The sequence below is a fragment of the Lepidochelys olivacea genome (genome assembly GCF_965140295.1).
Source record: "Lepidochelys olivacea isolate rLepOli2 genome assembly, chromosome: 3".
Lineage (NCBI taxonomy): Eukaryota > Metazoa > Chordata > Testudines > Cheloniidae > Lepidochelys > Lepidochelys olivacea.
In genome coordinates this window covers 171480705-171551347 of record NC_140413.1, presented here as the reverse complement: position 1 = coordinate 171551347, position 70643 = coordinate 171480705, and the positions used below count along the sequence as shown (strand labels likewise).

At 42.1% G+C, this 70643-nt stretch overlaps 1 protein-coding gene and 1 long non-coding RNA gene across 2 annotated transcripts; both read left to right on the top strand.

The window, feature by feature from the left end:
• Positions 1-10189: 10189 nt before the first annotated feature.
• Positions 10190-24036, top strand: COX7A2L (cytochrome c oxidase subunit 7A2 like). The gene is made up of 3 exons (XM_084623775.1): positions 10190-10549; positions 21823-21957; positions 23084-24036. Exons 1-3 carry the CDS (start codon positions 10478-10480, stop codon positions 23225-23227), a joined length of 351 nt encoding a protein of 116 aa, XP_084479901.1. The 5' UTR covers positions 10190-10477; the 3' UTR covers positions 23228-24036.
• Positions 24037-35783: 11747 nt separating this feature from the next.
• Positions 35784-43464, top strand: LOC311518568. Its single transcript, XR_014711026.1, has 3 exons — positions 35784-35998; positions 36477-36537; positions 43123-43464. It is a non-coding gene; the product is annotated as an uncharacterized lncRNA (long non-coding RNA).
• Positions 43465-70643: the final 27179 nt, after the last annotated feature.

The window sequence follows — 70643 nt, the reverse complement described above, 5'->3', positions numbered from 1 at the left end:
TGCCAGATGCTTCAGAGAGAATGAATAGTGCAATTATCAATTGATCCATTTCCTGTTGTCCTGTCCCAGCTTCTGGCAGTGAGAGATTTAGGGACACCTGGAACATGGGGTTGCATCCCTGCCCATCATGATTAATAGCCACCGCTGGACCTATCCTCCATGAACGTATCTAATTCTTTTTTTGAATCCAGTCATAATTTTGGTCATCAAGGGGTTCCATAGGTTGACTCTATGTTGTGTGAAGAAGTGTTTGTGTTTGTTTTAAACCTACTGCCTATTAATTTCATTGGGTGACGGTTGGTTCTTGTGTTATATGAAGAGCAAAATAACACTTTCTTATTCACTTTCTCCACACCATCACCAGTCATGATTTTATAGACCTCTGTCATATCCCCCCTTAGTCGTCTCTTTTCTAAGATGAACAGTCCCAGACTTTTTTAATCTCTCCTCATATGGAAGTTGTGCCACACTCCTAATCATTTTTTTGCCCTTCTCTGTACCTTTTCCAGTGCTGATATAGCTTTGTTGATGTGCGGCAACCAGAACTGTATGCAGTATTCAAGGTGTGGGTGTACCAGGGATTTATATAGAGGCATTATGATATTTTCTGTCTCATTATCTATCCCTTTCCTAATGGTTCCTAACATTCTCTGAGCTTCTTTGACTGCTGCTGCACATTGAGCAGATGTGTTCAGAGAACAATGAGTCCCAGAGCTCTTTTTTGAGTGGTAACAGCTAATTTAGACCCCCATCATTTTGTATGTATCATAGGGATTATGTTTTTCAGTGTGTATTACTTTGCACTTATCAACATTGAATTTCATGTGGCATTTTGTCACCCAGTTTTTTGAGATTCCTTTGTAACTCTTCGTAGTCTGCTTTGGACTTAACTATCCTGAGTAATTGTGTATGGTCTGCAAACTTTGCCACCTCACTCCATTCCTCTTTTTCCAGATCACTGATGAATATGTTGTACAGCACAGGACCCACCCACAACCACAATCCCAGAAGTGAGTCAAAAGAGCAGCATAACCAACCATGTGTAGAATTATAGCCCCCTTCCTGATTGATTCTCAGAATCTGCAATGGCCGTATTACCTCTACTACCTCCCACATGAAGGAACAATTAGGTCTGATCTACACTTAAAATTTAGGTCAACATAGCAAAAAATCCACTGCCCAGTAGCTATCCTGACGTAACTCCCACTGTAGATGCAGCTAGGTAGATGGAAGAATGCTTCTGTTGACCTAGCTACCTTTGCTCAGGGATGTGGTGTTCCTACAATGATAGAAAAACCCTTTCTGTTACTGTAGGCTGCATCAGCACTATGGGGTTATGGCAGAATAGGTCCAGTGCTATAGTCCCTGTAGTGTAGAAATGGCCTTAATTAGCCCTTTAAGCCTTCTCAGGAGGATACAATTTTTGCTCCTTACATTTAAATATCAAATTTCCTCCCATTTCAAATAATTTTGTAGATGATTAAATCTTATATAATTTACGTTTCATCGTCTATGCTGCTTATTTATCATTTGTGCTTCACTCAGCCTGGGCAAGAAAATAGATTCATCAGTTGAACGTCCTGGTTCTCTACACAAGCACAATGCTGTAATGTTTGTTTCATAAACACTTTTTGTTCCAGATAGTTGTCCTTCATCCCCCATTACCAATGGAATGATATAGGGAAAATACCACGAGGAGCATGACATTTTCATCTCTGGCTTCCGTTTAGGGATGTGGAGGGCAAAACTTCGCAATACAAATGTGCAGAAATGTGTAGAAACTTTGGGTCCAGTTCTGCTCCCATTAAAGGCAAGGGCACAATTCCCATTGATTTCAAAGGCAGCAAGATTTCTGGTACCCTATTTCCAAAGTGGCCATTTGAGAGACAATCATATTTTAAAATGAAATTGTGTTCAGTGGTTTCAGGATTACGATTGTTTTCTGTTGAAATTCTTAAAAGTAACATACACTGAACTATTTGGTAATTAATTCAAGTCTTTTACACCAACGTTTGATTGCTGGAAAAATAAAATTAAATGAAAATCCACCTCTACTTTGTAGTTTAGTAATATAGAGAACACAAAGCAATTACAGAAGCCCCAAAATAGTAAATGCACCATTTATTATAAACTCCTGTAGTGCTGTTAGCACCTGGAACATTAATAGTAAGTGACATTTTATTGCTAATTGTAACCTACATATTCACAGATTTTAACTTTTCTTTTAAGCAATTAATATAATTACAGAGAAATCACCTTTTAAAAACACATTCTTTATTGTACCAGAAACATTATTACAGTAGTAGAACAGGTAATAATGAAATTATGAAGTCCTTAGCTCTTTAAATTTACTTTTTCAGGTTCATTCCAAGAATATGAATAGCATATTAAATATAGATTATAAAATACTGATTCCCCCAAACAAAATTCACTGTGATATGTTTAGAAACACCTGAAACCTGTCATTCTGCCCCAGTACCATTGGAACCTCAATTAAAAGAAAAATGTCCAGGATACAGACAACAAACAAAAGAAAAATAATTCTGAATGCATTCAATGGATACAAGGGGATGAGATCCTCCACCCATCTCCATCCTGCTCCCTCAAAATCTCCACCTAAAAACTTTTGGGGCAGGATCAGACACAGAGTACAGATTTTGGGTGAATTTATATAATCCAGTAATATGAGAATTGTATCAATTGTGTGTTTTGAACTAGGTCAAGATTAAAGACAGCATCTGGTTTTTGTTCACTTTTAATGGTGCTAAGTCTGTTGAACAGAAACATGCTCACTGACAATCACAGACTGAAGAACATATTTCTCACTGCATCACCTGTGCCTGTGCTCAGCATATAACAACAGTAAAGAATTAGTAAATTCAGAGGCACTTTTTAAAAACAGCTAGTCCCTTGGCTGACCTGTACACAGGGCTAAATTGTTTCTTCTAACTAAATCTATAAATGTGTCGGTAGAATGTTTTAATGTTGCAGTTTTACATTTACAGAACATGTTCTTAAAGAATACGTTCTGGTTTGGTTGATATTACGTGTGCGTACAGTTCATCTCTCTCTCTCTCTCTTCCACCCGCCCCACACCCTCCTCACACACACACACACACACACACAAAGGCAAACATTAAAAAAAGTTCCAATTTAAACCTTTTAGAAACGATTGCTGCATAAACAAAACATGAGTGCACACAGCAATTTCATGTTCTAAATCCACCCACTCACTTGTTCTCTGCGATTCAAGAACGGAGCCGCATGGGCAGATTCACAAGGTTTGAGTTACAGACATCTGTTCTGAAATAATACTCAGCATGTTAAGGTTTGGTTCATTAAGCAATTTGTTCAACAGAGAAAAAAGATCTTTTAAAAATTGTTTTATTTTACCTTTAAATAATTACAACAGACACAGCACTATAAAAACATGTGACACAACTTGAAGGGGTAGCCATATGTGGATGAGTGTAAAAGACGATTTATTTTAAAAAGTATGATCCTAATGCTCTTTCTGTATCAAACCAAAATGAATGCAAATAAAGGAACAGAGGAATGACCATATTAGATCAGGCTTATGGTCCATCTAGTCTAGCATACTGTCTCCTACAAGGGCCAGTACCAGATGCTTCTGAAGGAGCAGAAACCAAATAGCAGGCAGATGTGGGATAATCTGTCCCCATGAATGTCTTGTCCTAATCCCTAATAAAGACTGGTTTAAGGTCCAAGATTTCTGTCCTTTCTAAAATGTTTTGTTTGCATTAACTGCTCTAACTGTAGATATTCTTGTTATCCACCTATAAACATCCAATCCTGCTTTGAAACTTACTACATTTGTGGCCTCAATGAATTCATGTGATACTGAGTTCCACAGTCTAATTACAAATATTGCCTTTTATCAGGTTTGAACTTGCCACTTTTCAATTTCATTCAGTGTCTCCTTATTCTTTTTGTAACTGATGGAGAACAGAAGATTCTGATCTCTCTTCTATCATTCATTATGTTATATACTTTTATCATGTTGCCTCTTATTTGTCTCCTTTCCAAGGTAAACAATCCCAATTTTTTCAATTTCTCTGAGGCTAAAATCTTGAAAAGAACAGAGGAAGGACAAAGACTAGTTTTCATTTCAGAGGCTTGCCTCAGGAAATGTCCCAATTTACTCTCAAACATTACTGGTGGATGCAAAGCATAGTCTCAGCTTGAGCAGAATGTGTTTTTCTCAGCCTTCACAGTGGCATAGGTTGTTATCCCTGTGCTCTGATCCTTTCCTTGGCTCCCATGCTAATACTGTTGTCAGTTCAAGGACTTGGTCCCAATCTACAAATCCACCAAGTCTCTCCAGTGACCATATCTCCATCCATGACCTACCTACACTGCTCTTCTCCTCTGGGACAATGCACTTCACAAAACCTAGGATGAAATGTGTGAGAGCAGATAAAGCATTCTTAGTAAGGGAAGGTGGAAGCGCCTGTCATGCAGACTTAATTCATCTGGCAAGTACTTAGATACTTTATTGATGGATGCTATCGTAAACTCTAAGATAAATAAACATGATGCAAGTCCCAAAGTAATATACAGTATGAGCTTACTCCTACTCACTTCAATGGGAGCAGGATTGGGCAAATATTTCTAGACTAGATAAATTTGAACTATAATTCGTGGCCCTAGGCAGAATTTCACTCCAAGACGGTATGCTTTATTTCTTCACTCTCATTCTACATTTTAAATTTCTTCTCACCTCCTAATTTGTCACTAGCAAATACAAATGAGTGATCAAAACAACACACTTGTAAATCATTTCCCCCAAAAGTTTCTTTGAAATAACTGAAGTTGCCAATGAGTGTCTCCTCTCTATTGTAAGAAAAAGTCATATCTGGACAAGATCCAGTTTCATTTCATGATACAGCTTTGAAAACTACAATTTCAAAGCCATCTCTATAATATTTAGAAAATACAGTTCCCTAGTTGTTCAGATTACACATCAGCTTTGGTCACTTTACCTAATGCAAAGTCAAAACATTGCAACCTGTGGAGTTATCACATGCTCATTCTACTATGGGGTAAGAAATTACTCTCTGGGGACCACTCCCCCAGCCGCCTTACAGCATGCATGGGCAGGAGCTGTGGTCTCATAGATCCATGTCCGCATATAGCTCAAAATCCTCCTGCCAACGGTGAAGGTGAGTTCAGTGTGCAGAGGGCTTTCTATGCTAACAGAATCAGTGTTATATTGCAGAGCAAATCCCTGTAGGTGGGAGGGGGGTGGTGCCATGAACCTGCACCATTCCTGCCATCATACCCAAAATTATGGCGCCACAAACACAGTGAAAGGGCTTCCATAGAGATCAACTGATGGGTGTGTGGAGGAATCGGATCATTTGCATCTCTTCTGGTAAATGGGTCTCACTGTCTCCTAATCCATCTCCTATGGAATTATTTCTCTCCCAGCTTAAGTTAGACAAGTTTTTCATATGATTGCTAGACAACAAATGGTGATCAGATGTTTTATGGATTTTTATAACGAACGTCTCCATAAAGAATTTTCAGACAACCATAAATTGTGTTACTGGATGGCTCCCAAGACTAATTATTGGATAGAGAGCCTTTCACCTGTAGGAAATCATAGTGAATCTGATCCAGGTCAGTAAGTTATCAGTGATCTTTGACTGTATAATACGAGTTTAGTGGGGTTAGTTTAGTCTCAACTATGCAAGTCAACAAAAACACAGTCACATTTGGCATCCTTGTTGTTAGTCTCAGAGAGGACAGGAGAACTTGTGGCACCTTTGAGACTAACAAATTTACTTGAGCATAAGCTTTTGTGAGCTACAGCTCACTTCATCGGATGCATTCAGTGGAAAATACAGTGGGAAGATTTATATACATAGAGAACATGAAACAGTGGGTGTTACCATACACACTGTAACCAGAGTGATCACTTAAGGTGAGCTATTACCAGCAGGACACAAATCAGACGTCAAGAATTATAACATTCAAAAACCAGTTGGAGAACACTTCAATCTCTCTGGTCACTCGATTACAGACCTAAAAGTGGCAATACTTCAACAAAAAAACTTCAAAAACAGACTCCAAGGAGAGACTGCTGAATTGGAATTAATTTGCAAACTGGATACAATTAACTTAGGCTTGAATAGAGACTGGGAGTGGATGGCTCATTACACAAAGTAAAACTATTTCCCCATATTTATCTCCTCCCCCCACTGTTCCTCAGACATTCTTGTCAACTGCTGGAAATGGAACCACTACAAAAGTTTCCGACCCCCCTCCCCACCCCCCACTCTCCTGCTGGTAATAACTCACCTTAAGTGATCACTCTGGTTACAGTGTGTATGGTAACACCCATTGTTTCATGTTCTCTATGTATATAAATCTCCCCACTGTATTTTCCACTGAATGCATCCGATGAAGTGAGCTGTAGCTCACGAAAGCTTATGCTCAAATAAATTTGTTAGTCTCAAAGGTGCCACAAGTCCTCCTTTTCTTTTTGCGAATACAGGCTAACATGGCTACTACTCTGAAACCTGTCAGAGAGGACAAGGACTGAGGCCCAGACCCTCAAAAGATATTTAAGTGCCTCACAGCCATTGAAATCAATGGAAGTTGGGTACCTCTGAGTACTTTTTAGATTCTGGACCAGAATGCCTGATCTATAGCCCATCCATGTTAGTGGAAAGACTCCCATTGACTTCAATGGACTTTGGATCAACACCTAAATGGATCTGGAGGCTGAATTACCCTGTCAGCCTTAGAAGGCCTCTATATCAGGGCTGAGGCATGCTGTTTGGTAGTATGGGGAAGCTTGTACAGCTGTTAACTACGCCGTACCCACTCTGTGAATAAACAGAGCACTTCATATTTGAGGGCTGTCACAGCTTTCAGGAGGATTTAATTCACTCAAAAGAGAGAAATCTCATGATGCTCACCTGGTCATCTTCTCAAGAAAGTAGGGTTGTCAAGTGATTAAAAAAATTAATCACGATTAATAGCATGATTAAAAAACTAATCATGATTAATTGCTGTCATAAACATAGAGATAAGGGTCACATAAAATCCCTCCGGGACAGCTGTACTGAATCATTTTACCTGTAAGGTGTTAAGAAGCTCAAATAACCTAGCTGGCACCTGACCAGAAAGACCAATGAGGAAAGAAGACACTTTCAAATCTGGGGGGGGGGGAGGATGATTTGTGTGTGGCTCTCTTTGTTTGTTCCCTCTCTGGATGGAGAGAGAAGCCAAGCAGGGACAACATCTCCTAAAAATATACCTGGAATAATCCATCTAAGAATTACAAAAATTGTAAGTGAGGCAAGGAAATGCATCAGGTTATCTTTTGTTTTAGCTTGTGAATTTTCCCTATGCTAAGAGGTAGTTTTATTCCTGTTTTTGTAACTGTGAAGCTGAGTCCAGAGGGGAGTCCTCTGTGTTTTAAATCTTTTTATTACCCTGTAAAGTTACCTTCCATCCTGATTTTGCAGGTGTGATTCTTTTACTTTATTATAAAGTTCTTCTTTTAAAAAGGAAAGGAATACTTGTAGCACCTACCAATTTATTTGAGCATCCGATGAAGTGAGCTGTAGCTCATGAAAGCTTATGCTCAGATAAATTGGCTAGTCTCTAAGGTGCCACAAGTACTCCTTTTCTTTCTGCGAATACAGACTAACATGACAGCTACTCTGAAATTTATCATGAAAGTTGAACTTACAAATGCAGTATTATGTACAAAAAAACAACTGCATTCAAAAACAAAACAATGTGAAACTTTAGAGCCCATAAGTCTACTCAGTCCTACTTCTTGTTCAGCCAATCGCTCAGACAAACAAACTTGTTTTACATTTACAAGAGATAATGCTGTCTCTTCTTGTTCACAATGTCACCTGAAAGTGAGAACAGGTCTTCTCATAGCACTATTGTAGCTGGCATCATAAGGTATTTACATGCCAGATCCATTTAAAATTCATATGTCCCTTCATGCTTCAACCACCATTCCAGAAGACATGCGTCAATGCTGACGACGAGTTCTGCTTGATAACAATCCAATACTGTGCGGACTGACACATTCATTTTCATCATTTGAGTCAGATGCCACCAGCAGAAAGCTGATTTTCTTTTTTGGTGATTTGGGTTCTGTTGTTTCCGCATCAGAGTGTTGCTCTTTTAAGACTTCTGAAAGCATGCTCCACACCTCATCCCGCTCAGATTTTGGATGGCACTTCAAATTCTTAAACCTTGGGTCGAGTGCTGTAGCTATCTTTAGAAATCTCACATTGGTACCTTCTTTGCATTTTGTCAAATCTGCAGCGAAAGTGTTCTTAAGATGAACATGTGCTGAGTCATCATCCAAGACTACTATAACATGAAATATATGGCAGAATGCAGGTAAAATAGAGCCAGAGACATACAATTTTCCCCCAAGGCGTTCAGTCACAAATTTAATTAACACTTTTTTTTTTTAAAATGAGCATCATCAGCATGGAAGCATGTCCTCTGGAATGGTGGCCAAAGCATGAAGGGGCATATGAATGTTTAGCATACGTGGCATGTAAATACCTTGCAACACGGGCTACAAAAGTGCCATGTGAAGGCTTGTTCTCACTTTCTGGTGACATTGTAAATAAGAAGCGGGTAGCATTATCTCCCATAAATGTAAACAAACTTGTTTGCCTTAGCAATTGGCTGAACAAGGAGGAGGACTGAGTGGACTTGTAGGCTCTAAAGTTTTGCATTGTTTGGGTTTTGAGTGCAGTTATGTAACAAAAACCAAAATCTACATTTGTAAGTTGCACCTTCACAATAAAGAGATTACACTACAGTATTATATGAGGTGAACTGAAAAATACTGTTTCTTTTATCATTTTTACAGTGCAAATATTTGTAATAAAAATAATATAACGTGAGCAGTGTACACTTTGTATTCGGTATTGTAATTGAAATCAATATATTTAAATATGTAGAAAAACGTCCAAAAATATTCAGTAAATTTCAGTTGGTATTCTATTGTTTAACAATACAACCAAAACTTCGATTAAGTGTTTCATTTTTTTAATCGTGATTCATTTTTTTTTAGTTAATCGCGTGAGTTAACTGCGATTAATTGACAGCCCTACAAGAAATGAAATCTTCACAAAACAAACAGTAGTGTAGATTTCATTTCCACTAAAAAGATGAGAGGAGAGGTGGGGTGAGGCAGGAATTGTTTGGTAAATAAGAAAGCAAGCACATATTAAACTGCAGGAAACAACACTGTTTGCATTTCCACTTGATTTCCAAGTTTCTGGCAGGGAATTATATAATATTTATTCAGTATCATTAACAAAAGTAGCAAGAGACCAGCAGACCAGATGTCCATAATTACCACAAAAAGAAAAGGAGTACTTGTGGCACCTTAGAGACTAACCAATTTATTTGAGCATAAGCTTTCGTGAGCTGTAGCTTATGCTCAAATAAATTGGTTAGTCTCTAAGGTGCCACAAGTACTCCTTTTCTTTTTGCAAATACAGCCTAACACGGCTATAATTACCACAGCATTTGTTACCTGACAACAATCTAGATGCCAATATTACAGAGCACTCGTGTGGGAGGGAACAACTGTAGCAGAGCAATAAAAAATGAAAAGTCGAGAAGAGCCGATAATGACCGAACAGGGCCCCCGAGGCCTCATTATGCACATGCAGAGAGACACACCCGCAGGTCATTAATCTCCTGGATCCACAGGTAAAACCCGCTGAGAAGCTCCGAAGACTCACGGACGCTCAGTGGAAGGGGCTTCCCCGCCTGCACCCTCGTTCGGGGAGCGCCGCCTCCCCGCTCCGTTAGCTCCTTTCAGCCCCCCAGACGCCCCTCCCTTGGGGCCTCGCCCTGTCGCCCCGCCCGGGCCCCCGCCCCGCTGCAGCCGCCCCACGAGGCCGGCCAGCCTCCCTCAGCGGTCGTGCCCGGCCTACCCGTCCCACCGCGTCTCTGCCCCGGCAGGCTGCGCAGACGTGCCACAGAAAGCGTCCCCAGCTAGCAACAGTTGTTATGCAGGAGGCGGGGTTTCAACAGCTCTCGGCCGCGGATTGGGTGGCTCTTGGGCCTTTCCCCAGAGGCGGAGCGGCGGGGGCCTAAATTCCTGCATCGGGGGCCGAGTGCGCAGGCGTATTAGGCTGCCTTACTGCTGCCTGATTAGAAACTGTCGCCCGCTCTTCGTGCTCGCTACAGAACCCGGGGGCAGTTCGCGCTCCCGCAATCCACGGAGGACCCGCGTTTATCACTCAAGCCTCGTAGGCAGCGCTTTGGGCTGGTTTCCGAGTGTGTTCCACAGGCATTCGGCGTAGCGCTCTACAAAACTGCCTCCCGCCGCCGGGGCCCGACAGGCTGGGGAAGCCACGGGGGGAGGGGAGGAGAGGAAGGTCCTGTCTCGGAGCGTGTCGCGGCCGGCCGGGTGCCTGCGGGGGAGCAGCGCGGAGAGCCCGGCGCCATGTATTATAAATTCAGCGGCTTCAGCCAGAGGCTGGTCGGGGCGGTGGCGGCCGCCGCCTATGCCCCCCAGGTGAGCGCGTGGCCGGCGCCACACGGTCTCTGACCTTCACCGTCCTCCCCGCGCCGCTCCCGGCGGGGCTTGGAGCGGGACAGTCCGCTGGGCGCGGCACGCCGGGTCGGCTGCAGGCCAGCGGGGCGCGGTGACCTTCACGCGACGGGCGGGCTCTGGGCTGCCGTCGTGGGGAAGGAAGCCTCCGCGTGGCTTGTGGGCCGGCTGCCTCGCGCCCGCTGGGTGACCTTCCCGCGCGGCCGGAGTCCCTGCCGCGGCCACCTTCGCGGCTGTCGGGTCAGGGCTCGGGAAGAGGCCACGGCGCCGTTTGACTGCGGGCAGATCTGAACGTGGCGTCTGAGCCCATCTGTAGGGGGATGGGGTGTGTGCCCTGGCCTCGCGGGGCTTGGGCCGCCCTGCGTGGCGGGAAGTGATGCCCTCAGGGTGCTCTCCGCGGGTCCGGTTCCTGACGCTGCCACTGCCCTGCTGCGCGACCTTGGGCAAGTCACCTCATCCCTCCTGCTTCCCTTTATTACCCACCTGTAAAATGGGGCTGGTTTGTCTCTCAAGCGGAGGAGGGTCTCAGACCTTGTTTGCATTGGAAAAATAACACTGCTTCAGCAACTAACTCTCAATTATCTGTTCGCCAAACTGGCGCCTACCACGGTTTGTCCCTAAATGTAGACCAAAAAACGCCATGGACAATACCAGTTCAGCGGGAGCCATGGGTCGTCTTTGTGTGTACAATCAAATAAGCAGTATTGAAAGCCCTGGCTGGGATGATTTAGTTGGGGTTGGCCCTGCTTTGAGCAGGGGGTTGGACTAGATGACCTCCTGAGGTCCTTTCCAACCCTAGTCTTCTATGACAACTGACTACTGAGATAATGCTACTTCCAAGTGCAGACGAAGCCTTAGTTAAACAAAGTATGCATATTCACTAGCTTCCCGTCTTCAAACCCAATGCCATAATTTCTCAGCTTCAAGCATCCAAAGCTTTTTATTAACAGTGAAGAGCTCTGTTTTCAGATAAAAATCAGTTAAAAGCAAAGGTTGAATTGACATCCATGAATGCTTACCTTTCCCTTGGTTGGGATCCAGTAAATTCAAAGTAAGATCAAAGGTCTAGGTTGAAAACCTGAGACATTAGTCCATCTCTTCCTTGTTCCCTCAGCTTTGGAAGACTAATCCATATGCTAATGTCACTTGAAGTGTCATTTTTGTTGTTAAACCTTACTCTTTTCCTTAATTTACACTGTATCGGTGGCATATTGTATTCAAATTTGCATATACAGTCAAACATGAATAAACAGGGTATGAAAAACTCACTCATCCTGGGCAAGCAGAAATATTTCCTGTAAGTGTTCTCAACTTCTGCAAAACTTGTGTGGGGAGGTTTTTCTAAGAATACTACTTGTGCTTATATAAAGAAAAACTTCCCAATTATGAGCTGAGCATAAATTGATGCACAGTGGATTGATTTACATCAAAGCTATTTAAATCTCTGATTTTAATCATGATTTAACTCAGCAGACAGGAAGCATTGATTTAAATAATCCATTTTAATTGTTTTGCACTTGTACTTTAGTTATTTTCCTAAAGAGAGAGAGAGTCTCACTGGTTGGTAACAATTAAAATGTTTGCTTTCCTGCTATATTTAGCCTTTAAGCTAAACTTGGTGCTTCTTGCTAACAAGGAGGATGCACTGTATCTGCATTTATTTAAGTAATTATATAGCTTACCTGTTTACTGGATGGTTTTTTTATTATTATTATTTTACTTGCAATTTGTGTCAAGCTGTATTTGGATGGAAATTCAATTAAATGCACAAAACAGCATTTTAAACAATTAAATAAAACTACCTTAAATATTCTGGATATATAAGAAAAATATAATTTTTTTGCTTTTAAAACTGATTTTTCAAACAAAGGAGGTATCTCTAGTTAGTGAATTGAACTGATGCTATTTAATCATGTGTGCTTCAAGATTTTACAACTAGTAGATATTATCCTCTCACACCTAGCTTTTATTCATAGAATGGAAGAAGAAAACAAGCTTTCATGCTTAAACACCCTTTCATGCTTTTTCAATTCTCAGTTGCTTTCTTAATTCTCAATGAACTGGTCATTGAACTGAACTAGTTGAATAAGCTGAAGTGAAGAAAATATTCTTTACTGCTATCAAAAGCTGGTTTAGCACTTCAACAAACCCTGGTTCCAGTGACTTCCACCAGTCCAGTAGTTTGACTCTATTTAGACCTTGGGAGCAAACGTACTGCTTAATATTTTTTTGCATTTCATTTGAGTTGTTAGTAGATTATAATAGCTTTAGGCCTTAACGTAGGCTGTTTAAAATTTAATTTTAAATACATTTAATTTAAAGAAAAATTGATTTTTTTTTAAAAAATAATCTTTTATCCACTCTGCAGTGATCTCTTCCACCAGAAGAGATTTTCTATACTAGAAAGCCAGCTCTACACTAAAAGGAGCTTGCCAGTATAACTTGCCAGTATAAAACAAGTTCTTTTGCTGATGTTTATGCTAGTTTCCTGTATGAAACAAGCTACATGAGCAAAAGGACTCTTAGAATCTACACTAGGGCTTTTGCCAGCATAGCTCTGTTGGTTAAGGGTGTGACTCTTTTGCACACCTAACTGACATAACTTTTAAGTATAGACCAGACCTTATTCTGCAGACACTCACCACTCCCAGTGTTGCTCCACTGTTGTAGGCATGGTGTGTTTGCAGCTTGTCCCCTATTGAGCTAGCAAGAGAGGCCCCACGCAGGGCCATGTAAGTGTGCCACCTTCCATGCAAGAACATTAACTGATTTGATGTGTGTTGTGTGTGGCAGCACTAATTCGTTTATTTGTATGTGGTGGAAGGGAGGAGAGGTTGGGGTGGCATTAATTGGGGTCTCTAAGTTCAGCCAAGTTAGTTGGGTTTTAGGCCCAAGTCATGAGTAGTGCTTGACTACTAAGAAACCATTTAGAACAGGTCTTGCTTGGGAGAGTGTGTGGTGTGGAGCATTGTGCATTTAGTCCGGGGTAAGTGGTTGCTGGGTTAATTTTTAAAGCCCTGCAAATAAACTCTTTCTCCTACATCCTCATAGGTAAGTCCAAAAAGTGGGAAATGTCCACCTACTTGAAAATGAAAGATTCTGCTGTGGCCCTCTAAAACTGCTCTCAAGGCTTGGCCATGGGAGGATTCTCCTAGCACAGGTGAATCCTCATGTTTAGAGCTGCCATAGCAGTTCCTGCTCCACCTTCAGCCCCTAGCTGGGTAGGAGTGTCTCAGCCATCTTTATGATGGATCTGGTCTCTGACAAAATTTGAGTATCTCCCAGGTCTAACAGCCTTATAATGGGAAGATGATTTAAAGCCAAGCCTGAGCATCCTTAATTGAATACATTTTTCCTTGTAGAATTGACTTCCTACTCCCAGAAGCAGCAGCATGTCTGGCTCCTATGCATAGGGGCAGCCAGGGGGCTCCACACGCTGCCCCCGCCCTAAGTGCGAACCATGGCAAATGGGAGCTGCAGGGGCAGTTTTTTCAAGCAAAAATAGATAAAAGCACGAGTAATCACTTGTAGCACAAGTAGAAATTCTATACTTTCTTACTGTACCTCTGTTGTTGTTGTTGTTGCTCGCTTGAGACTCTGAAACGTCTGAGTCTCCCAGCGCTCTTAAAAAACATCTCCATAAGAGGCGTAACTGCTTGTGCACTGTTTACACTGGCGCTTTACAGCGCTGAAAATTGCTGTGCTCGGGTGTATTTTTTCACATCCCTGTATGAGAAAGTTTCAGCACTATAAAGTGCTAGTGTAGACAAGCCCTTAATGTAATATGTGCTATGAAATCTTGCCTTAAGGAATGGTTGAGCAAAGTTGATTTCCTTTTCTCATCTCACCACGCCAGTAGCACAAAGATCATCATAGTGAAGATGTTGCTTGTGGCTCTCAGTCAGTTGTAGACACCTCTGACTTTCTGCAAGTCATGTACCTTCAGTTACAATGGACAGGTGGCTGTGTGGCCACTTTCCATTGAGATTCTTAATGGAGGGAAATGGAGTGACCTTTGAGATCAATAGTGGCACTACTTTCAAATTTTAGGCCAGGTCTATACTGAAACTTTTTTCAGTATAACAATGTCAGGGTTGGGGGTGGAATAAATTCATTTTCTGAGACATTTCTATACCAGCAAACATTTCCTAGTATAGACTAGATATTCCTGAATTTGTGACTAATGTATTCAGAAATTTTGCTGTTGATTGACATTTCCTTGATAAATGAACAAACAGCAATTAGGAATGATCCCGTCTAAAAATGCACATGGATTAGCCTTGTCAGAATGTAAATGTAATCTCAGTTAATAGTTTATGCTCAGTCTCTGGAACAAAGCTCTCTTTCTACAGTGTAAGGAATTGTTTATGTGATAGGTGTTAAGGTTTAGTGAATTCATAAAGGCCTCCTGTTAAAACACATTCTGTAACACTTGAACTTTTTGTTTTTCAAGCATAAACTATGAGCAATGTATCTTCTTCCATTCCCCCTCCATTTAATTCACTTTGCGTGAGTTCCCCCCCTCTTCCCCCGCAATGTTTTCTGTGGTGTGCTAAAGAAATATTCTAAACCCTTATCTGCATTGTGTTAAAATGTAAACAGCATGAGACTTAGGGCAAATAAGACAAAAGTTCATCCTAAAGCTCCATGTACTGACCATCTACAACACGTTGATTAAGTCACAGAAAGGCAGCTTCAGCAGCTCTGCTGTAAAGATTTTTTTACTATAAAGCAAAATGCTGAAAATGGAGAGTAACACTAAAAAGTGGATGACATTCAGTGGCATTTGAATTTTGTTTTAAGTACATAATGGGGTTTTGATTGCTTTTTAATTATGGGTATTGGAAGATGTTTTGGATATTGCTGCAGTATGAAAGATCTAATCAGACCACATAGGACTATATTCATTTTGGATGTTGAGAACCCTTAATTCACTCCCCTGGCACATATTCGTGTTAGTGTGATTATGTAATTAATTATATATATTTGCACAGCACCCTTTCCCCACTTCAACATTCCCACTGGTTCACGGTTCCAAACTCCCTCTATCATCACCTTGATCCGGTCTTTGCCCAGCTATTCCATTTCACACTGTGCACCTGATCAGATCAGTCTCCTCTCCTTCCCTCCATCCTGTCCCAGTTTCACCCCCTGCCTCACCTAAATTCCCAGTCCTAGTTTTTCTTTCCTCTCTCCCAACCCCACCAACTTCTGTCCTAATCTGTCAGGGACCATTCCTCTGGACTGTGATTGTCAGAGGCACAGGCCTCTGTGGCCTCACTCCCTATGCCCATGTCCTCCCTGGAATACTCTTTGGTTTGCAGGGAAGGGAATGGGTGTCAAAATGCTGGCTGTATCAGTTATGCCATTAGAGGATTCCCTTACGTGAGTGGTGCAGATGGGATTTACCAAAGGCCAAAAATCTGACCCATTATATTCAGTAAAAAGAAAAGGAGTACTTACGGCACCTTAGAGACTAACACATTTATTTGAGCATAAGCTTTCGTGAGCTACAGCTCACTTCGTTGGATGCGTCCTTTTCTTTTTGCGAATACAGACTAACACGGCTGCTACTCTGAAACCTGTCATTATATTCAGTGAATCAGTGTTCAGATGTACTCACAAATAGACTCTTGTACTATACTAGTGTGAGCAACAAGGGTGATGTCATGGTGGGAGTCTGCTATAGACCATCAGACCAGGGGGATGAGGTCGACAAGGCTTTCTTCCGGCAAGTAACTGAAGTTACTAAATCACAGGCCTTGGCTCTCATGAGAGACTTCAGTCACCCTGATTGCTGCTGGGAGAGCAATACAGCGGTGCACAGACAATCCAGGAACTTTTTGGAAAGTGTAGGGGACAATTTCCTGGAACAAGTGCTGGAGGAACCAACAAGGGGCAGAGCTCTTCTTGCCCTGCTGCTCACAAACTGGGAAGAATTAGTAGGGGAAGCAAAAGTGGATGGGAACCTGGGAGGCAGTGGCCATGAGATGGTCGAGTTCAGGATCCTGACACAAGGAAGAAAGGAGAGCAGCAGAATACAGACCCTGGATTCAGAAAAGCAGACTTTGACTCCCTCAGGGAACTGATGGGCAGGATCCCCTGGGAGAATAACATGAGGGGGAAAGGAGTCCAGGAGAGCTGGCTGTATTTTAAAGAATCCTTATTGAGGTTGCAGGAACAAACCATCCCGATGTGTAGAAAGAGTAGTAAATATGGCAGGTGACCAGCTTGGCTTAACAGTGAAATCCTTGCTGATCTTAAACACAAAAAATAATGGACAAATGACCAGGGAAGAGTATAAAAATATTGCTCAGCATGCAGGAATGAAATCCGGAAGGCCAAATCACACTTGGAGTTGCAGCTAACAAGAGATGTTGAGAGTAACAAGAAGGGTTTCTTCAGGTATGTTAGCAACAAGAAGAAAGCCAAGGAAAGTGTGGACCGCTTACTGAATGAGGGAGGTAACCTAGTGACAGAGGATGTGGAAAAAGCTATTGTACTCAATGCTTTTTTTGCCTCTGTCTTCACAAACAAGATCAGCTCCCAGACTGCTGCACTGGGCAGCACAGCATGGGGAGGAGGTGACCAGCCCTCTGTAGAGAAAGAAGTGGTTTGGGACTATTTAGAAAAGCTGGATGAGCACAAGTCCATGGGACCAGATGTGCTGCATCCGAGGGTGCTAAAGGAGTTGGCGGATGTGATTGCAGAGCCATTGGCCATTATCTTTAAAAACTCATGGCGATCGGGGGAGGTCTCGGAAGACTGAAAAAGGCTAATGTAGTGCTCATATTTAAAAAAGGGAAGGAGGATGATCCAGGGAACTACAGACCAGTCAGCCTCACCTCAATCCTTGGGAAAAATCATGGAGCAGGTCCTCAAGGAATCAATTTTGAAGCACTTAGAGGAGAGGAAAGTGATCTGGAATAGTCAGCGTGGATTCACTAAGAGCAAGTCATGCCTGACCAACCTAATTGCCTTCTATGATGAGATAGTCAAGGAATAACACATCCACTGGCCCTGTGGATGAGGGGAAAGCAGTGGGTGTGTTATTCCTTGATTTTAGCAAAGCTTTTGATACGGTCTCCCACAGTCTCTTGCCAGCAAGTTAAAGAAGTATGAGCTGGATGGACTATAAGGTGGACAGAAAGCTGGCTAGATCGTCGGGCTCAAAGGGTAGTGATCAATGGCTCCATGTCTAGTTGGCAGCCAGTATCAAGCGGAGTGCCCCAAGGGTCGGTCCTGGGGCCGGTTTTGTTCAGATCTTCATTAATGATCTGGAGGATGGCGTGGACTGCATCCTCCGCAAGTTTGCAAATGACACTAAACTGGGAGGAGTGGTAGATATGCTGGAGGGTAGGGATAGGATACAGAGGGACCTAGACAAATTACAGGATTGGGCCAAAAGAAATCTGATGAGATTCAACAAGTACAAGTGCGGAGTCGTGCACTTAGGATGGAAGAATCCCATGCACTGCTACTGGGTGGGGACCGACCGGCAGTTCTGCAGAAAAGGACCTAGGGGTTACAGTGTATGAGAAGCTGGATGTGAGTCAACAGAGTGCCCTTGTTGCAAAGAAGGCTAACTGTATTTTGGCCTGTATAAGTAGGGGCATTGCCAGCAGATTAAGGGATGTGATCGTTTCAACATTGGTGAGGCCTCATCTGGAGTATTGTGTCCAGTTTTGGGTCCCACACTACAAGAAGGATGTGGAAAAATTGTAAAGCGTCCAGTGGAGGGCAACAAAAATGATTAGGGGGCTCTGGAGCACATGACTTATGAGGAGAGGCTGAGGGAACTGGGATTCTTTAGTCTGCAGAAGAGAAGAATGAGGGGGGATTTGATAGCTGCTTTCACCTACCTGAAAGGGGGGTTCCAAAGAGGATGGATCTAGACAGTTCTAAGTGGTAGCAGATGACAGAACAAGGAGTAATGGTTTCAAGTTGCAATGGGGGAGGTTTAGGTTGGATATTAGGAAAAACTTTTTCACGAGGGGGATGGTGAAGCACTGGAATGGGTTACCTAGGGAGGTGGTGGAATCTCCTTGCTTAGAAGTTTTTAAGGTCAGGCTTGACAAAGCCCTGGCTGGGATGATTTAGTTGGGGATTGATCCTGCTTTGAGCAGGGGGTTGGACTAGATGACCTCCTGAGGTCCCTTCCAACCCTGATATTCTATACAGAAATATTTTTATTTGGGGAAAATGAAGAAAAACTGAACTTGTGCATGTATTCCACAGCACCATGAACTGCACATTATTTTTGTTATACAAACGATATGAAACTGTTACCAAACAGCAAAAAAATCTTTCTCTGCATTTCTTGCACAGTAATTTTTTAATGTCATGGACTTACTCTCCATCCAGTTTTGAATTCAGTAATGGTTTCTTTCTGTGACTTAATTCTCTTAAAACTATTAATGTTATGGTACTACAAACTAACCTAAATATTCAAGCAAAAGCAGATAAAAGCACAAGTAATCACTTGTAGTAGCACAAGTAGAAATTCTATACTTTCTTACTGTACCTATGTTGTTGTTGCTCGCTTGAGACTCTGAAACATCTGAGAGTCTCCATAGGAATTTAAGGTAGTCTTATCTGAATTATTTTCTCCAAAAATCGATTTCATTGCATTCTTTTATTTCTTTAGAGGCTCACATAGTGCAATTTAGGCTGTAAAAATATCCCTGACCTTGCTCTTTGATATGTTCTTGACTAACTCCAATAATAAAAAACAAAAAAAAAAATAGTTTGAAGAGAGGCTAAGGCAAATTAAGCTTGCTTGTCAGTATTGAGTGACTTTGTCACCACTTTTCCAATCCTTGACTTTGGATTAAGTGTCATTCCAGGGGAAAGTCAGGTTTGAATGTCCTTTATTACTTGAAAATTACTTTTGATGCTTGTCTCTATTGGTGCAATAAAAAGGAAAACCTGAATGTGTCTCTAAATCTTTTAAACAGCTACACGGTAACTCATAGTAAGCATGGATGTCTTACTAGCCTAATCAAAACCCTATACAGTGCACAATGGGTGGTAGTGGTTTAAAATACAAGTGATTTTTTTAAGTGATCTACTGTGAAAGCTTTTTTATTTTTTTATTAACCAGTAAAGATATATATTAGGCGTGGGATGAAGAACTCAGGATGGATGAGGTAGCACAGAATTTATTGAAATGGCTTGCAACTTACTATGACCTCAGTGCATACAACACAATTTTGTTTTTATATAATAGATATCAGTGGTGACCGTCTAAAATCTAAGTAGGAAAGGAGCAGATTAATTGCACTGAGGAGGAACTGGAGGGGGTCTAGTAAGTGTAGGGAGATGGCATGGGGATGGCTGACTCCCAATGAAGGATAACCATCTGAATTTTAAGGTAAAATTTTAAAAAGGAAGTGCTGGAGGAAGAGAGATGAAAGTTCCAAATCGTTAGCGCAAAGGGTGGGGAGGACTATTATAGCTGGGGAAGTCACCAGGTGGCTAAGTATGGTGTAACATATCACCGATGTGGGAAGTCCATGGGAGTTCAGTTTGTTAGACTGCCATCCATTTAATTTTTAATTTCTGTGTAATACAACATTTCTTTTGTGATTGGGAAGGCTCCAGAATATAAGATTGAATAGACAACTGAAAAGTAATTTGTTAATGAAAGGGAGAAAGATCACAAGAGATTTTGGTGTAATAACCTATTCATTATGCAAATGTTTTAATTACACTAAATGCTTAGCATCATAGTAGAAAAAACTCCTAACGGTAATGGATGATAATGAAATGGTCTTCTCAGTCATGATTAAGATAGTTTCATTATCTTTAGGAGTTTTTAACCTCTGAGAATTACTTTGACATGTCTCATGGTTGCTCTCAGGCTAAAAGATTATTTTTTTAGCCAGTTTCCAAACTGTTTACTTAGTTCTAAAACTTTAGATTTGCAGTTATTTCTTCTTGAATGAATACTTATGCCTTTTTTATAAAGTAATTTGGTTTATAAATAGAGAAAATAATAAAGTTCTCCAATACATATGGTAATCTAGCATTTTACTAAGTGCACTACAAAAATTTCAAGCATCTTTTAGAACTAAACCCTATGGTGAAATCCTGACCACTGAAGTCAGTCGCAAAATTCCCATTGATTTCAGTGGGGCAACGATTTTGCTCATTGCATTGGATCAGTGTTTTCATTACTCTGTATTTAAAATCTATCAAACTAAAATCTCAGCCTCACTGTTGCGTAAATGTATATTTCTCCATTTATGTGGACAAATTAGAAAACTTGTTAAGGCTTTCGCAGCAACCTTATCTTATCCACACTGCATGCGCACATGAAGGCATAACTTAACTCCATGTATAGTAATAAATATTTAGAGAGAGATGTGTAAGCAGGACACCTTACAGTTCCTGGGGGAACCATAACTTTGAATAGTATACATGAAAACCTTTTCAATAAATAGGATTTATGGTATCAAATCAGAGTACATGATCTAAAATAAAGGTTTAAATTATGGCTCAGTCCGTGGAGACTTGGGGGATGGGGATTAGCAGCAGAAGCAGTACCAGCTGAGTGCTGGAGGAGGAGGTTATTCCTGCTTAAGTGTCCTCTCTTATCCAGCAGCACCTGCTGTACCTGTACAAAGTGAAGATAGTTCTAGCCATTTCCCCCAACCCACTGCCAAACCTTCATTTAAGGTGTGTGCCACTGCCTGCAGCAGCCATTAGGTCTGTCTTTGTTTGTCAGTTATTCCCCACCATGTGTCTGAGGAATTCCCATGCTGTTCAGGCAGCACATTGGGACAGGATTTGGGCCTTGAGGTGCTCTTCACTTTTATTTCAGGCTGACTACCACTTCAGGGAAACACTGCTTTAGTTGACTTTTTAACTTCACATTTGGAAGACCCTCTCTGCCATGATAAGGGCTAGAAACTTTTGAAAAAAACATGGAGAATGTGATGGGTAAATCCTCATTCACCATGGAAGGTTGCTTATTTGCAAATGGCAAGTGAATTTGTCAAGTCCTGAGCCAAAACTAGCTGACAAATTTGACAGTCACCTCCTATATATTTGTAGTTGGATGTCATTTTAGTGGGGGGGTTTTTGAGGTGGGGGGCTGTAGCCAGGTTAGCTTTCTCTCTATAATGCCTTTTCATTTTAGCTGTGGTAATTTGTTTACTTGGAACATGATTAGTGGTACATTCTTTTCAACTGTTAAATATCCAGGTATTCAACACTTAAATCTCCATTTTCAGGGACTCAAGCCACTGGCATCCACAGAATCACCAGCTCTGATTTTTGGAACGCCAACTAAACTTGCCTCAGATTCGCCAGCAGCTGTTTCTTATTTGGATAAAAACAAGGTGCCGGACCTCCAGAAGCTATTTCAGGTAAGAAGAAAAGCTTTATTAAGAGAAAATTTAAATAAAAAGGGCTGAAGATAGTGGGCCATATTCTGCCCTTCATTGCACCTGTGCAATGCCATCAGTGGGCCCGCACCAGAGGGCGTGCACAGGTGTAATTCAAATTCTGCAACATTTGGTCCAAAAGGTATTAATGTTTGAATCTTTTAGAAAGGATTTGTAGTAATTTTCATAACATCCTATAGTTTGTTTGTTGCTTGATAATTCATGGTCTCGGTACCTTGAGACTCTGCACAGAATCCTTGTATTGGCAGGACATCTACTAGAAAGGAGAAAAACCTCAGATCTCCTTTCTTCACACTGCTACAGGTGCTTATCACATTCGGGTCAGTTGTAAACATGTTTTCTTTCTGGGAATATATGACAAGCTTATGATCCAACAAAGCTGAATGCAAGAACAAACTGGAATCACAATCCCCAGTTTGTTTGGTGGTGTTGAGTAATTTTAGATGTTTATAAACTATGTAAACGTTTACTGGTGCTCAAAACCTATGGAATAACGGTATATGTAGTGTCCTCCAGAGCTTTTGTGTTATCTCTGTGGATTAACTACTTGTTAGTTAGGGACTGACAGGTGGAGTTCACATTTAAAGGAGTTCTCTCATTTAAAATTAAGAATAACCTTCATATAACATTCTGTTTTTATGAGAATGACAAGGGGTTGTGCTTTTTAAAATGTACTCGGTTGTCTTCATGCCACTTTTATTTAGCATGTGTAATGCTGAATTGGTGAACCACATTTGATTTATACATATCTTCTCTCATTCTCTAGTTAGTGACACTTTTCAGTCAAGTGCCTTTTATGATAAAGGATTTTGAGAAAATATTCCAAGGCTTGTTTGTGCCTGCAATTTGCAAGGTGCATGTAATAAAACAAATATCTGCACTTAAAATAAAACTAGTCTGCTCTTCCCTTTGTGCAGTTTCAGGAGGAAACCCTATGTTCTGTTGGAGGATTAATTACATAGTGGTTTTTGGGGAGGGTTTCTTTACCCTCCCCAACTCTCTCCCATAATTCTCCTTATTTTAGCTATAGTAGCTTCTTTGTGATGATCAGCCTTTTTTCACGTGCTGTGTTGTTCTTCTCCCAAAGAAGGCTGATGGATTGCCAGTACATCTGAAACGAGGAGTTCCTGATCAGCTGCTATATCGGACCACTATGGCCCTAACGATAGGAGGGACCATCTACTGTCTGATAGCTCTCTACATGGCCTCACAACCAAAATCTAAGAAGTGAGTGAACCATAACTAATGGGACTGATTCAGCATTTCTCTGAAGGACCAGTTGTATACTACCGCTTTGTATTTACTGCTTAATCCTGTGATTGTATGTTGTGAATTCTTCAAATAAAGACATTAAGAAAATGTTTCGAAAGTGGTTACCTTCTAATGCATTGGAAAGCAAGATGAATATCAAAGTTAATATTTAAGAGTGAAAGTCAATGTGTTTTGCTTGTGTCAGGTCTCCAGTCTTCTCTTTCCCACCCCAAACGTAAACCAGACAAACAGTTGACTTACAACAGCCTCTGAGCACTTTAGGGTGGTATAACTTGCCACCTGCCTTTCAACAATGTTTAAATTGGAAATGAAAACTTAATTGTGTCAAGCTATGCCTTAACACCCACATTCTCTCAAGCGTAAGGAGAACGGGGGGAGGGGATTCCAGGGTTTACAGAAGCAATAAGTGTTTTGTGTAACTTACTGTTTGATGACAAGTCTATTTTTCTTGTCGTACATGTTCACTAAGAATTCACATTAGCGGGTGCAGCACAGAGATTCTTCCAAATGCTGAGATAACATTAATGTTGGAAACATGGTTACTTAAATTTGTACTTTCAGTGAGTAATATGATAGGGTTATGGTGTCCAAATCTAATACAGTCTATGAACACAGCGGCTGGTAGCAGTGTTGCACTTAGGCAGACTTCTACATTGTAACACCAACTGTACTAGTTTTTTGTCCTTTTCCTTTTGTCAAATTATATTTTTAAATTAAAGTACTGTTTGTTTTTACTGTGGAATAAATACACCACTGCAAACATTGAAACGTTTCAGATTTGAAAGTCTTGTTGTTTCATCTTTTCACAGCCTTCTAATGTTTCAAAACATCTGGTTTCCAACCTCAACTTGTACCTTTTTGAAGCAGACATCTGCTCAAACAGTCTCTAAACCTCAGAATTATGCTAATAGCCAGGTACTAGCCTTTCATAAGAAGTAATCACCAGTATCTGCTTTAGTGAAAGGTTGCTATATTTCATAACTTAGTTGTGTGTTAACTGCAATACTGTCTTATTTCTCATTTGTAAAAAGATGAGTCAGGTGCCCCCCCCCCCCAAAAAAAAAACCCAAAAACAACCTATATTGCATGAAATGCTGGATGCTGGCACACTTTTTTTTTTTTTTTTTTTTTGTATTTGATGGTGATGAAATGCACCCTTTATCCTATAGGGACAGTCACTCCTGTGGACTGAAATAACAGCTGATGTCCCTTCACCTGTTTTGAGTTCCCAACCATTAGACCTGCATACCCATGGATTCGTCTCCAATTCCTACACCTATTCAAAATCTCACAAAGCTCAACTTCCTTGTGCAGAAGAAATGTAAAGGCCCCTTTCCTTCCTCCCCTCATCCCATCACAGGATGTCAAATTTCCTTTTCTTTCCATTTCTCCAAATTTGTTTTTCATATACTAGTATTTAAAGAAAGTTTACTTGTTTTCCAATTAAATATTTTAAAGGCTCAGATGTAAAAAAATCATCTTAAGAGTCATGACTGAAGAAATGTAACAGTGTATAATTTTTTGTATGAGAAACTGAAGCCTGAGACTAGTGTTTATATTTTAGAAATGGCAGAGAGGCCTCTGAGAATAATGGGCTGAAGCGCATAAGAAAACGGACGAAGCCCCTCAGGAAGGAGAGTTAAGAAAACAGGAGCATTGCCTTTACCAGCAGTTAACCACCAGTGAGCCATACTTTTCTTAAGTCCATGGGAAAAGGGTAAAACTTTCAGAGCCCAAGAGAATCTCTGCAGCACTGGTGATTTTCAGTCTCCCACTGCTGAGTAGTAGCCATACGCTAATCATGATCTAGAAGAATCCTCTAACACAGGGCTGTCTGTATCTGTTTCCACAAGTCCTTAGATGTTTGTCACAGGTCATTTGTAATTTGAGGAGATTCCCTGAGAGTTCTAAGCTAATAGTGATAGTCTATTACTGGTTACTACGGCTGATGTGACCTATACCTAACAAATGTAACAGGAAAATGCAATGGCTGTTATGCCACTGCACTTCAGCTGGAGTGAAGACCCTTGCTCTAGAATACATTGGAGAATCAGAGGAAAAAGTCATTCAGCTAGGGGTTTCTTACAGGAGAAGCTGCTCCTTCTAAGGCATAGCAACCTGACCAAACTACGCCTCTCTCTGCAGGAGTTCTGGGAGAAAGTGTAGCTCTGTTGTCATAGAAACCAAGTCTTCTCACTGACCTGGGTCATGCTGCTTTTGACTTGTGCCCAAACATAGTGCCTCTGGAGGCAGAACCCAGGGAGCAGTTGAAAATGCCACTGCTGCAGCCAGAAAATGAAGCCTATGAAATTCCATAGATCAGCCACTGCTAAAACGTCAGTGGCCTTTCTATGTTTCTTTCCTCCCAAGACACATTACAAAAACCGTTGGGCTCTTGGTTACAGTGGGGTGGGTCTCCCTTTTTTATGGGAAAGGACAAGCTGGCTTAGGCCCTTTGCTCTAGGAGAGATTTCACAGTGAGAATCTTGAGCACAGAGGCACCTCCTGCGGTGCATCAAGCAGGCACCTAAAGCTCAGATCAATGGGAATTAGATACCTAAATACCTTTGGGTATGTCTACACTACAAAATTAGGTTGATCTTATAGAAATGGATTTTTAGAAATCAATTTTATACAGTTACTTGCGTATGTCCACATTGTCAGCGGAGTGCATCCTCACTACTGTGGCTAGCATCGACTTTTGGAGTGTTGCACTGTGGGTAGTTATCCCACAGTTCCCGCAGTTTCCGCTGCCCATTGGAATTCTGGGTTGAGCTCCCAACGCCTGATGGGCAAAAACATTGTCGTGGGTGGTTTTGGGTACATGTCATCAGTCACCCCTCCCTCCGCGAAAGCAACAGCAGACAATCGTTTTGCGCCTTTTTTCTGTGCAGGCGCCATACTGCTGCCAGCAGATGGTGCAGTAGGACTGCTAACCGTCATCATCATCCACTGCTTCAGCTGCAACTCTGCTCTCCAGCTCTCCTGGTGCCATGAATCCACCTTGCAGGTCCTCTCGTCGTTCTGTATAAATATCTATTCTCGTGCCATCTGTTGTCATCTACTGCTTCCGCTGCAACTCTGCTCTCCTACAGACGCCATACCACAGCAGCATGGAGCCCGCTCAGCTCACCGCTGCTGTTGTGAGCATTGCGAACACGTCGCGCATTATCCTGCAGTATGTGCAGAACCTGCAAAAGCAGGCAAGGAGGCGACGACAGCGCGATCACAATAGTGATGAGGACATGAACACAGACTTTTCTCTCAAAGCACTGGCCCTGGCAATTTGGACATCATGGTGGTAGTGGGGCAGGTTCGTGCCGTGGAATACCAATTCTGGGCCCAGGAAACAAGCACAGACTGGTGGGACCACATAGTGTTGCAGGTCTGGAATGATTCCCAGTGGCTGCGAAACTTTCGCATGCATAAGGGCACTTTCATGGAACTTTGTGACTTGCTTTCCCCTGCCCGGAAGCGCAAGAATGCCAAGATGAGAGCAGCCCTCACAGTTCACAAGCAAGTGGCGATAGTCCTCTGGAAGCTTGCAATGCCAGACAGCTACTGGTCAGTCAGGAATCAATTTGGAGTGGGTAAATCTACTGTGGGGGGCTGCTGTGATCCAAGTAGCCAACGCAGTCACTGAGCTGCTGCTATCAAGGATAGTGACTCTGGGAAATGTGCAGGTCATAGTGGATGGCTTTGCTGCAATAGGGTTCCTTAACTGTGGTGGGGCGATAGACAGAACACCTATCCCTATCTTGGGACCGGACCACCTTGGCAGCCAGTACATAAACCGCATGGGCTACTTTTCTGCCTACTTCAGGCCAAGCCTGGGTGGTGCTTAAGATAGTACTCACTATCTGTCAATGCCCTTTTGGGAGGAGCAGTCAGCATAAGGCACTTTGTTCTATGTGCATTTCTTATTGCTAAGAAAAGATGATTTCATACTTAGTAATCTTGCTACCTTGGTAACCAGTAAAAAGGGAGAGACGGCCTGTCATACTCACTCATCAGGTCATTGATAAACTCCTATATTCCTGTAAGTAAAATGTTTTTCCCCCCCAGGAAAGTTATTATCCTTAATTGTAAATTTAGCATCTGGTTAGAAATTTCTAAGGGATCTCCTAAATTAATAGGATTTGAAATGTCATCCCCTAAAACAAAGTTGGAGCTGAATTCTGTGTGAGTATTATTAATTATATAGCATCATAAATGCACATGGTACTTTATAAACATGTAGGAAGATGAAGTCCATTGCCTCAGGAACTTACAATCTAATTCCAAGACAGGCTACAAACTATTAATTTATTATTTGTAATATTCATTATTTATATTATAGCACGCAGAGGTCCCTGTTCGGTCCTGTTGGACAAGGCTCTGTACAAACAGGGACACATAGAGTCCATGCTTTTGAAAGGCTACTCTTACATACATTAGTAACTTATCCTCACAGTACCTTATGAGGTAGGTCAGAATTATTTTCTCCTGTTTACAGATGGGAAACCGAGACACCAAAAGATTGTGATTTACCAAGGAGATACCAAGTCCGTAGCAAAGTCAAAAATAGTCCTATTTACACTACATATTAAAATACCAGTGTATATGGACAGGAGTGGGAGGGAGACAAGCTTGTAACTGGCGTTATTACTTGCCTTGCATTAACATTTTTCTTTTTTTTCCAAAAGAGCCTCTCAATATTATTCCAGATTTTACAGCAGAAAACCCAACACCAACACTCATGAGGACACATGAAAACAAGACACATTTTAATTGGAATGCAAACTCTGGCTTTTAACATTTTGGCATGAATACACACCAGAGAATTAAGTTTTAATGAAATAATCACACCCTGGAGTGTTGGGGGAAAAGGGAGGAGCAGCTAAATTCTACAGTGCTCAGAAGTGTGATTATCTCAGGATAATCACCCACCTCTTTGGCATTTTCTTATTGTTATTATAAGTCTTTAAGATAAAACATGTTAAATCATGATCATTTACCTTCATAGAGCTGTCACAGCCTGAATTCAGTAGTTCTATCCATGTAACTAAATTCAGCAGTTCTATCCATGTAATTAAATTGCTTTTGCATGTCCACATTATGCTCCTTTTGTTGGTGGTGCGTGACCTCACCAGGAGCGCTTGCACTGATTTAAATGTCAGTTTGGGACATTGTGGGACGGCTTTTGAGAAGCAGCAACAGTCGATGTAAGCAATGCGGTGTCTACACTGACACTGTGTCGACCTAGCTACATCGACGTAAGCTCTGTGCCTCTCGCTGTTGTGGTTATTAAGGCCATGTCTACACTAGCGAGCTTACAGCAGCGCAGCTATACCGATACAGCTGCACTGCTGTAAGACTGCTTGTTTAGTCGCTCTATTCTGACGAGAGAGCGCTATCCTGTCAACATAATTAAAGCACCTCCACGAGCGGCAGTAGCTATGTTGGCAGGAGACACTCTCCCGCCGACATTGCACTGTGCACGCTACCACTTATGCCGGCAAAACTTATGTTGCTCAGGGTGTGTGTGTGTTATTTTCACGCCACTGAGCAACATATGTTGGTAAAACTTAAGTGGTAGTGTAGACATGGTGTTAATGTAGCCACCTACAGAGTTAGGTCAACGTAGGCAGCCTTACATTGACCTAACTCTGTAGTATAGACCAGGCCTAATTTAAACAAGAGGCTTTCTCTCTTCTATACGGGTATTGCATAAATACAGTTGCAGAGGTCAATAATTGGTAGTATGCATGCACATCTTTCAGCTGCTTTAGAAGGATGCTAACAAAGGGCTTGATTTTACAGTGCAATCAAATATTGCATTTAAATCCTGCTTTTAAATATGCTATTTCTCTAACAACAACGATGTTTCAAAGTAAGAGCCCATATGACACTGATCATTACTATGTTAAAATATGAATTACTTGATCCTTCCGTAAATGAGGTTCAGAGGAAAGACATTTTGATTTTGAAATGATGAAAACTTTGGAAGAAATGCAGGCAAGCGGAACTAGAAACAGAAAAACAGCACAATTGCTGATGCTCCCTGTTGAGATCATCCTGTGGGGAGCCACAACACCTAGAGTTGGTAGCCCTTATGTGGCCACATAAGGGTGTGGTTAGGGGAATCCTTACTCCCTCCTATTCACCTGCACGACTGAGTAAAGGCTAGGCACTGTCTAGCTCATAATAGCTTGCAATGTGCTAACTTCATTTTCAGTCGGTAAAATCACAGGAGCCGTGCTGATGGCTGCTTCTCCTCCCTTCTCAATTCAAAGATGCCCAAGGGATACAGGAGCCCAACTCCCCTTAAACTCTTTTGAAAATCTCAGCCTTACTCACTACTGCTGATATTATTAGGGTGACCACCCATCCCGAATTGGGCGAGATAATCTTGAAATGCAGAGTTCAAGTTCCAGTCACGGGCTGACTGACTCTGGGACAGCATTTGTCCTGGCTTTCCCGTAGTTCTGTTCTGTGCCTGCCCAAGGCTCAGGGGTGGCACTAGCTTCTTCCTGGTGGTGGGGGACTAAAATGGGCCTTAACCAGTGGTGAGCTGGAGCTGGTTCCCTCCGGTTCACTAGAACCGGTTGTTAAATTTAGAAGCCCTTTTAGAACTGGTTGTTCCGCGAGGGACAACCCGGTTCTAAAAGGGCTTTTAAATTTAACTGGCCAAAAGTGGAGCACCCAGGGACTGGGCGCCTAAGGCACCACTTTTGATGTGATCAGTGGGAGAGTGGCTGCTCCCCCTGCTCCCCCCCAGCTACACTCCCAGGCCCCTAGGAGCCAGAGGGACCTTCCAGATGCTTCCTGGGAGCTGCCCCAGGTAAGCACCTCTGGGACTCCCCACCTCACCCCCCCGGCAGATGCCTCTGGCTCTTAGGGGTGGGGTGGGCGCCCACTATGGTGGCCCACGAGACCCTCCTGCCCAGTTCTGGGGGCAGTCAGGGGACAGGGGAGGGGGGTGGATGGGGCTGGGGGGGGCGTCAAGGAATGCGGGGGGGAGTTGGATGGAGCAGGAGTCCCAGGTGGGGGTGGGAAACGACCCCCTTGTGGGGTGAGGAGGGAACCCGTTGTTAAGATTTTGGCAGCTCATCACTGGCCTTAAGCCCTTCTCTCCCTTGCCACAAGGCCCTGTTTCCTGGTCAGGCCAAAAGCTGGAGCTGGGCAGTAATAAAAGCCAAGCAGGGAGCCTGGGCCCTCCACCTGCTCTGGGTGGCATGCTCTGGGGGGTGGGGACGTGGGCCAGAGGCTGCTCTAGGGCACCCCCAGTCTCCCACCCAGAGCAGGTGGAGGGTCCGGAGCTCCTAGGGTTGCCAACTCTGACTGAAGCTATTCTGGGAGATTTTTTTTCCCAACACGATATAATGTCATTTTCTTAAAACATCCTGTTACAATCTCCTGGATTGCTTTCAGTAGTCACCGGGAGATCGATGCCGATTCCAGGAGACTCCAGGCCAATCCTGGAGGGTTGGCCGCCATAGGGGCTCCCTGGGTGGCTCTTACCACAGCCTGGCTCTGGTTTCCAGCCTGGCCAGGTGGCGGGGCCTCGGGGAAGAGAGGAGAAGCAGGGACAGGGCCACGGTGGAGGCAGGGCTCCTGCATGTGTCCCACTTTTACCTTTTGAAAAGGCGGTCCCCCAGATATTACATCAGTCAGCCTGGGTGCGCTACGCTTGACTCCCTGCCCATTGTTAAGGCCTTGGAAGGAACAGGATAACTATGCAGCACCATGGGCTTCGAATCAGGGCCCTGGCCAAAAATCTGGAGCAGGGCAATGCGGTGGGGGAATAGCCCCAGGACACATCATCATCTGTGACTTGTGGTGAGTAGAAGCCATTCAGGGATATATGAAGAACAGGAAGTTGTGAGTGGGTGTGCCTGAGAATGCACCGCTGGCCACAGCAGCGCCAGCAGTAGTCGGCCTAATATCACAGATGGCTTAATCAGCCTGAATGAGTTCTGTAGTAGAAGCTGTCAGCATGCCTTCACTATAATAGGGCTTATCTCTATTTCCTTTATGCCTAGAGTACTCAGGGAACATTGTGAAAGGCACTTGGGATTAATATTCAGTATAAAACACAGGATCCTTTACAGGTACCTATTGTTTTCAACAAAAAATGATAGTTTATCAAGCAAAAAACTGAAAGGAAAAAAAATGTATCCAGTGCAATGGGGCTGTGCTTCATTTGTAAGATACAAGAATCGCAAACAAAGCAGAGGTGTGATTTAGTAATCATGTAATAATCCTTAAGGAAGCTCCAAGCTGCTTCACTGTCGTAGAAGCTCCTTTCTAAATGATACACAAGCTTAAAGAGGTAGTTCCCCATTAATGTCAATACACAATTTTGGGAGTCCAAGACTGACATTTTTGCAGCACAGTTCTGCTCTACTCAATTAAAAATGGAGTTGCAGGGTTCCATATGTGTCTCTTGATATCTTCCAGATCAGACATGCTCACTTTAGAGGTAACAAGATGTTTTTTTCTAACTCCCAGCTCCACAAACTCAACCTGGCTCTGACAGTCAAGTTGGAGTCTTTTCTCCTGGTGCCTCACCACCAGTAAAAATCAACAACAACAAAACAAAACAAAGTGTCCAGCACCCAAAATTACTCTCACAAGTGCCTTATGTATAACCCCACTGCCTTCATTGGGTTTGACCGGACGTAATTGATCATCTCCGTAATTGGAATTTAGTACACAAATCTGTTGATGATGCACAACTAAGAGCACATTTAGCTTATTCTTCATTAGCTGTGTTGGCTGTGGAAGTTTAACAGGAGTCAAAACTTAGTTTTCTCCCCCCCCCCTCAACTAAATAAGCAGACATAACTCTGCATGCACACAGGGAGCTGATCTAATGTCTTCCAGAAAGGTGCCGTTTTTACATAGTCATCTTCCAGAGCAGAACTGCACTTTAAAAGTTTGATTAAAGGGGCGATTTCTGGCAATCTCAAGTATGCAGACGTGTGCCAGGAAACTTCAGGTCCGTGAGGAAGGAATCCAAGCCTCGTTTCCTCACAAAGTCCATGCAAACGCTTCGGTGCAGTATTGTCCATGACAGGAGCTATGGAGTGGCTTTCTAGGAGAGAGAGGCTAGTTTTCAGGGGGATGTGGGCTGCACATCTTCAGGTGTGGGTATGCCCCCAGCAATGCAAAATCAGTGTCATCTTCACCTTTGTGGAGATTATTTTATGGAGGGAGGGAAATGGAGTATGTGCTACTGTCAGCTCTGATATGAAAGCAAACAGAACACAGAAACGTAGGGCTGAACTTCCGTGGATTTCAATGAAGCTTTGTCGATTTGCCCCAGCTGAGGATCTGGTCCAATATCTTTTTATAGTAATAGTAAAAAAACATAAGAAAAATCTTACAGAGCACAGGATCCACCCACATTAATCTTCTCTCTTTCTTACTTTCCTTCCTCCATACCCTTTGTGGGCTTTTTTTTTAATTCTCTTTATATATTTTCAATTTTCCTGTTTCAGGTGATGCCATTTGGGCTTTCCTAAGCACTGTCCATCACTCCTCTACATTGGAATCAGCTTTGACACACAAAGAACTTCCCGTCCTGGACTGAAAAAATAAGTCACATTTTGCCCTGTGCATATCCCATTCAACTCCACTGAAAACCAATCAAGGAGTTATGCTGGCTGTAGTTCAAAACAATATTGGTGCTGTTTCTGGTGCAATGCATTCTCTCTCACTTCCTGGATCTGATTCTCCTTTTACTTATGCAAGTATATTTCCACTGAGGCCGATTCTCCTTTCTTACACCAGTGTGAATCAGCAGTAATTCCACTCAAACCGGTTTTTATACCAAAGCAAAACTGGAACAAATGAGAGGAAAATCAGCCTATTAACATAATACACTTACTCCTGATTTACACCTATTTGAGAAGAGAATCAAGCCCTTTGCCTCCGTTCTGTTTTCCTTTCTTGGTTCCCCCTTTGTTCTTCTCTTCCTGTCTCACGCCTTTCCTGCAGTCTGTAAACTGAGTAATACAGTGAAAGGGAAGGCCACTTTTTAATGATTGTGCTAGGTTTCTGCAGCTACTAGTCATTACTAGGCTAGATCTTCAGTCAGTGTATATCAGGATCAGTGCATTGACTGTCAACTGAGTAAATTAATAAGGCTGAGATTTTTCAACAGCTCAAGGGAGTTAGGTGCCCAACTCTAATTGAAATTCAATAGGAGTTTGGTGCCTCACTCCCTTAAAATATCCCAGCCTAAGTGTTTTAAAATGCCCTTCTTTGTGTCTTACTTACCAGTGACAGGTAGCATTAAGATTCAAGGTAGATGAATGTGCTGGAAAGCCAAAGAAAAATCTTTGCAGAATTTCTGTAGATTTCTACAGATTATGACAGGAAATCCCCACAGATTTTTTTTTTTCTGTTGCTACCCGTGAAATCAAGTAGCAAGTGTGTGTTTGGGTTTTTTTATGCAGTTAGCTGTAATGGGCCATATCTCACCAGTGCAACACACACAGAACTCACACTGACGTCAATGGAAGTTCTAAATTTGGGTTCATGGCAGGACATATGACTCAGTTTTATGCTCTTTAGAGACTGGAAAGCAGAAACTTTAGTTAATGGGACACAGTGTGTCTAGGTCTTATAAGTACAATTCTACTCTACACAACGATCATGCCAAAATGACTCCCTGTTCTTTGTTAGCCATCAGGCTTGCTTCTGTGAGTGTTTAAAGTCATAGCTGTCCACTTTAGTGATACAAATAAATTTGTACTAATTTTCTCTCCTAAAGAGATGACAAGAGAGTGAGCTGGATTCTATTCCTACAGTGAATCAGTAAAATAACTGATAAATTACGTTAAATTACGAGAGAATCTTTCATCAGTGCTGGATCCCTGACAAAGTTCCAGAAGGATCAATGAGGGCATAATGTGAAGACAATGAGGTAGGACAAGTGTCCCTGAAGGTATGATTTCAGCTGCAGATTCTTCACTACCAGGGTATGAGCACCCTGCACATTAATTGGGCCATGTAGACCCTGTTGGTGCACAATAAGGCTTCCTAATGTGCTTTAACATAGGCGCACTACATTGAATCACGCTAAGGAACCTTCAGTGCACACCAGCCCGGTTTACACAGACCAATTAATCCGCAACATGTTAGTGCGCTTCAGAAATCACACTCCTGTAATGGGCATTACCCACCCTGTGGACAAGTCTACAGTATATCCACAGAACAGGCCTAACTCAGGTTATGACAGTGTAAGTTTATCCACATTGCCTCACTCACATGCCTTCTAATAGAATGTCTTCTATTCAGTGTCCAAATCATTTCACTCCCTTGCCTCTCTGCTGTGGATGTGTGAGAGAATGCCAGTTATGAAGTGCACACTTGTCCTCTTGGTACAGGATGGAGAACATCAGCCCTTTTCATATAGATCACTGGGAGTGTTGCCTGAGCAGAGGAATTTCCTAAGGAAGGTGCTCAGACAGTTCAGTAAAGATTGTTATAGAAAAGTCTATAAATAAACTAAATCAATAATGTCCCTTGATCACCACCATTCAGACATTTGAACCCTTAATCTAGTTGTGACAGACCCTCTGGATAAAATTTTCAAAAGTGCTGGAGGTTCCACTGACTTTCAATAGGATTTAGGCACCTAAGTCATTCTGGCACTTTTGAAAACATTAGTCTATAACCTATTACCAATCTCCTCAGGCATTCAGTGCCAGCTAGGACTAAATTATTAATTCAGAATGCTACATTTCAGCACAATACTATATTCTTTCTTGCAATTAAAAATCTTTAGAAATACGTTCTGCCTCATTGATCTCTTCGTGCTTTATCTCGTCTAATGAATTTTAATGTTTAGATAAAACATTTCTCTCTCCCCCTTGCTGAAGACCTGTGCTTTCTTCTTCATTCAACATGTGACTAATTTCTTATTTAATGTTAAGCATCACTGAACGACCTTCATTTCAGTTTGAGAAATACCTGACATTAATGTAACACAAGTTACACTGATGCTGACAGCTATGTTGAAGGGAACATTCATGTAGCTTTAGAGAAACCTTTCTGAACATCCAAAGGCGACATGAGACGTGAAATGTAATTGGAATAGAAAAACTGATTTTTAAAGTGCTATGTGAAGAAAACACAGGAATTGTGGGAGGAGCCAATCTTCTTCCTGGCTTCCTTCCATCCTAACATTTTTGGTATTCTTAAAGGTGTGCTGAATGTTTGCAAAGTATTCTATTTCAGATTTTAATTTCAGTGGCCCACACCCTGAAGTTCTTACTCTATTCTAATTTAGGGTTTGTCTACATAGGGACACTCAGAAAAATTAATTCAAATTAACACAGAGGAAAGCAGTAATCTATACAGCACAGTGGTGGGTGGTAATTGGCCATGTGCTGATAATGTAACATTTTAAATACAGGTAATTTATTTTAACATAAAGATGTATGCACTATTCCCCATCTCCCTCACAGCCTCATTGACATCAACCATTTGGTTTCTTGTAGGTGACATAGTAGAAGTGGGTATCCAGGATGTATTTGAATAAGGAGAAGGCACCGGCCTTTGCAAACCAGCCAGGAAAGGAAATTCCACACATAGAATGCAGCATGGAAGAAAGTACGGAAATGGTTGAGAGAGAAGATGAAAACGTGTCACTGCATCTGGGATTATTGGCTGAGGAGAAAGATGACACCACAAGCGTCGACAAGGACATAAATGGTCTAGAAGAGTGAGAGTGCTGGTTAGTATACCTGGCGATGGTCTATGGGCTCAAAGTGGTGTGGTTAGTCTGGTTTCTGGGCATGGCCAGATTTGTGTCCATGGTTGTCTGACTGCCTCTAGTGGAAAGTGTTGGAGACAGTCCACACTGGGCAGAACCCACACTTCAGAGTTCCCTCCCTCCTGTGTTCTTCGAGGTATTCTGGTATCCTGGAGGTATTCTGTCTCCTAGAGCTCTACACCCCCATCCAGCTATGCTCAAAAACCTATATTTTTCCCTGCACTTTTTAAGAACGTGTTACTTTCCTCATGATATTTCACCAGCCTTGTTTTGACCACTTACTTACATGGAGATATTCTATTCTATCTAAAGCTGTATCCTACACCCTGAGTGCATCTGAGTGCATTCAACATAGTAGCTATTCTGAACACTCGAGTGTTTCTTGTAATTCAAACTGCAGACACAGAAAACTGATTAGATATTATTTGTGTTACAACAGTGTCTGGAGGCCCAGCTGATTGAGAACCCCTGCTAACTAGACACCAGACACTAAACACATGGTAAGTAACAGTCACTGTCCTAAAGAGCTTACGGTCTAAATAGACAAGACAGAGAAAGGGTGGAAGGGGAAATAACACGCAGCAGCTCAGTGGCAGAGCCAAGGATAGAACTGGGCCTCCCATCCTCCTGCAGTGCTCTGTCCACTGGATCACGCTGCCTCCCCAGTGCTTTAGTCTTGTAATATTGTCATTATGAACTGATATTTAGAAGAATTCTACTGCTGCATGGCCAGTTTTTACCAGTTACTTAGTCACAACAAGTAATGTGCACTGTGTCAGAAGATACCGTAAACTGCACGCAGGGCCGAGTGTCATTAAAGGGTGCATTAGGTTCAATAAAATAATCCAAGACTTAGTGATTGCTGTCTTGCTCCAGGCATCTGCTTTCTGCATAACGTCCCTCACACGTCATATAACACCATCGCCCAACAACACCAACCATATTAGCAGCATTTAAAGACCCAAGGTCATTAATAATGTGAAGACCTTACAATACATCACACCCCTGCAGCATTTATTGCTCTAATTTGCTGTGTAGAATTTTAAACGCAATTTGCTCAAACTAAAAATCAGTGCTTTAACATACTATCTTAGGAGACCCTGCACGACCGGTTGCATGTTCCCTTAGACTAGTCAGTAAAATGCTGCTTAATAAGCTCTGGTAGCATTCTGACAAACTACCGCAGTCACCGAGGGACAGAGCAGTAAGAAGGGGTGGTGCACTAGGCCTTCTTCCTATGGCAGACACTGTGCTCCCGGGAGCACAGGCCTAAGCAGCTAAAGGTGCAATGTATGCTCTCAATGCACAAAACACTTTGTTAGCAAGGGAGCAGGGCTATGGCCTAACACTCTTGACCTTCCCACCTTGGCCCAGCCCTTCTCACTCACTGTAGGGCAGGGGTGGGGAACCTTTTTTCTATCAGGGGCCATTGACCTACAGAAAAAATAAGTTGCAGGCCACACAGCCCCGCAGGGGAGCACGGTGACTCGGGTCTTTCCCTAGGCTCCGGGTGGGGCCAGAAATGAGGGGTTCAGGGTGTGGGAGGGGGCTCAGCGCTGGAGCAGAGGGTTGGGGTGCGGGAGTGGGTGAGGGTTCCAGCTGGGGGTGTGGGCTGGGGATGATGGTTTTGGGGTGTAGGAGGGGGCTCCAGGTGGGGCCAAGGGGTTTGGGGTGTGGGAGCAGGCTCAGGGCTGGGGGTTGGGTTGAAGAAGGCTGTGCATCAACAGTCTGCAATGTGCAGCCTGCAGCAATTCTAGTCCTCCTTTGCTTCTCTTGTGGGGTGAGGGAACAGCCCCTTCTGCTCCTTGCACCATTCCACAACTGAGTCCTCCAGGCTGGCTCCAACCCCCCCTATTTATAAACTCCTCCTTGTGTCCTGTCAGGCTGCTTGCCCAAAATGGAAATCACTCAAATAGTCTCAATCAGTTAATGAGAATGCCTAGCAGCCCCCACACCTCAGATCCAATTTCTGGATGATTCTAGTCCAGTCAGAGTCACCATGCCCAGCTCTGGCAAGTCTGCAGGCACACAAAGTCCCCTAGAATAAAAATAATAGCTATGTACTATTGCCACTATTTCTTCCCTTATTCACACTATGAAATACTGCAATGCAAGCAACGCAGGTTACATATGCACTCTCCTTTCATTGACTCTATATTGCATTCCTCGAGGAGTGCAAAGTAGAACTGGAGAAAAATGGCTGTGAACCTACATACATTTAGTGAAACTTTTCAGAGCAGTGAAACTTTTCATAAACTCAGCAGTTTGGTTTTTTTTTCTCTCAGAATCCCGTGACTTGCAGAGCGGAATCTAGTTAAGTTTTCAAAAAGTTGAGGGACTGTTCTGTGTGCACTAACAACCTCTTCCATGACCCTCAACTCTTTGTCTATTTCCCCTGTTGATTCCTTGGTGAGCTTGAAATGGTGATATATGGCCAGACTTTCAAAAGGTATTTGGGTGCCTAAGATGCAGTAAGGTGCCTAGTGGGATCTCCAAAAGCACCTAAGTGGGTTAGGTGCCTATTTGACATTGATTTCAGTGGGAGTTAGGTGCCTAGCCTAACTTTTGAATATCCCACTAGGTGCCTTGCTGCATCTTTAGGTACCTAAGTACCTTTGAAAATATGGCGCATACATCTGCTGGTCACCATACTTGTGGCTAGGTTTTGACACCCTTTCTTATGTTGAGCTCCACCTTGCTTCATAAATGGGTCCATAGACTTCAATTAGGCTATGTCTATACTTGCACTTTTGTCAGTATAGCTAATGTCACTTAAGGGTGTGAAAAAACCCACACCTCTGAGTGACAAATTACACCAACAGAAGTGCTGGTGTGGACAGCCCTACGTTGGCACTAGATGTTCTTCCACCGACATAGCTGCTGCCACTCATTGGGGGATCTCCCATCGGCACAGAGCGGCTACATGGGCGATCTTAGAGCAGCGCAGCTGCATCGGTACAGCCGTGCTGCTGTAAACTCTCGAGTGTAGACATGGCCTTAGAGTAGCTGTGGATTAAGGTACCATTCAACATGAGTAATGGTGTTAGAATTCTGCTCTTGCTATTTATTCCTGCAGAGCAGTGATTTCCGTGAGGCCTTGAACCTCATGTTGTCCTGTATAACTCTATGTAACAATGTTTTCCTGTAGCACACCACCTTCTTAGCAAGTATCAATCCTTTGGGGAATAAGTTAAGTGGGTGTTGCAGACACACTGATGGAGGTGCTTGGTGGCTCTCTGGGACAGAGAAGATCTAAGGTGGGGGCTGAGCAATCCTGATGCCAGGACTCAGAGCAGGATTTGGGAAGAAGATTAAAGTTGATTTTTTTGTTAATAAAGCCAACTTCCAGAAAAGCAGCGAGTTTAAATACTCCTCAGTGTCTGAACAGTGGTTTGCAGAGCAGGTTGGGAAAGGCACCTGCTCAGCAGTGGAGCCAATTCAGATATTTGGTGGGGGTGCTTCGGGGTGTGTGTGATTCCAATCCCTGCTGCCCTCCTCCCCGGTAGGGACCCCATTCCAGTGCCTGTGTGTACCCTCCTCCACCCCCAGCAGGGAACCTACATCTCTCTTGGCCAGGGAGTCTCCCTTCTCTTTTACCCACACATTGCATGAGACAGTGCTGCCAGAAGAGGAGTTCTCAACTGACTTCCCTGTGCTCCTCCACACAGGAACCGGCTCCCTGCACACCTGATCACAGCACCATTTGGCCCAGCCACCCTGCTGTCTGGACAAATTTCAGTGGCATTGCTACCAACACAGCCCGAGTGACAGTCCAGCCCACTCTAGCACTGGACCACAGCTAAGGAGTACAAGATGGCTCCCTACACCCAGCTCAGAGACATATGGAACTCAGAGCAAGTGCAAAAATCTTGGGGGGAAGCATTATTGTGTCCCTTCTTTTGTGGCACTGAGCCCCTGGCAGCAGTCTTTAGGGGATATTTCTAAATTAACTCACAAATCGCTTTTCACAAATCGCATGCAGCAGCAACTGTCCAATTAGCAGATATTCCCTCATTTCCGTCTGCACTCCCAGATTCATTATTCTAAATCTATCTCCAAATTTGTCAAGGTTCCTTCCTCACTCTGGACTCTAGGGTACAGATGTGGGGACCTGCGTGAAAGACCCCCTAAGCTTATTCTTACCAGCTTAAGTTAAAAACTTTCTCAAGGTACAAACTTTGCCTTGTCCTTGAACCCTATGTTGCCACCACCAAGCATGTTAAACAAAGAACAGGGAAAGAGCCCACTTGGAGATGTCTTCCCCCCAAAATATCTCCCCAAGCCCTACACCCCCTTTCCTGGGGAAGGCTTGATAAAAATCCTCACCAATTTGCATAGGTGAACACAGATCCAAACCCTTGGATCTTAAGAACAATGAAAAAGCAATCAGGTTCTTAAAAGAAGAATTTTAATTAAAGAAAAAGTAAAAGAATCACCTCTGTAAAATCAGGATAGTAAATACCGTACAGGGTAATCAGATTCAAAACAGAGAATCCCTCTAGGCAAAACCTTAAGTTACAAAAAGACACAAAACCAGGAATATACATTCCATTCAGCACAGCTATTTTACCAGCCATTAAACAAAAGGAAATCTAACGCATTTCTAGCTAGATTACTTACTATTTTAAGGAGTTACGAAGAGCATTCCTGATCTGTTCCCAGCAAAAGCATCACACAGACAGACAGACAGACCCTTTGTTTCTCCCCCACCTCCAGCTTTGAAAGTATCTTGTCTCCTCATTGGTCATTTTGGTCAGGTGCCAGTGAGGTTATCTTAGCTTCTTAACCCTTTACAGGTGAAAGGATTTTGTCTCTGGCCAGGAGGGATTTTATAGTTCTGTATACAGAAAGGTGGTTACCCTTCCCTTTATATTTATGACAAAACTGAATAGCTTTTTTCCAATCTATAATTAGGCCAGGTTCTAGCATGTTCTAAATCCTTTGGCATTTGACTGCATTTCTCCTCATTAATTTTCTTCCTTACTTAGAATCATAGAATATCAGGGTTGGAAGGGACCTCAGGAGGTCATCTAAGTCCAACCCCCTGCTCAAAGCAGGACCAATCCAATTTTTGCCCCAGATCCCTAAATGGCTCCCTCAAGGGATTGAACTCACAACCCTGGGTTTTTCTGCCCTCTTGTGGTGTTACCTTGGGCAAACCGCTTAACACCTCTATGCCTCAGTTTCACCATCATTAGAGTGGGGCTAAATATGTTTAACTACCTCTGTAAAGGTCTTTGAGATCTATCCATAAAAGTACTATGTAAGTGGAGAGAATTATAGGCAGAACACACCTATATTTCCCAGAGGTGCATTAAGGTTTCGTGGGGCCCTGGGCCAGAACAATTGGGAGGGGAGGGCCCTCCCCACACCTATCACTTGCGATCCCGCCCCTGTTCCGCTCCTTCCACCTGTGGTCCTGCTCATGGCCTTACACTGTTTGGCCCCTTCCCCCCCATCCCTGTCCCTGTTCTACCCATGGTCCCACCCCCATTCTATGCCCCCACTATGGCCCCGTTTGCTCTTTTTATCCTCCCCCTACTGCAGCCCCCAGACCAGAGAAGCTCTGTCCCCCCACCCCACCAGGGCCCCCATGGTTGCAGCGGGGAGTGAGAGCTCCCCCAGCGCTGAGGCTGCAGGAGGGAGCCAGAGCTCCTCCAGTCCCAGGGCCACAGTCAGGGTCTGGCCGCTGGGGCTTCCGCCGCCCCGCTCACCTGCTGCTTGGGAGCAGGGTTGGAGTGAGGAGACTTCCTCCACATGGTCCAGGTTCTTGTCTCTTGGAGGTGGGGCACCCATTTTTCCAGGGCCCCCTGGTTAGCCGGGGCCCCTGAGCACAGGTCCCATGGTCCCATTTGCTAATCCACCACTGATAGTTGTGGTTGCACAAGCATATTTAACAGCTATATAAACATTACTATTTCCTGCAAGGGACAGGCCAATGAATAGTACTTTTTGAAAGGAGGCTCTCCAGCTGTCATTGTGAAACATGTCCCCTAGGGGTGGATTGCATGGGATACTGCGATGGCCCAGGAATATGCGAGGAATGTGTATGGGGAGTTTGGGAAGGGCAGGAAAGGCAGTTCTGTATGGACTTCAGTGGGAGGTGAAGACGGATGTGTTCTGCCTGCAATGCAATCACCTCAGCATGTCAGTTTGATCTTCAAGCAGCTGTATCATCCACTCCTGCCCTTGTTTCCTCTCCTGGCTATCAATTTTCAGTTTTTCATTGATTGTCTCTCTCCACGCTCTCTGCTCGTTATCAGCAGCATCAGATGATTGCAGCACCTCCCTAAACTAGGGCTGGCAATTAATCGCAGTTAACGCATGTGATTAACTCAAAAAATTAATCGCGATTAATTGCAGTTTTAATTGCACTGTTAAACAATAGAATGCCAATTGAAATGTATTAAATATTTTTGGATGTTTTTCTACATTTCAAATATATGGATTTCAATTACAACACAGTATACAAAGTAGACAATGCTCACTTTATATTGTTATTTTTAATTACAGATATTTGCACTGTAAAAATGGCAAACAAAAGAAATAGTATTTTTCAATTCCCCTCATACAAGTACTGAGTGCAATCTCTTTATTGTGAAAGTGCAACTTACAAATGTAGATTTTTTTTACAAAACTGCACTCAAAACCAAAACAATGTAAAACTTTAGAGCCTACAAGTCCACTAAGTCCTACTTCTTGTTCAGCCAATCGCTAAGGCAAACAAATTTGTTTACATTTATGGGAGATAATGCTGCTCGCTTCTTGTTTACAATGTCACCTGAAAGTGAGAACAGATGTTCACATGGCACTTTTGTAGCTGGCATTGCAAGGTCTTTATGTGCCAGATATGCTAAACATTTGTATCCCCTTCATGCTTCGGCCCCATTCCGGATGCCATGCTTCCATGCTGATGATGCTCATTAAGAAAATAATGCATTAATTAAATTTAACTAAACTCCTTGGGGGAGAACTGTTTGTCTCCTAATCTGTTTTACCTGCATTCTGCCATATATTTCATGTTATAGCAGTTTCGGATGTTGACCCAGCACATGTTGTTCGTTTTAAGACCATTTTCATTGCAGATTTGACAAAACGCAAAGAAGGTACCAATGTAAGATTTCTAAAGATTGCTACATCACTTGACCCAAGGTTTAAGAATCTGAAGTGCCTTCCAAAATTTGAGAGGGATGAGGTCTGGAGAATGCTTTCAGAAGTCTTAAAAGAGTGACACTCCAATGAGAAAATTACAGAACACGAACCACCAAAAGAGAAAATCAACCTTCTGCTGGTGGCATCTGACTGATTCAGATGATGAAAATGAACGTGCATCGGTCCACATTGCTTTCGATGGTTATCGAGCAGAACCCGTTATCAGCGTGGACGCATGTCCTCTCAAATGGTGATTGAAGCATGAAAGGACATATGAATCTTTAGTGCATCTGGCACATAAATATCTTGCGACTCTGGCTACAACAGTGCCATGCTCTCACTTTCAGGTGACATTGTAAACAAGAAGCTGGCAGCATTATCTCCCACAAATGTAAACAAACTTGTCTGTTTGAGCGATCGGCTGAACAAGAAATAGGACTGAGTGGACCTGTAGGTTCTAAAGTCTTACATTGTTTTATTTTTGAATGCAGTTAATTTTTTGTACATAATTCTACATTTGTAAGTTCAACTTTCATGATAAAGAGATTGCATTACAGTACTTGTATGAGGTGAATTGAAAAATACTATTTCTTTTGTTTTTTACAGTGCAAATATTTGTAATAAAAAAATTAAGTGAGCACTGTACACTTTGTATTCTGTTATAAGTAAAATCAATTAATTTGAAAATGTAGAAAACATCCAAAACTATTTAAATAAACGTTATTCTGTTATTGTTTAACAGTGTGATTAATAGTGCGATTAATTGTGATTAATTTTTTTAATTGCTTGACAGCCCTGCCCTAAACATTACTTACTCCTTACTCCTCCTGGTTCATCTCCTTATCTGGCTGAGCTACTTGGCCAGTGTGCAGGAGGAGACCCTCAAGGGCACATCTGCATAAGCTAAAGAAACAACAGACAGAGGCAGTATTGCGAGGGTACTCACAGCCTTGATTCAGCCAAATTAGATACACCACTTTCTCTCTTTCCCTCGGCAGGCACACAGCCTGGTCAGAGCCCTAAGCATGGGGAGTTTGGCCAGGGAGGGAAGGGGCAAGATGGGACAAATGGTGGGGTGGTTTCAGAGGGGGATCACTACAGAGGGGGCCCCTAGGAACACTGTATTCTGAATACTGGCACCATTTTCCGAGGCAGGCATGATAGAAGCTTGCTCATGTAAGGGAGGGAATTAAGCAACATCCTTTCCAGGGCTGCAGTAATTGACTTGGCCCCCCCCCCGGAAGAAGATGGGAACAGGAGACAGAGGTGCAGATAATATACCATTCTTTGCCCTGGGCTGTGCCCAAAGGCACAAATCAGCTTTTATTAAGGGACCCTTTTCCCCTCTCCCTAAAGCCATGCAGCCTTTGTTCCACTGAAACTGTAATGTTCCAAACCTTCCTCCTCTGTTACCTTACAAGATTTGGTTTTTCTCCAGCGTTCTGTAAACTTGAGGCCAAACGCACTGGATCTTGGCTTCTTCCCATTTCCATATTTCTGATGAAATAGCAGTGCCATCTTACCTATTTTAGAACTGAGGAAATGTCTGCTGTAGGTTCTCCAATTTTATGCTAACATTTTCTAGCCCTTTTGTTCCCTGTTCCTTGTCCGCTGTAATATCTTTTTAACTTCATGCTAACTATTTCAGGAGCATTCTGCAGATGTCCTAATCCTTTCTGTTCTAACTCTGTAATCACGTAAATATCCTCCCTGTTCACAAAGCAAGAAAATTACAAAAAATGGATTTGCACAATTCTGTTCCTGTTCTGCACCTCCTGTCCTATGCTATCAGTCATTGCATTTTATTAATCCCTTTGTAAACTGAAAAATTCTTCACCAGCTGAGCTAGCTTGCTCTATTTAATGGTTATTTATAGTTGTGCCCCCCAGTTAACCTTTATGTGGTGGTTCATTCTGTATCATTTTGTTCTTCTGGTTACTAGATTGCTTCTACCATCCTAAATGATTCCTTGACACAACTCCTGACATCTTTGCTCAGTGCAGTCATGCCAATAGTCCATCTGGTAGGAAGATCAGCAAATTTTGTTTTACTGAATTAGACCAATTCAGCTGTGTACATGGGATGGTGGTGTCTGGAAGAAGCATTCTCCAACAAGGCCATTTTGATTTTTCCATGCATCATAAATGGGCAGATTATATTAAGTCCAGCTCCACCGCATTTTCAGGTCCCCCAACAGACTCTTCTTTCCAGCTTCCCCCATCTCCCTGGATGGACAACTTTATCCCCAGCCACATCCCACAAGCTTACTTTGCTTCAACTAACAGTGGTGTCACCACGTGCCAGGACAGCGGTGGGTGTTCTAGCTGTCCTCCTTCCAAGGTGAGGTGCGCAGTATGCCAGCGAGAGTCATGCCACAAGTTATTGCCCATCTGCCACCTGCTAGGGCTGCCATCTTCCTGGCTACGAGGAAGCTGAGCAACATTACATCCCCTTCTCCTAGCTTCTGCGGAGTCTATATCTAATTTCCTCCCTCCCTCTTGTTGAGGGCTTCCCCTTTACATGGGGATGGGGATTTCAGTACTTTCTTCTTCTCCGCCTTCTGCTTGCTTGTGTGGGAGCCTCCCACAAGACATACAGAAAGCAAAATGGCTCCAAATTACTGCTAGGCCTGGATGGTAAGTCATAGTGTAGGGAGAGGCCTGCAACAAGCTGGGGGTTTGGCTGTGACTTGCTCTTTAGACTAGCATACCTCAGGTGGAAAACCAGCATAACGTGCAGAGCACAACACACTAGAGTTGCCAACTTTGTAATATTTAAAAACTGGACACTCCAGCAGGAGTGTTGGAACCCCCCTTCGCCCAAGGCCCCGCCCTTCCCTTCCCCCTTTCCCTGAGGCCCTGCCCCTTCCTGCCCCTTGCCCCTGAGGCCTTGCCCCCGTATGCTCCTCTTTCCCCCTCCCTCTGTCGCTCACTGCTTTCCCCCTCTCCCTGTGGGGTCCAGAAGGAACTCGCCTACAGAGCTGGGAGCTGCAGCCGCTTGATGCAGGTAGGAGGTGGCCCTGGCTGAGTAGGGGCTGATGCAGGTGATGACTCGGCGCTTCCCGCCCACAGTAACCAGACTTTGGGTGTCTGGTCAGTAGATCTGACCGGTCCCCTTTTCAACCGGACTTTCCAGTTGAAAACCGGACACCTGGACACCCTACACCACATGCCAGCAAAGGCTGCAGTCTGCATTCCCATCTTGTACCAGCAATTTCTATGCTGTTCCTTTCTATGACACATTTGGTTCTGAGACAGTTAAGGAATACGGTGAATATTTCTAAATGATGTTACTAACGTGTATGGAAGAACACTTGAATTATTTATTAACTGGAGGCCGTTATGCTTATTACTGTATCCACACCAAAAAGGGGGGAAATCTATGATTAGCTCCATCAGCACAACTCCCTACATGTCCCTTTCTACACTTACAGGTTGGCAGCAGTGCAGTGACATTGATCCCTGGTCACTACCTGCTGAATCGGAGCTATTCTCAAATGCAGACAAAGTCTTGAATTCTATTAATTTGCTCTGTGACCACAAAGAAAACACTTCACCTCTCTGGGCCCCCATTTTCCCCTGCACCTCCTTTGGTGGTCTTGTCTGTTGGACTGTAGGCTCTTTGGGACAGGGACATCTCTCGTTACATGTTCGTACAATGCCCAGTACAACAGGGCCCCAGACTCTGTCAGGTCACGTAGGCGCTACGGTAAAACAAATACTGAAATCACTTTGAATTCTATGGATAGAAAGCTTGAGGGAAGTGATAGGTGCGCCTATTAAATATTAAAGGCCTTGTTTCCCAGAGTAATTTGCTAAAGTCCACTACAGCGAGGCAAAAAGTTTCACAGTGCTAGTGAGAACACAAGTGAAGCGCTAATGAGCGAGCAAGGTTACAGTACGGTGTCCCTAAATGAATTTGTTATCCCCCTACTAAAAAAAAACTAAAAATGACACCTGCAGACTATGAGACTTTTTCCTGCAGGGGAAAGAAAGATTAAATAGCTTTATGAAAATGCCAAAAGGATGAGTAATTACTTGTTGATGAGGCACCAAGCCCAGATTAATTAGATGCTGGAACCTGGAAAGGAGATAGGATAATCTTGAGTGGAGATATTTTTTGTAGCCTGTTATGGATGGTGAAGGCCCTGTGTGCTCTGTGGCAAACCAGATCAAAATCACACAGCAGGAGCCCCTAAATTATGCACAGGAACCCCAGCGTCCTGTGTGGCATTGCCCTCAGCATCTCACCACTTTATTACCTCCTCCTCCTGTCCCAACACAGTACAATATGTGCAGCATCCCTTGTTTTTCCTTTTGATTTTATATTCAATTTGACACTGTCCCCAGATTTTCAATTCTCTCTGCTACCACTTTCCCCCGTATAGTGACAGTGAATAACTGCATAGCAGAGTTTATCAGGGAAAACCGAAAGCTTTGGTAGCTGTGTAGGGAATAGCTGGGGTTTTTGGCACCCAAGAAGTGTGGGAGCTGGTTTTGTTTTTTGCCACCCTGAAGCCCATTGAGGCTTTTGGTACAGGGGAGGGGATACATCTCCTATTTCCTTCTCTATTTCGGGGAGGGGCAGAGAGGACTTAAAATATAGGGAACAGGCCCCGAATTCTTTGTTCTCCACTACAGCAATCACTGACAGCAACTAGCTGCCCCACTTCATTCCAGGCCTCTGTCCAAAATGATAAATAAGCACATTAACTTGCAGTCACAACTACATTGACTGCAGTGGAATTGCATCTGGTTATGCTTGTGGCTCCTTATGAATTTGGCACCACTGTAATATTACATTAAAGAAAACGTGTAACAAGATCATGTGGAAAAAGAAAAGGAGTACTTGTGGCACCTTAGAGACTAACCAATTTATTTGAGCATGAGCTTTCGTGAGCTACAGCTGAAGTGAACTGTAGCTCACGAAAGCTCATGCTCAAATAAATTGGTTAGTCTCTAAGGTGCCACAAGTACTCCTTTTCTTTTTGCGAATACAGACTAACACGGCTGTTACTCTGAAAAAAGATCATGTGGATAACAGATTCCTATCACATCAAAACTAAGCACTAGATCAGAGTTTTTAGAAGTCTTGAAACTCTACACAAGCCACCACAAACAGTGGCGGATTAGCCACTGGGCCAACGGGGCCTATGCCCAGGGACTCCAGCTAATTGGGGGCCCCTGGAAAAATGGGCACCCCCGTGCCCCAATTCCACTCCCCGGCAGGCGTCCTGGACAGGGGGGTGGAGTGGGGCAAGCCCCTGTGCCCCAACCCCATTTTCCCAGCAGGAGCACCAGCGGGGGAACTGCAGGCAGAAGGGGTGGGGACAGGCCCTCACTTGCTCTGGCCCAGGGCCCCACAAAACTGTAATCCACCTCTGACCTCAAAACAAAAACAAACAAACAAACAATCTGCCTGTGATGTATTTCATCTGAGAGACACTGGATTGCGTTACAACAGCTTCCTTTCTTACTAATGATCAAATTAAACACAAGAGTAAGGGAATGTCAAGTAAATGATGCGGCAGAAGCCTTAACTATTCCAAATGAGCAGAACACATTTGAGCCACAGAATAGTAAATGTTCCTTAGTCCCTCTAGCAGCATGATACAAACTTTTCCTTTTTAGAAACTAACGTAACATTAACAGGGACTAGAGTAGCAGCGGTGTTAGTCTGTATCTGCAAAAAGAACAGGAGTACTTGTGGCACCTTAGAGACTAACAAATTTATTAGAGCAAAAGCTTTCATGGGCTACAACCCACTTCATTGGATGCATAGAATGGAACATATAGTAAGAAGATATATATATATATACACATACATACATACAGATAACATGAAAAGGTGGAGTAAGAGGCTAATGTGATTAGGTCCTATGATTGTGTCACTTGAATAAATATGTGGACAGAGTTGGCAACTGGCTTTGTTGCAAGGATAGGTTCCTGGGTTAGTGTTTTTGTTTTGTGGTGTGTGGTTCCTGGAGAGTATTTGCTTCAGGTTGGGGGGTTGTCTGTAAGCGAGGACTGGCCTGTCTCCCAAGATCTGTGAGAGTGATGGGTCGTCCTTCAGGATAGGTTGTAGATCTTTGATGATGCGCTAGAGAGGTTTTAGTTGGGTGCTGAAGGTGACAGCTAGTGGCGTTCTGTTATTTTCTTTATTGGGCCTGTCCTGTAGTAGGTGACTTCTGGGTACTCTTCTGGCTCTGTTAATCGGTTTTTTCACTTCAGCAGGTAGGTATTGTAGTTTTAAGAATGCTTGATAGAGATCTTGTAGGTGTTTGTCTCTGTCTGAGGGATTGGAGCAAATGCGGTTGTATCTCAGAGCTTGGCTGTAGACAATGGATCGTGTGGTGGGATTAGCACTCACGTTGGGATTTGGGTGCTGAACTCCTACAGGCTCCTTTGGAAAGTCTAGCCATAATTTAATCTTAAATAAAATACAAAGTGTTTTGGGAAAAAAAAGTCTGATTTCATTTGTTAAACAAACAAATCTCAGAAAACTGTTTTGCATTTGGAGAGTTTCTTAGGACCCAATCCCGCCAACACTACTAGGCCCTCACAGACTTCAGTGAGATTCCTCACAGTAGTAAACAATTTCAGGATCAGGCCTTTAAATCCTAGTCCTGGAAACACTTACACATGAGAGTAACCCCACTGAGTTCCCTGTGTGATTTCAATGAGGCTGCTTCTCATTCCCTAATCCTGCACCCACTGAAGTCTCAGACTCAGACCTTAAGGTCAGAAGGGACCATCGTGATCATCTAGTCAGACCTCCTGCACATTGCAGGCCACAGAACCTCATCCACCCACTCCTGTAATAGACCCAGAATCTCTGGCTGAGTTACTGAAGTCCTGAAATCATGGTTTATAGATTACAAGTTACAGAGAATTTACCATTTACACGAATATAAATCTGCAAGTGACCCAGGTCCCATGCTGCAGAGGAAGGTGAAAGCCCCCCCATGGTTTCTGCCAATCTGACTTGGGGGGAAATTCCTTCCCGACCCCAAATATGGCAATCAGTTAGACCGTGAGCATGTGGGCAAGAGCCACCAGGCAGATAGCTGGGAAAGAATTCTCTGTGCCGTCATTTAGTGTCCCGTCTCCAGATTTGGAGATTTGTGCTTCTGGCAGTCACCTATGGGCCACACATCCCATCATAGGCAGTCCTGTCATACCAACTCCTCCATAAACTTATCAAGCTCAGTCTTGAAGCTAGTTAGGTTTTTTGCTCAACTGCTTCCAATGACTGCACTAGTGCAGGATCAAGCTCCACATGTGTGTTGAGAGAATTGGGTTTTAGTTTGTAGCTAAACATAAGATACTTGCCCATAATACTCCTGGACCCAGGACTGTGCAGAGGTAACCTCCCCTCCACCTTCAGGAGCACTAGGACCCACGAAGCAATCACATGGGCTGAGGAAAGAAGAAATTCCAGCAAGGAGAAAGTGAAGCCAGAAGGAGTAGGCTCAGGAACAATTTCAGCAGGTTCTGCATCAGAGACCCTCACCAATGCGCCAAATGTCAGCAGGCAGTTTTCAATCTGCATGTTCTTTGCTTCATGCTGATTGGCTGTTTGCTCCAATTCCTTCCCACCCCTGCCCTCCATGTCTTCAGCTGCCTTCCATGCTCTCCTCCACTCCCCGTCCCTTTTATATCCTCTGCCTTCCTTTGTCTTTCCATGTAGTGAGTCTCCTCTGAGTCCTATCAAAACCCCACCCAAAGAATTAAAACAACAATAAAACCCCCACTAAATCTACCCCTGCTGCCACATACCCACAAAGGGAAGGAAAAAAAAATCTGCATGCTATTTGCCACCATCACATTGCTTGTAGGTCACATCTCATTCCCCCAACCCCTGACTGTCTTATCTATTTAGATGGTAAGGTCCTTGGGACAGAGGTCATCTAGTACTTTGTACAGTACCTAGCACAATGGGGCCTCATTCTTGGTTGGTCCCTAGGCACTACTGTAATACAAATAGAATAATTAATAAAAGCTGAACATTCAGGAACCAATAAAAAAAAAACACACACAAGTAAATGTGTGGGGAGGGATAGCTCAGTGGTTTGAGCATTGGCCTGCTAAACCCAGGGTTGTGAGTTTAATCTTTGAGGGGGCCATTTAGGGATCGGGGCAAAAATTGGGGATTGGTCCTGCTTTGAGCAGGGGGTTGGACTAGATGACCTCTGAGGTCCCTTCCAACCTGATATTCTATGATTCTATGAAATGAGAAGGCAGAAGCCTGCACAATGGGAATCAGGAATATTGGATTAAAGGACTAGGTAATTTTAAAGGTACAGTATTGATATTTCTACTATCGGAGCTGTGAAAAGCTGTGTTTCGCTTTTCAGCAACCTTTCTGTATGTACAGGAGCTACTGGCATTACTGAAAAATAACTCAGGCCTGAGCTACACCTAAAACTTAGGTCAACCTGGCCACATCATTCAGAGCTGTGAAAAATTTCACATCCTGTGTGGTGCAGTTAGGTGGAACTAATCCCCACTGTAGAAAGGTGGGTTTAACTACATCGACGGAAAAACCCCTTCCACTGATGCAGGAAACATCTACAGACTCTCAGTGAAGATCCCTAGAATGGGATACCTTTCTTTGCCGGGACATGCTAAGTAATCCTAGCTTTTCTTTTCAGAGTTTAGGGGGACAATCACCCCTTCTTACTGTTTTTCCCTTATAAAAAACAACACATGTAAAAATATTCTGTTTCCAAATGCACAAAGAAAAGAGTACGCTCATTAAAGAGCATTGCATTTGCACGGTGAAGAGATTGTAAAGATAGTAGATCAAATGCCTAAATATCCACTACTTCCTCCCTCAGCCAGAAAAAACAAACAAACAAAGAGGGGACTGGAAAGAACCAGCTGAAAAATTCATAAGGTTCATTTCATGGAGTGTCCATCTCAATCTTGCCTCAAGAGAGAGGGGTTTCTGCCCAAGGAGCTGAGGGGAGAGCAGACTCCCAGCCCGCCATATATTAAATATTGTTAGTAGGGCTGATGGAAATTTTTCCATCAATTTTTTTTTCAAAAGAAAATCAGATTTTCTGCAAAAATGAAGATTTTTGCAGACCGTGTCTGCTGTCCTTGGAATTTTTCAATTTTCCACCTGAAAACCAAACCCCCAATATTGAAAACTTTTCTGCCAAAACCTGAAAAATTTACATTTTTGTTGAAGAAAAGTTGAAATTTTCCATGGTAATCCCCCCCCCCATTTTCTGACAAACCCTCATTGTTAACATGACTATCATTGACCCCGATATCTATAACCTTTTTTCCTTCCTGTCTCAGATTCTTTTTTATTTGTTTGAAGTTTCATGATGTTATATTTTACTGTATATATACAAAGACGTTTTTATCTAACAAATAGTCTTGATGGAAAATTGAAACATAACACTATGTAATTTATTTCTTAGAATTCAGAATGATAACACACAAGCACCAAAATCAGAGAGAGACAAAGCAGGCTGCTCCCTAAAACAGAGGCACAATTCACCCCACCTTACTCTACACCTAGCTGTCTGCTAATTGACTGCTGCTGAGACACAGAATGGCAGGCTTCCTTATGGAGCATGCAAGCAGCACCAGAAATAAATCTCTCTCTCTCTCTCTCTCTGTCACACACACATACTCAAAAAGTAATAGCTCTCAGTTCCAACACGGACCTCAGAACACCACACAAGGGTGTTTTTTATTGCAATTGTTTTATTGGACCATATCCTGAAGTCCTTACTCAAGCAAACCTCCCAGGGAAGTCCTTAAATTCAGATTTTGGTGTCCCAATGACTGTTTTTCAGTCCCTCTCCTTCCAGCTGGAAGAGTTTGAGGTTGCCCTTTGCTTCCTAGCTAACACTTTTTAGCTATGGGATTACTTGGGGAGTACAGTACATGCTCACAGTTTTCTCACTGAAATTGACAGTCATTAGAGTAGGGATAGTATCAGGTCAAAGCTTGCTCTCTAAGTCACATTCAATATGACTCACCAGTAAAAAGCCCCTTTCACTTGTCTTGGTTGTAAGGATTGTCAGGACAATTTTCAGAAGTGATAGACTGTTTCTAAAGTCTTCATGCTGTAGACTGAGCAATACTTTCTGGCACAAAGCTGATGTCTTCAGAGGGCATAGTATGTGCAGAAGTCAATTTCCAGTCATAATGTCATCTTCATTGCAGAGTTAACCTGGGTGATCAGCACTCAGCTTTGAGCATCCAGTTTAGTGTACCTTGGGTTTGAGTGGCCACACTGGAGTTACTGGGTCCTCACTGGTGCTGCACCTCTCACCCCCGTATATGTGACTAGGACTTCTGGGGGCATATCTCCTGGGACTTTGTCCTGCAATAAGCTACGCCTTAGCTAGAAGGAGATCATTGCCTGTAATTGCCCTCTTCAGCCTTGGAATTTTTCTTTTTACATTTCTATAGTTTCTTCTATTCTGCAGTATTACAACTGTAACACCGACCAGCCCGGTTGTCATAATCAGAGATCAAACCTGGGATCTCTTGAGCTTAATGCATGAGCCTCTACTGCGTGAACTAAAAAAATGCATCTCTCTTACGCAAGCCTGTAACAGGTTCATCAATCTCTAGCTGGCCTAGCCACCCTCTAGAGCGGAACAGAGTGCCACACCGAGCCAGGTTTATCCCAGGAGTAGACAATGAAGACACTGGTAGAGCATGTGGCTTTAAGAAACACCCAATACAAACTTCTGTGCACTTGGCAGTGGGGTGGGGTGGAGCTCTGTAAAGTCTGCACTTTATCCCTGGAAATTGTGAAAGCCAAACCCACTTGGCTGTATAAAAGGCTGCTGCTAAGCTGTCTTTCCTTAGGAAATGAGAAGAGTGTCAGCTGCCATTTTGGGACAGCTGGAGATCAGATTCAGTAACTTCTCCCTTTCTTAAAAGGCCCTTGACTCCAGCTGGATGTTAGTTACATCGACTGCCAGCACTTTATGTTGCTAAGTTAGTATATCTCAACTTGGCCCTGAAGATAATGCTAGGCCAGAAATCCACATAGCTTTGGTTTCCATTTCAGAAATGAATTCTTTGTGTTTTGCAGACATAGGCTCCAGCTTTGTGAGTATCAAAGATGCCTCAGCTGTACTTCATATCTCCCTTACAGACCCAGGTTCCATTCACATTTTGTCATCTTCTGTTGGGCCAGAGTGACCTGCAAGTTATCTTCATCCATCCATCCATCCATCCATCCATCCATCCAACACCTTTAGTAAGCAATAATTTACTGTATCTGACATTTTTAGTGGGAGGTTCTCTGCCCTCTTTCAAATTCCATGACATCTTCTGGTGGATGGGCAGGTCACACAGTCCTCCAATCAGCAGTAGCAGAGGTCAGGAAAACTTCCTACTTCCCTCTATTTACTAAGCACGACCATAGTCTGGGGCATGAGAAGCTTCAGATTGTACTTTTACGGCTGTGGTCATCCTGACCTTAATGGATCCTCTGGATTTGTGCCTGAACAACTGCAAAAGCAATTAACCTAGGATATAACTTTACATCTACATTTATATGTGGGTTCAAATTATGTCGCTTAGCACATAAGCTCCTGTACGTGCTTTCAATTACGTAGACATTTCAACAACCTAAACTGCAGGTGAAAATATGGAAGCCAATATCTAAAAACCTGCAAAAAAATTTCCCTACTGTGAACACACAAGTTGGACAGCAGGTTCCACTGCTCGGAACTGTCCTTTTCTTCCGAAAGCATGGGCAATGACTCCCATAAATGACTTTCTTTAAGACAAACAAGCAGTATAGATGTAGACTTTGATGGATACTTGGTTCTAAAGGTGGAAAAACAATAAAAATGAAAATCGAAGAAACACAACCAAACCTGATATGTCTGAATTAAATATAAGCAGCTGCATACTATCTTTGCAGAGAGGGCTTATCATGTGCATTATATAACATTAGTGCTCACTGACTTGTAAAGCTCATGGGAGTCCACTGCACAGTTTAGAGAAGACAAACGTTTGTTTTTCAGAAAGATTCATTATTATTTGAAGTACTTGTTTAATCTAAACTGAAATCCTAAGGGGATAACACGGAAGAGCCCTGTCTCTGTAAGTCAATTTTATTTGTAAGTGACAGGAAATAAAATGACTGAAAAAGACCACTCTTGCTAAGCAAGGATTATTGAGCTGATACCATTGCTTTGTTGAAGGATATTTTGCCCTTCAAAACAATTATACTACAAAAATGATGGGTCATGCAAAGACTAGTTAGTAGAGCAGGATGGAAAATGGTTTTTTTTCTTCATGGAAAATTTTGACTTTTCATTGAAAGCCTAAATGTTTTTAGCCAAAAAGATTGTGGTTTTTGGCTGAAGACCAAAAACTTGGGAGTGTATGAGTTTTTGTTTATTCAATTAAAAATCTGAATTTTTCCTTGGAAGTCAGACACGTTCAGTGAAAAATTTCCTTTAGTTGAAAATCCAATTTTCTGTCAAAAGGTTTACCTGGAGAATTATTGACCAGCCCTCCTAGAAACTCCCAAAAGGCATTTAAGGTAGTTGACAATACTGTTCAGTCATATTCTCTGTGCAATCATCTCATCTGTTACTTAATCTTTGTAATAAATAAAGGGAAAATCACATTCAAGTCAAGCAGTAAGAAGATTAACCTAATCAGAAATGAATGGGAGATACGTGTCTTTCAGCCGCTCCCACTACCTCCCATATTCCTACTCACCTTGATGCTCATCCTCATGCTTAGATCTTAACTTTTTGCTTCTGTTTGTCATGCAGCCTCTTCTATTGAACAGGACGACTCACCTGTTATGTCCTGCGTCCTACAATGCACATATAGCCCAAGGCCATTCCTCACACCCATGGCAGCCTAACTAAACTGAACAAAGGGCAAGATTATCCCTTGTCCTACACATGGGAGCAAAAGGCTCCACAGCTCCTTCTTATTCACCTGCTCAGGATATGAGCCCAGCGAGCCCAAAGCTGAGTGCAGAACAGCCTCTGTGGGTCCACTATTCCATGTCCCAGAGGTGGGCTGGGAATGCGTAGAGATTTGGCTGGGCTCCACAGGCCTTTTCATATACCAGCTGGCCTGGTGAAAGAAGCCGGACTGGAAGAAGTAATCTCCCAGTAGCATATACCAGTAGCAGATTACTTTCCCATCTAGAACAAGTGCGGAGCAGAGGAAGCAAGAGTCACAAATCCCTCCTTGGTCTGCTCCTGGAGCAGCACAGCTACTCACATACACACTTAAAAAGTGATAGCTCTGACTTCCAACACAGACCTCAGAACACCACACAAGGGTATTGTAAGGAAAACTATAAATCTGTCCTCAAACTAGTATACAGGAGAGACTCAAAGCACTATAGGTTTTGAACCATTACTGTAGACTAGTGTCTTTTAAAAAATGTATTTAGGCAATTAAAGATATTCTATTAACTATAGGGGACCCAATGGAACTAGTGTGTGGATCTAGGAAATTATACACTGGTTTTACTTTTAAAAAATTACTTCCATTTTCAGAGATCTTACTGGTCCTAAAGAAATATTCCCCATTTTAAATAAAGGGAATGTCTCTCAAACAGGTGGAATCTTTAAAATGCATGAAACTTTTAAAAGTATGACGGCTGTACCTATTAATGTTTTACACCATTAGCTCATACTTGAACAAGCTTTTCTCATTTTCATTACAGCTTTAGTATAGGAGTGTTTTGACCAAAAGCTGTATAAATCACTGTTTCAAGCATAACATCGAGTCATAATCAAACCAATACTTTTGATTCAGGGCTCAGTCCAAGAAGGTGCTGAGTGCCTTCAATTCTCATCTAAGTCAGGGGGAGCCGAGGATACTTAGCACATTTCAGGAGGTGCTCAGCATCTCATAAGATCAATGGTAGAGTTTGAAGACAAAGACAGGATCTTTTTGGAACTTTTTCTCTTCATGTGCTTTAGTTACCCTGTGCTTGGTTACCCTTGGGTAACCAAGCATATCTCCCATCACCTGAGGAACGCATCAGCCAAAATTAGATAGGACTGTGCAGGAATGGACATATGAGTGCCTGATTTATAAAGAATATTTGTTTGTGTTTGATTGGACCACGTAGGCTCTTGAAGAACCTGACCACTGTACTGATTCCTTTCTAGCTCTTTCCCTGATTTTACTGTGTTAGTTTATACAACATGTGTTCAGTGTCCTTTTGCCATTTCAGTTGGCAAGTCAACTTGTGCAAGAGCTGAAAGATGCTAGATAAACTGATTTAATGAAGCGGTTATGTTGCAGCAAATGATAGAACATTAAACCTGTCAACTACAAACCCTTAATTCCAGAAATGTATTGTTACAGGCTATTTGAAACATTGGTGAAACAGGTGGTAAATATGAAAGAGAGTATTGAGTGATTACAAATTCAAAAGCTTGTGCAATATGAAAATATTACTAAGGGCCAGACTTCTAATTGCTTTATAGCCTTTCATGCTAAAAGGCCATAGGGCAGATTTAAGGACCCCTTGGAAAAATATCACTAGTGCAGGGAGCCTCTACTTCAAGCACAGAGACTGCTCTGTGTCACCCCACAGAAGACCCTGTGCAGGGGTGTGGTGGGCCAGAGAAGATGGATCAGAGACAGGAGTAGGTGTTCCTGTTGTGGTCAAGTTTCCTGGCTGCTGCATGACCCACAGGAAGTATGGCAGTGAGGAGCCAGCTGCCATGGGGCTGATTGACACTACCGTAGTAAATTGATCTAACTTACGCAACTTCAGTTTCTATGCCCCTGCTGAGGAGGAGCTGTGTGCTTCTCAGCCAAGCCAGGGAGAGGCACTTCCCCATCACTTCCCCTGTGCCTCTTACTTTAACTTAACCCCTGCCTGTGCTGGAAGCCATTCTCTACTGCCCAGAACTGAAGAAGCATAAACTGCCTCCTTTCAGTTTCTGCACTAGGCTTAGCACCAGTGTGAGGATGAATTTGCTCAAAGGTGTCTCCCACTAATAACTGTATTCCATTTTCATAGTCTCCTTCATCCCCTGCTGGGGACCACTGGAGTGAACAGAAAAGCAACATTGTATTGGGCAGTAGTTTGACCCAATATATGTCATGTTGCTGCTTCAGCCTGCAAATATGGGAAAGAGAGAAAGAAAAAAAGTATTTTGAACATCTTTTTATGCAGAAGAAAATGTCCATTTGTTTCTCTTGATCAGGCATTTAAAAAGGCACCACTTGGAAGAAAGAGGTAGACTCTACATGGGCTCCAGCAGGATTTGTGTCACAGCTCTGTTCTAAGAGATCAAATGTTTCCAGGTCCCACAGTATCTTCAACTGTGGTGTGTTGTTGCTAGGAAATGTTTGATGAAAGGAAGGTTCAGCTGGGTAACTTTTTACCTTTAAGCATTTAAAAATAACTGATTAAAACACAGAACAAAGGTTCAGCCCCTGTAGAACTTGATCAGTAAGTGCTTTCATGAGTGAGTCATCCCAATCCCACTTCAGTGACAGACAAACTAATGAATGAGGGGATAAAAATCAACAATGAAAGAGTAACTGAAAATTACAGGCATCTCAGGGAGCTTGGCTCTTCAGTAAAAACAGCCCCCCAAAAATAAAGCACCTGGGTCTGATCCACAGCCCATTGCAGCCAATGAAATGACTCCCACAGATTCTAGTGCACTTTGGATTAGGGCGGTTCTATAAATTAGCAAAAGGCCTGTAGGGTAACTTTTCAAAAACATCCAAGTGAATTAGGAGCCTAAGTGCCATTTTCAAAGGCAACAGACTTTTAAAATGGGACTTAGGTGCTTTTTAAAATGTTACCCTACTTCTCCATTTTCACCCACAATTTTGCATGTAGAATGAATTGTAGGTGAAATTATACAGTTATTAATATTTAAGGAGATTATTAAAGGCATATAGGGGAGTTAGGCACCCATATATTATTGACTTTCAACAGGAGCTGGGCTCCTAACTGGTCTTGTGCCTTTGAAAATCTCTCCCCTACATAGCTAATTGCCTTGTGGATTTGATCACAGTTAGAATCTACATGTGACTTGTGCCTGCAATTAACTGCACCCCCCACCTCAAGTAAGCACTTGCAATTGCTTGTGGATATAAAATTATGGGAGCAAAAAATAGAGGCTGAATAGTCTTTACATTAGACAAAGGCAGACTGAGCACTGTGACTTTCTCTCACTTTGAACTGCCATAGTTTACACTCCACAACACAGACCTTGTCACTGCTTTCAGCCTAGAGAGAGCCCTCATTACACTGGAAGCTGAAGTAATTAGAAAAAAACTGTCTCCTTAAAGCAACCTTTACTGCACTTGCACCTGATTACATATCTCTAAACCTACTGACCACAACGCAGCTAAATGAGAACAAAGGCGCCTGGGGAAAAATGCACATTTGGGAACAGCAATTTTCGGGGGCTGGGATGATGGGTCAAATTCTGTACGTTTAGAATAACTCCATTATTTTGACAGGTTTCAGAGTAACAGCCGTGTTAGTCTGTATTCGCAAAAAGAAAAGGAGTACTTGTGGCACCTTAGAGACTAACCAATTTATTTGAGCATGAGCTTTCGTGAGCTACAGCTCACTTCGTCGGGATGTTCACCAGTGCAAGTGAAAGCAGAATTTGGCCCCATTTCTTTTTTATGTGTGTCTTGTACAGTGTTGAGCACACTGTTGGCACAAAACAAATGGTAGATAATATATGTCAAGGATGTGGAGACATCACAGACTGGCAGGATCTAATAAATTGTGTCACTCCTGAGTTCTAATCTGAGTTTATGGCAAAATTTATCATATGAGTTTGGGTAAATTACTAAAAACCCAGACCCACAAAGTTACATAGACACCTACCCCCAAACCTTAGGCACCCAAGACCCATTTTCAGGCACTACTGCAACCCACAAAATTCCCACTTGGCTGCTGCTGCACCCTGTAGGTACTTAAACTCATTCAGCACCCTAAGTTTTTGCAGTAAAGTTCCCAAGGTGCTTATGTTTTGGTCTCTGGGCATGCGTACTGCTGCCCTCCTCTAGGTGTCTATCTCTTGCCTAAGCCACAGTCTGATCCATGAACTGGGGAAGAGAGGTAGTTCTCAGTCTAACTCACATGTAGGGCCTGATCTCGTAGGTGTGCTTATAGGCAGCCTAATGCCACACACAAGTGTGTGTGTGTTAAGAAGGAAATCCCTTATAATCTTTAGCTCAGTGGTTAGAGCACTCACCCAGGTTTGGGAGAGCCCTGCTTGAGTCCATGCTATGCCTGATGAGGAGAAGGGATTTGAAAATCATCATACTGCCTAAGTTCCTTTTGTGGAGTCAGGTGTCTGCACTTCAGTTTCCCCTCTGTAAAGTGGGAGTAACAACACTTACCTATGGGGGTACTGGTGTTGAAGATAAATTTGTGAGTTGGGTGAGATCCAGGCACTGCTGATGTCAATGTGAATTTTGCTATTGATTTCAAATGGAGCCAGGCTTTTACACCACTTTGAAAATATAAATCACCATGCAATGATCATTTCAGATTATTACCTGACCCCTCCCTCCCAAGCACAATTGCTTTATATGAAGTATACCTGTCACATTGAAGGCACATTGGATTGTTCCACTGGAGACACAGAAGCTAGCTTTATATATCTTTGTACATTCATGTAAAGCGTGGTATAAAAATTAGGGCTCTCAAGCGATAAAAAAAAATAATTGTGATTAATCGCACGATTAATCTCACTGTTAAATAATAATAGAATACCATTTATTTAAATATTTTGGGATGTTTTCTACATTTTCAAATATATTGTTTCAATTACAGCACAGAATACAAAGTGTACAGTGCTCACTTTATATTTATTTTTTATTACAATTATTTGAACTGTAAAAAGACAAAAGAAATAGTATTTTTCAATTCACCTCATACAAGGACTGTAGTGCAATCTCTTTATCGTGAAAGTTGAACGTACAAATGTAGATTTGTGTAAAAAAACCTGCATTCAAAAATAAAACAATGTAAAATTTTAGAGCCTGCAAGTCCACTCAGTCCTACTTCTTGTTCACCCAATCGCTCAGAAAAACAAGTTTGTTTATATTTATGGGAGATAATGCTGCCCGCTTCTTGTTTACAATGTCACCTGAAAGTGAAAACAGGCATTCACATGGCATTGTTGTAGCCGACATCGCAACATATTTACGTGCCAGATGCACTAAAGATTCATATGTCCCTTCAGGCTTCAACCACCCTTCCAGGGGACATGCGTCCATGCTGATGATGCTTTCTAATCAATAACAATCCAAAGCAGTATGGACTGACACATGTTCATTTTAATTATCTGAGTCAGATGCCACCAGCAAAAGGTTGATTTTCTTTTTTCATGGTTCAGGTTCTATAGTTTCCACGTCAGAGTGTTGCTCTTTTAAGACTTCTGAAAACACCTCGTCCCTCTCAGATTTTGGGAGGCACTTCAGATTCTTAAACCTTGGTTCAAGTGCTATAGCTATCTTTAGAGATCTCACATTGATAGTTTCTTTGCATTTTGTCAACACTTCTTTGCTGTTAAAGTGTTCTTAAAATGAATAACATGTGCTGGGTCATCATCCGAGAGAGCTATAACGTGAAATATATGGCAGAATGCGGGTAAAACAGAGTAGGGGACATACAATTCTCCCCCAAGTAGTTCAGTCACAAATTTAATTAATTCATTATTTTTTTAACGAGTGTCATCAGCATGGAAGCATATCCTCTGGAATGGTAGCCGAAGCATGAAGAGGCATATGAATGGTTAGCATATCTGGCACGTAAATACCTTGCAATGCCGACTACAGAAGTGCCATGCACATGCTTGTTCTCACTTTCTGGTGACATTGTAAATAAGAAGAGGGCAGCATTATCTCCTGTAAATGTTTGTCTTAAAGATTGTCTGAACAAGAAGTAGGACTGAGTGGACTTGTAGGCTCTGAAGTTTTACACTGTTTTGTTTTTGAATGCCGGTATGTAACAAAAAATCTGCATTTGTAAATTGCACTTTCATGACAAAGTGATTGCACTACAGTACTTGTACGAGGTGAATTGAAAAAAAACTATTTCTTTTGTTTGTCATTTTTACAGTGCAAATGTTTATAATCAAAAATAATATACACTTTGATTTAAATTACAACACAGAATGAATAGATATGAAAATGTAGAAAAACATCCAAAATATTTAATACATTTTAATTGGTATTCTATTGTTTAACAGTACGATTAAAACTGTGATTAATTGCAATTAATTTTTTTAAGTTAATCTTGTGAGTTATCTGTGATTAATCGACAGCCCTAACAAAAATTTATCTTCCAAGATTTACATAGTTTCATTTTGAAGAGTTGCCATTCAATTTAAACACAGGAAAGATTGGAAGATTATGTTTTCTCCATGTCAAATAAAAAATATTTAGGGTCACAACCTAATAAGAGGATTGAAGAGTAATAGAAAGAGCTTACCATAAAATACCATGATACTTAGCAATATGTACTGCTGACTTTTACTAGGGTAAGAGAGGAAGGTCATTCATCATCCACCATCATAGTACTGAGGATAACACACAGATACCAGATGAGTGCCCCATTAATACTTCTCTCAGTGTTAGATAACAAGATCCTATATGTTAGAGCTACAAGACATTGCAGATTTTAAAGACAAGTGAGAGCAGTTAGGAATTTTACCATTTTGCACTGGTGTAAGTGACTATACAAGGTGCATAACAATGCAGAACTTGGCCCATAGTCTTTGTAAAACTAGAGGATCCATTGATTCATTACCAATACCTCATGCAACAGGCATGCAGGAAAGGGATATTTATCGAGCATGCAGAGAGGTCAGTGTTACATTCTGAGAGCCCTGGCCAGCAGCTTGAATGGCTGAGCTCCAGGTGTCACACCAAATTATGATGCTCAGAAACCTGTCCCACCCACTGTACTTTATTAGTGAGGTTTGAATTTAAACTTCCATTTCAAGTGATACACACACACACACACACACACACACAAGGAAAACATGAATTTGCTGAACCCTAGACTTTCATATAAGTAAGATCCTGCCCTGTGAATTAGTACATCTATCTTCTTTCCTTTGCCCTCCATTTCCTCTCTGACATTGACATTTGTGACCTAATGTACCTAATTTCTTCTATAATGAAGGTTATGTATCACTTGAATGAGAGAGAAAGCAAGAGAGCATGTGCTGTTTGTTCTGGTCTACACTGAACCAATTTTCATTACAAATTGCATACATTTTCTTAAGGAACATGTCAGCAAACTCTTGCACTTAGGCTCCTGTAAATTGTTCACCCTGTCTGATACATGATTTCTTAGGTTTCTAAAGCCATGTTCCTAAATTAGAGTTTCTACAGCTAAAATCTGTTCCCTATTTTGATGTAAAATAGAGGTGAGGGATTGTGGGTGTACAGTGCCTGCAGCTGGGCTGAAGCATCATAGAAGATAATGTGTGCACCAAAAGCACAGCCATTCTGCATTTGAGCTCTCATGTTAGAATGCTAAATTGCTAAGCAGGTTAAGCGTGATTTTATAAAATAAGTAATTAAATAGCTCCTCAGATATGCTTTATAGCATTCTCTGAATGAGACAAAAAGCTAAAATACACTTTCAAGAGGTCAGTATCATACTACAGAGGACAGGCTGTTTTTCATATGTAGAAATTCACAGATTTCAAAACATCTAGTGTTCCACTTACAGGGAGAATAGCTGTGGCACTTTTCTAAGTCACAGATAAAATAACAACAATCTTGGGATTTCAGCAAAAAGCACCACAGAGAGCTCAAGGTTAATTTTAGAAACTACTTTCAAGGAGGAGTGTCAATCAAGAAAAAACTGCTTTCCTGACTGGTGACTGAAACAGATATATCTATCTAGGAAACCATTTAGAGATATTTGTTAGTGACCTCTTGTGCAAAATGAAAGCTGTTCAAGTTTCAGTTTCTGCCAAAACTACTTCATTTTGTTACTTTGATACCTTCAGTTTCCCAGATAACTAACTCCCTTCAAAACAATGAGGTCACCTTTTAGAAACTTGGATAGATGTTCCCAATGTTCTGAGATACAGTTAAATACACTTAGAATGAATCAAGATTTCTGCTGAAAACAATGTATTCTTTCCTTTAATAGTAATCTATAGTACAAGAGCCCTGTTGTGCTGACCATTATTCAAACACATACATATATACTGAGAGACAGTCCCTACACTGAAGAGCTTAAAATCTAGAGACAAAGGTAGTCAGAAAAGTAGTGTTCAATATTGCGAAATCCAAGCATTCAAATGTTGTGATTCAGATCCCAAAGTCATGAAGTTGGCTTGAAAACCTTGGTTAAAAAAATAATAAATTGTGGGTTATTTTTATTTGTCTTCAGTTGTTGGAGCCTTTAATTTACACCCAAGTCACATGTTCAAGCTTTTTCCCTGCTACCATGAGGCCTGGAAACATACTTGAAAAGAAAAGAAAAGAAAAGAAAAGAAAAGAAAAGAAAAGAAAAGAAGCTGAGATTCGCATGACTCCAAGGAGTTGGGGCTTTAAGAAAGACTCCAAATATCATAAAAAGAAAAGGAGTACTTGTGGCACCTTAGAGACTAACCAGTTGATTTGAGCATAAGCTTTTGTGAGCTACAGCTCACTTCATCGGATGCATTCGATGAAGTGAGCTGTAGCTCACGAAAGCTTATGCTCAAACAAATTGGTTAGTCTCTAAGGTGCCACAAGTCCTCCTTTTCTTTTTGCGAATACAGACTAGCACGGTTGCTACTCTGAAACCTCCAAATATCATGAGACTCCTGATGAAATTTCAAGAGTGGGCAACACTGAGTGTTACTGCCCCCATTTTATGGAAGGGGAATGGAGGCACAGAGCGATTTGGATTCAGACTTTCAAGATTTTCAGGCCAGATTTTCAAGTGCTCAACATGTACAACTGGAGTCAGATTTTCAAAACAGATCAGTGCCCACTGGGGACCCAAATAAGACCCAGATTCCCAAGAGTGTTAAGCACCATCCAGTAGCAACCATTGTAGCACTTACAGACAGATTTTCAAAAGAGCTCAACATCTAACATGTTGACTACTTCTGAAAATGTACCTCTTTATTTTGGAAGCCTAAATGGGAGCTGAGGTCTTTGGAAAATCCAGACCCAGTTGTGGGTCCTGAGCATTTTTGATAATCTAACTCTATGGCCCAGACCCTCAGAAGGTATTTAGGTATCTAACTCCCACTGAATCAGTGGGAGTTAGATGTCTAAATACCTTTGAGGATATGGGCCTAAGTGACTTGGTCAAACTCACACAGGGAATCTGTGGTAGAATGGTGAACACAATTTCCCATTCCCGATTTAGCCACAAAATCATCCTTCTTTGTCCTTCCCCTTCTCTATACACTCCTCGAAGAGAACAAGTTGTATACATGTCTGGGGATATATTCTAGCAAAGAAAACAAATTACGCAACATGTAATGCAAAAGGAGAAGCAGCTCAATTTCTAGTGAGATGAAGAAAGAAAGAAAGAAAGAAAGAAAGAAAGACAAGGAAACAAGAAAGGGGAATTCAGGCTAAATGTAACGATAGAAAGAAAGTCCTTTTGACTTCAAGATATATGAGGCCCTTATTCTGCATGCAACTTACATTGTTAGTAATAGGAGTTGCATACTAAATTCTCCTCTCTGATCTTCAGTGCAGATTTCTTTTCCATTGTACTGGTTTTGTGGGCTTATACATGCATTATGTGAGTATGAAATATACAACAGAACTACAGGCAATGTAGATGTGAGAATTTTACCTTCATGGTGGAGTTCTAAAACAAAGCCAAGTAAATGGGTGTTGTGCAGAATTGCTATGCAGGCATTTAAGAAGAATGAATCCACATCAAGCCAGGGGCAAAATGACTTTCTATTTGGGTTCTTACACTGTGGTCATCACTGTTATATCTGAAGGCACCTGCACCACCACCAGGGCTTCAGCTGAAACAGGGTCTGGATCCTATTTATGTGGATCTGGTGGAGCACATCTCTGCAATAGGTTGAGGTGGAAAGTCCTCCTGCACCGCAGCTCCATAGCTGCTCACACCCTGCACAATGGAACTAAGCCAGCTCTGTTACATTCAGGGGCCTCCCACAGACCCTGCCTTTCACCCAAAGTTAATAAAAACTAGATTGTAACTCATTTCTCTTTCCCTGAGAAGTGACTACAGCGTGGACCTGATCCACTGCCCGTTGAAGTTAGTGGATATTGTCTTACTGGATCGGGGCCAGGTTGTGCTACCCTAAAAGGACTATTTGTGGGAGGAAATACTTGGCAGGATGTAGAGTTTGAGATTGTGCAGCTCAAAGCAGCTTATATTTCACTCAGGACAAAGTTGTGTCACAGTTTTTATATAACCTGTTTCTACTTATCCTCTGTAGCTTTATTTCTGTGCGAATGGTTTAAATGATCAGTATAACCCGAAAAGAGAAAACAAGATCAGATGGGTCACAAACTGAATTTCAGAGGTTGAATTTACAAAAACAACAAACTTCCAAAATCTCTTTGACATTGTAAAGACCTAAATAATATTAAATAAAATAAGTTTTGTTCTTTTCAAAGCTATGAAATCAATAAAAATTTGTTTTCACACTTACTAGAGAGGGAGATTTTCAAAAGGACCTAAGGAATTTAGGAGCATGAATCCTATTGAAAGATAATAGGAATGTGCTACTAAATCCTGAAAGTCTTTTGAAAATCTTCCACATACTTTTAAAATAGTGGATCTGCATTACATAGATTTTGTTCCAGCTAAATACGTAGGCTTCTACCTAACTTCTTTTAATATATAGTACACAAATATATATATATATATATGATAGCAAATTAAAAATACTGGTGCAGCAAAGCAGCTATAGCTAGATTGATTTAAGAGGGTAAAAAAAAAAACTCTAAATAAAAAAATATGCAAAATTTAGAAAAACTCAAGGCAGGAAAAAACAACTTTAAAAACAATCCAATTTTCACAGCACGTAGAAAAATAACATCTTGTAAGAAAGGTTTTTATAATGCGTAAGAGCACTGAACAGGCAAAGAGAGAACTGGGGAAAAAAAATCGATACGGAGTATCCTTTAAATAGTGTGCCCTTAATTTATTCAAATTTCCTACAAGTGTTTTTAATTAATTATTTATTGAATCTCTGTCTTGTTTATGAGAATCTTTTGGTTGAGCCGTACAGCAATACCACCAAATATGCTCAGATCTAATTCTCTCAGAATGAAATTCAGGACAATAACTGAGCAAAAGCTCAAGGCCTATGCATTTATTCTCATCTAAATCCTGTACAGAAAGGCTTGCACCATTTTTTTTTTAAAGAACCCATTTCAAAGCACACTGTAGAAAAAATATACTATGCTATAAAATAAAGTATGTTTTGAACTCCGATTTCAAATGCCTTTCAGATTTCAATTCAGTGAGCCAAGAGAAATGGACAAATCCCATGTTTTGCATACATGTTACTCGAAAGTCAGAGTTTTTCAGTGCCTGTGTATTTCTAGTTCCAGTTAAGTCAAAGTTAATGTTTCACAATGCTGTTGATGCTGATTGCTTTGAACTGTGTTTGGTCACAAAAATTGATTCACGTCTCAGGCACTGCAGGTGTCTTGAATAAAGAAGAATCTAGCCAGCAATGCATGTTCTTGCTTGGGTTTTGTTTAATTATACTGCCACTTGAGAACAATGCAGCACTTTCCAGACAGCTCTCATCAAAAATAAAAATAGAAATTAGTTTTTGAAAGATTCAAGCCTGCAAAGAATCAGTCTTAAAAGATTGAAACCATTGCTGAGAAATCAGAAACTTGTCAACATAAAATGAATCCCATTGATATTTATTCTACCAATGAGAATTGCATTTCCATTTTTTACTTTTTCCATTTTGAATTTGAAATCCTACTCCAAACTGTAATTGCATTTTTACTACAAACGTATGGCTGGTCTGGCCTTAGATCCCCATGGACCTTTGGTATTGGATTTCATTATTTCTCCCTTTCTCTCTTACGCCATAGGCATTGACAGTTGCCTCTCAAACAGGATATTCTCTGTGGGCCAGATTCTACTGTCAGGCACACTGGTGTGAATCCAAAGCAATTTCTGAGGAGTAACTCTGGATTTTCACTGATTTAGTTGATAGCAGATCCCATTCCTGTGTCACTGTGTTTATTTGCAAAGACTAATAGACCTCAATTAATATTAACAAAGTGCTGACTCTTTGTTTTCATGTTTTCCCTACTCACGTGTCTTGGAACCATATAACTAATGTGCTGATGTTTGAAGCAAAGGAAGTTGTGTGCCATGGTGGATTTCGTTGTTTTGGTTTGACTGCTATAATGGAAACATAATTGTTCTAGTTTTCCTTTCAGGGTTTGCCAGGGCTATTGATCTGACATCTAAGAGTCCTCCTTCCCTTTCATAGTTGTTAAAAAGTGCGTTTCTCATCCTTCCCTCACCAGTCAACCAATATAACAAGAACAAAAAGCCCAGTGTCATGATTCTGTTGCTCATAGTTCAAATTACCATGCTAATGTTTCATATGCGTGCAGCAATCATGACATTTCTCAACTATTTATAAATTGTGACTTTGCATCTGGCAGGCCTGCTATTGTGCAGAAAATAATTATTTCTGCCTACTGTATATGATGCTACTCTTTCATTTCTGGTGTGATCCCAGTTCTCACAAGGGCCTTGGCTCCTGCTATTAGACATGAAGGTTGCTAGTTTTCATTAAAGAATTAGGCAAATGATTGACTGTTTGTCACCTTTTGTTGAGAAAGCTGGCTTGTTGCTACCATCAAGTGACAAAGCATCATGAAACAGTTACAAAACAGATTTTTGATGAGAAAATAAATGCTTAAATTTGTTCTAGGAACTTCTCGTTGAGGTTATAGGGTTCAGACTCATACACAACATCACTGGGTTGCAAGTCTATCATTTGAAAGGGGCATGTTGGGCAACAATGCAGCCCTTCAGATCAAAAACCATTTCCACTTCAAAGATGCACCTGGAAAATGTTTTCCCCAGTTATAACCCTTGATATTTAGAGAACCTAGTAAAAGTTGCCCTATACACAAGGACAGTCCATGCAGTGTGCCTGTTTGCCATAGTAGGAAACCAATATCATAACAATTAAAACAATAAAAATAGCACCGACAATGTGCTCACAATAATAAGACACTCCTTGTGCTAGAATGCTTACCATTTAAAACAGAGACACAAAGAAGACAGGACAACTTGGAAAGTCCAGATGTGCAGACAATTTAGAGCTGCTGAGTTCTTCTTTGGTCTCTTCCCCTCATAATGAATGTCTTGGGTCAATTTACAACCAGTGAAGGCTCATGGAAGCGCAGTTAAAAGATATGTCAGTGTAACCAGGGTCTGATCTAGGCCATGTTCCTATAAGGGTATGCCGTATGTAGGGTTACCGGATAGCAACTGTGAAAAAACGGGACAGGGGGTGCGGCGTAATAGGCGCCCGTATAAGAAAAAGTCCCCAAAAATGGGACTGTCCCTTTAAAAACGGGACATTTGGTCACCCTACCCATATGTATCTTTTTACTAGGGCAGGACATGAGTTTATAACATACATCTATGTTGTTCATTGCCAAAACATGTCACACAGTATTGTCTCCTATCTGACCAAAAACCTGTAATACAATAGAATATTGCCAAGTTCCAGCTCAAGTCTTCAAATATCAAGATGCAAGCCCCCAGGAAAATCACAGAATAGGGTTAAAAAGCAGGAGACATTTTTAAAATAATAAATGTGAGGTTCTGGGTTTTGAGCCTTAAGGGTTCCCATTTTTAAATTTTCCTCCTCACGAACTGTAGGGCTAGAAACATTCTGTTTTTGTTTTGTTTTTAAATAAAAGCCAAGATTCTCTCGTATTCACATGAATAGTAGCAGCTAGGGCTTTAAGAAAAACAGCAAATATCAGCAGACTCACTGTAAAGTCTTGAGAGTTGGCAACACTGGTAATAAACTGATCCATTCAAAATAAAATGCACAGCATTAAAGAGTTTAAACAAGATAATATTCAAATGCACTCAGCCAAGTAGGGAAGACTGAAATTCACTCATTCTGTCCTATATTTCAGATGTAGCCCTAGGCAGAATAACTGCAAGCTAGTATCACCCCAGGCCATGACAGCGCCAAAGTAAACTAAACTAATTTTTATGGCATTATCTTCTTGTGGGTTTTCAGAGGAACATTCCTTCTTGATTTCTCATCAGATGTGAACAGGAGTGCAGGGACTGAAATATCTTCTTATCCACTAGAGGGAGGTACCTCCATATTAGGATAGAGCATAAAGGCACAAAGGCCCTTCAAAAAAAGAAAGTCCTGCATGCATATGAATTGCAAAGTAACATGTTGCATATTACCTATCAAAAATAATAACCTGTTGGTTCATTTAATGCTCATAGT

Coding starts and splice junctions, on each gene's coding strand:
- COX7A2L (XM_084623775.1), top strand. CDS start 10,478: ATGTATTATAAATTCAGCGGCTTCAGCCAGAGGCTGGTCGGGGCGGTG. Junction 10,550..21,822: donor CCGCCGCCTATGCCCCCCAG/GTGAGCGCGTGG, acceptor CTCCATTTTCAG/GGACTCAAGCCACTGGCATC. Junction 21,958..23,083: donor ACCTCCAGAAGCTATTTCAG/GTAAGAAGAAAA, acceptor CTTCTCCCAAAG/AAGGCTGATGGATTGCCAGT.